Raw genomic sequence first — 72,089 nt, forward strand, 5'->3', positions numbered from 1 at the left:
ACAACCGATGCTAACTCAAGATCATGAGTAGGATAATTCCTCTCATGCATCTTTAATTGTTAAAGAAACATATGCTACCACCTTACCTTTTTGAAAAAGTACACAACCCAAACCAATATGAGATGTATCACTATACACCACATACTCTTTGTCCGATTCCGGTTATACAAACACTGGTGCTTCCGTTAAAAACTTCTTTAAAGTTTCAAAATTTTCTTGACATTTCTCAGTCCAAGTAAATGAAACATTCTTTCGCAAGAGCTTGGTCAAAGGAGAAGCAACCATCGAAAAGGTTTTTTTTTCATAAACCTTTGATAATAACCAACAAGTCCCAAAAACTTCGAACCTCTGAACATATTTTTGGAGGTTTTCACTCAAATATTGCTTGATTTTTTTTTCATACCTTCTATCGAGACAACATAACTAAGAAAAGCAACTTCTGATAGCCAAAACTCACACTTTGACATTTTGGCATATAATTTTTTACCCTTAATTTTCTCGAGCACAATACGAATATGAACATCATGCTCTATCTTTGTATTCGAGTATATTCGAATGTCATCAATACAAACCACCTCAAACTGATCTAAGTAAGGTTGAAATACTCGATTCATCAAAATCCATGAATGCTACCTGAGCATTTTTCAAACCAAACGACATTACTACGAACTCGTAGTGTCTATACCGTGTTCTGAAAACTATCCTTGGAACATCTTCCACTTTAATCTTTAATTGATGATATCTCATTCGAATATCAATTTTAGAGAACATTGTTGCTCCTTTTTAAGTTGATCAAACAAGTCATAAATTCTCAAAATAGGATATTTGTTCTTGATAGTTACTCTATTTAACCATCGATAATTTATGCATAATCGCACATATCTAATTTTTTTAAACAATACCGGCTTACCCCAATGTGAACTAGTCGGTCTAATGCATCCTCAATCTTCCAATTCTTGCAATTGGTTCTTTATTCTCTTATCTCATTTGCAACCATTCGATACGAACCCATAGATACATGATTAATGCCTTGATAATCATTAATATTGAATTCCACCTCTCAATCTGGAGGTAACCCATAATAATAAATCTAAAAAGACATATGGAAATTCCCAAGTTATGGAAATATCATTTGATCTTACTTCAGATACTTAAGTATCTCTCACCTTAACTACAAAAGCTATTCTTCCTTTTTATATCATCTAAATCGCAACCATTGTTTATATCACGTTAGTGATAATTTCAGTTTTTCATCAATCATTAAAATTATGAACTTCTCTGCATTTTTATAAATTAATCGCTTCTTGCGACCATTAACCCAACCTTAATGCAGAAACAACCAACTCATGATCAAAATGATCTTAAAACTTGTTAATGATAATCCCATCGGATTCATCAGAAACATAAGCTCCTGAATCTCTATCGAACCTTTACTATTTGACCGTCTAACACTTGTATCATGACCGTGACCTATAGGTCTTCCGCTATAATATCACTCGATATCAAGTAGAATTGAATATTTCTACTTTGAAATTCCTTATTTCATTCTTAAGGAAATCTGTATGACTTTTCCAGATCTAAAAATAATATTTTTGAATAATTGAAACATTTTCAATCTCCAATGAAAGCTTCAATGTTCACAACGTTCAATAAGAAAACTCGAAAATTTTGTAGCAATAACTTCTTAACAGTTAATGCTAAAATCACACTAGTAAACAAATTTACCCTTTTTCTTATCATTATGGACTTGAAAATTTTCAAGTTTTTGAGAATCCATCTCAATCTATACAATAATTCATTGCAGCATGGAAGGTTAGACAATCCATTTTCTCATATTTACCTTCACAAGGTAACTCTATCAATTTTTTTTTTTTTGAACATGACATTTATTCTCAATCCAACTCATAACCATTTGATTCACAAATAACTCAACTTTCTTTAAACTTTTAGCGGACAACTTATTACTGTTTATTATTTTCCTCTTACTCAATCAACAATGATTTAAACAATTTAATGCTTAGCTTAAATATTTCTTACTTATTTAAGCTTACCTGGAGAACCTCAAAATCATTCACTAGATTCAGATATCTCCTCTGTATCCTCATCCAATTTGACTTTTCTTATAATCGTTGCATTTCTTCCACTAAATAGAGTAAAATCGCTAACAACATCCACCCTTCTAAGGTGTTTTTTACATAAGTCATGTCGGATCCCTTTTTATCGATTTCAATCTTGGCATTCTTTTCAACAATTTCGACTTTCTTACCTTTATCTTTAATTCCAACATATGAACATAATCCGAATCATCATACATTATTAAAGAGTAACTTTACCCCCTATAAACATCATCACAGTATATATACAACTATCAATAACTTTTGACATCCTAGTGGTATGTATACACTTTTTTAATTCAAAACAACCTCGGTTTAGTCCTAGAATTGGCTAAACCTGTAGCTCTGATGCCAATAAATGTAACACCCATAACCCGTATAATTATACCTATACAGATTATAGATGTAATCCAAATTTTTAAAACCATTTTCCAATTCAAAAGTGATTTAAAATTTATTTTCTTAAAATGGCAAATGATATTATAAAAATATTATTCCATGTAATCTATAATTTATTATAACAAATTTAATTCGAAAGATTTTTTTTTATTATGAAAAGTACCTGTGAACAGTGTCTATGAACAGTGGGGGAATCGGTTCCCTGTTGGGGGAATCGGTTCCCTGTTGTGGGGAATCGGTACCCCAAAATCATTCTGGAAAATTTTAACATTAACTGCTATGAAGTTATTGCTACAAAAATTTATCAAGTTTTCTTATTGAATGATGTGAACATTGAAATTTTCATTTGAGATGGAAAATGTTGAAATTGTTCAAGAATAATTTCTATGGATCTGGAAAAGTTATAAATATTTCCTTAAGAATGAAATAAGGAATTCTAAAGTAGAAATAGTCAATTCTACTTGATATCGAGTGATATTATAGCGGAAGACCCATAGGTCACGGTCATGATACAAGTATTAGTCATACAAATAGTAAATGTTCGATAAAGATTCATGAGCTTATGTTAATGGTAAATCTTATGGGATTATCATTAATGTAACACCCATAACCCGTATAATTATACCTATACAGATTATAGATGTTACCCGAATTTGTAAAACCATTTTCCAATTCAAAAGCGATTTAAAATTTATTTTCTTAAAATGGTAAATGATATTATAAAAATATCATTCCATATAATCTATAATTTATTATAACAAATTTAATTCAAAAGATTTTTTTATTATGAACAGTACCTGTGAACAGTGTCGATGAACAGTGGGGGAATCGGTTCCCTGTTGGGGGGAATCGGTACCCCCAAATCATTCTGGAAAATTTTGCTTAAAACATCAGTAACTGCAACAGTAACTTCCGAAAATACATATAAATTCATAAAAATTAACCTTTCATCACTATAAAAATTTCCAAAATTTATTCAACAAATAAATTGAACATTTTCAAATTACATGCCACTATCAAAAATCAAATTCCATCGTAGGATGTCTTACTGGTATTGAAATATACATCTCGATGCTTGATGTCACTTTGAACTCTTTAATCCACTATTGGCTTTTTACCTACGCGTGAAAATCATCACACGCTAAGTCTAAACTTAGTGAGGCAATTAAAACATTTAACAGTGCAATACAATTCATACATGATTTTCAATGTCAAAAATCAAATTTCCATAAAATCATTTTACTAATATATCCAATATTTTACCATGATCAAAATAATATAAAATCTTTTACCATTTATCCCATAAGCTCGTAAGCTTATTTTACCAAAATACTTACCATTTAAATTCCATAAGCTCATAAGCTTATTTTATACAAAATACTTACCATTTAATCTCATAAGCTCGTAAGCTTATTTTACCCATATACTTGCCATTATTCCAAAAGCTCGTAAGCTTATTTGTATGCTTACCATTTATTAAGCAATAAACCATAAACCATAGCCTATAGCCCAATATACAACCTTGAGGACCCTGGGTATTCGAGTACTATTTGCACCGTAGTGCTATACATAAGGTCGTGCCCACCATATACATCGAAGTGTATTACACATAAGGTCGTGCCCACTATATACACCGAAGTGTATTACACATAAGGTCGTGCCCACCATATACACCAAAGTGTATTACACATAAGGTCGTGCCCACCATATACACCGAAGTGTATTATAAACCTGCAACTGCTATACTCTATGGCATGCCAACTATACCCTATCCCTCAATGACTTACTTGGGCATATAGTCTATTTATTCAATTCATCCATGGCAAAGTATATTATCAATATTTAACATTGGGCAATTCATACTCGAAAACATTCATGGTAAAATATCACAGTTTTCATAATCAATGCATTTTGATTTCATACCGTGACATTTCAATGTCATGTCAAAGTTATAAAAAATGACATATAACATGCTGATATAAACAAGGTTGACTTATCGCAAGTCTTCCTGATGATGTATAAAACATCCATGTATAATTTCATGCATGTATTACACTCACCTTGACACTTTATGTCTTTCAAAATATATAAGCCTCACTATTGTCCGCCATAAGCCCTTTTATATTTGATTTGCTTCGATTACAAATCAATCACAATCTGTATAAATCATCAATTCATAACGATACATATGTTAGTATTGTACTAACATAAACATATCCCATAATAACTCCATAATATATTTGAAACTCATTATCTATCAAATTATTTATCTCTTAATAATTCCGTTAACATTGGAATCAATTTTTCCAATTTACAAAAAATGGTCCTTCACCATTTTATCACTTACATTCTTAATATAAAAATTCCAGCATTGAAATTACTATCATTCAAATGCTTTACAAAGGCATAAGTATCTTTAAGTACCCCAACTCTACAAATGTTGTAAATAAACCACAAATCTTTTCAAACTTCCAAAACAGTCATATATCACATATAACTCTCATTTTAATTCCAAAACAACATTTTCCAGCATAGTATATCAATTATACAACACTTATACAACAACCAGTCAATTTTCCATATTCAGACAATTCGCACTACCTTCAAAGAATCAATACTCTGTATTGATATACACAATGGAATTCAATTCCGTTTCTTTCATTGAAAACTATACTTGAATACAAATCTATCCATATAAATAAATCCTTCTAATTCATTCTGTACAATTTATGGTGAATTTTCAAAGTTGATCAACATGATCTGTTTTGCAGAATCTGCTGTCCGATTTTTCTGACCTTTCCTTGGTTAAAAATTCATATCTTTTTGTATACAACTTGAAATTGAACCCCATTTATTTTAAACGAAACTAGATCAATATATGAACATAATATATAAAATTAATCTCCAAATTATTTTTATATAATTTCTGGTGAATTTTTGAACCTACTGCCAGATTCAAAATCCAAACTGTTTTCTTTAACTTCATTCTTAGGTTCTTCATCAATTCTTACAACAAATTCTTTAAAATTACTTAACTCATCAAAACCCATAAAACACAAGAATCAAAATCCCTTCATCAGCTCAAGATGAACTTGAACATGAAACCCTAGTAATATTCATGTCAAAATGTAGAGAATTGAACGTAGAACATTTTTCCTAACCACACCTACTCAAATTCTCAAGAAATCGCTTCAAAATTCAAACTAAAAATGCTTACCTTTATTGCTTGAAAGTGTCGGCCCTTGGAGGAAGAAGAAGCTGAAATGTTCCCCCAATATTGTTATTCTAATATTAATTATATCTATCACATGCTAATATAATATCCTAATGGAATTTTTTATTCCATTCCATAAGAATTTATATTTTTACCCTTAATGAATCTCCATAATCACCATAAAACAAAGCCATCTGATCATTATCATATTACAAAGTCAAACATGAATTATTTTGACTTTTATTTCCAAAATTCACCTTGAAATTTCAAAATTTGTGTTTTAGTCACTAAATTCCACTGTTTCGATTAAATCTGAAAAATTGCATATTTCCAAACCCAATTTCTTTGATCCAAAATATTAAAATAATATTTCCAACAATATTATAACATCCTTCAAATTTTCGTAAAATTCCAACTCGATCTGAAATACCGATTTTCTTAACGGCTTTGTCCCTTTTAATTTTTCTTTACCAAAATTCCAAATCCGAAAATATGATTTATATAAAAACTCCATTCTCAAGAGTAAACTATTTATTTATGGAATAAAATTCTTTTTAGGAAATTATCTCTTAATTCCCTAAACTTTTTCCAAATTTTCTATTTTGACCACCAAACTTTCCAAATTTTCATTTTGGTCATTGTCTAAATTTTTGGGATATTACAATTAACGAGTTTAAGATCATTTTGATCATGAGTGGATTGTCTCTGTATTAAAGATGGGCTAATGGTCGCAAGAAGCGATTAATTTAGAAAAATACGGAGAAATTAAAAAACAATTAATGATTGATGAAAAAGTGAAATCGTCACTAAAGTGATATCAACAATGGTTATGATTAAGATGATGTAAAAAGGATGCATAGCTTTTCTAGTTAAGGTGAGAGATATTTAAGTATCTGAAATAAGATCATATGATATTTCCATAACTTGGGAATTTCTATATGTCTTTTTAGATTTATCATTTGGATTACCTCCAGATTGAGAGGTGGAATTCAATATTAATGGTTATCAAAGCATTAATCATGTATATTTGGGTTTGTATCGAATGGTTGCAATTGAGTTAAGAGAATATAGAACTAATTGCAAGAATTTATAGATGGAGGATGCATTAGACCGAATTTTATACCTTGGGGTAAACCGGTATTGGTTAAAAAAATAGATATATGCAATTATGCATATATTATTGAGAAGATTATTGATAGTTAAACAGAGTAACTATCAAGAACAAATATCCTATTCTGAGGAATGATGACTTGTTTGATCAGCTTAAAAAGGAGCAGCAATGTTCTCAAAAATTGATAATCGATTGGGATATCACCAGTTAAATATTAAAGTGGAAGATGTTCCAAGGATAGTTTTCAGAACACGGTATAGACACTACGAGTTCGTAGTAATGCCGTTTGGTTTGAAAAATGCTCTGGCAATATTCATAGACTTGATGAATCGAGTATTTCAATTTTACTTGGATTAATTTGTGGTGATCTATATTGATGACATTCTGGTATACTCGAAGATAAAGATAGAGCATGATGATTATCTGCGTATTGTACTTGAAATATTTAAGGATAAAAAGTTATATGCTAAATTGTCAAAGTGCAAGTTTTGGCTATCAGAAGTTGAATTTCTTTGTCATGTTGTTTCGGCAAATGGCATAAGAGTTAAAAAAAATGTATCAAGATGTAAAGAGTCATTTTGGTGGCCAGGTATGAAAAGAAACATTACTGAGTTTGATGCTACATGTTTGACATGTCAACAAGTAAAAGCATAGCATAAAGTGCTTTTGTAATTGTTGCAACTGATTTCTATTCCATGGTGGAAGTGGTAAAAAGTCACTATAGATTTTGTTACTTGACTACCTTTGACATCAAATAAAAAGGATTTTATTTGGGTGATAGTGACTAGTTAATTAAATCAGCACATTTCATTCCGATGTGAATGGTCTATGCATTGGATAAATATACATAGTGGTATATCAAGAAGATAGTTCGATTACAAGAAGTTTTGGTATCCATTATATCTAACACGAATCCAAAGTTTACTTTAAGACTTTGGGAATTATTTGCATAAAATGTGGGGTATTTGATTTAAATTCAGTATGATTTTTCATCCATAGACGGATGATAAGTCAGAAAGTACTATTCAGATATTGGAAGATATGTTGAGTGCATGTTTGATTGATTCTAAGGAATCATGGGAAAAAGAAAAGTATTTGTTTTTAGTAGAATTCTTCTACAATGACATTATTAAATTAAGCATCAAGATAACTCCGTGTGAAGTTTTATATGGGAGAAAATGTCGAACACCATTGAGTGGGTTCGAGTTAAAAGATCAAAATTTTGTTGATCTAGATTTTTATTGAAAGAGGTTGAGGATGAAGTAAAGATAATCTCAAGATGACATTGGATCGGCAAAAGTCTTATGTAGACTTGAAGTGAAAAAAAAAGATTGAATTTCCATGAAGGTGATAAAGTTTTTCTTAAGGTATCGCCTTAGAAAAATATTTTGCACCCAAAACGCAAAGGAAAATTAAGTCTAAGATTTATTGGATCTTATGAGATATTAAAAAGAGTTGGACTGATGGGTTAGCATTAAATATGGAGGTAATTGAGAGCCAGAGTTGGACAAAGTACAAGATATTATTTTTCATGTGTCGATGTTTGGAAAGTATCGACCAGAGCTTCTATATGTCATTTCAATAGAGGAAATTGGGATTTAAATAGATTTGATTTATGAAGAATAATCAATCTGGATCTTAGCTCGATAAATTAAAGAACTGCATAAGAAGAGAAATTCTCTAGACAAAGTGATTTAGCAAAATCATAATGTCAATGATGTTACTTGGGGAAAAAATGATATGTAAATGTGTAGATATTTTAATATCAAGTTGAAGATTTGGATTAAACAGTTTCCAAATCTAATGATTAGCATGATCTTAACAAAATTCCTAAATTGAGGAGAAAAAAAAATCGGATTTCAAGAAGTTGGCAAGACCGAAGAGGTTTTCGCATAAGGCGAGGGCACGTCTTACCAGTTCGTACAACCCTAACTAAGGGATACGAATTTGCAATGGAAAATGCAATCGTAAAAGGGGAGTTAGTGTTTCATAGAAAGTTTTAAAATTTGAGGATAAATTTTCTTAAGGAAGGGATAATTGTAATACCCCAAAAATTTAGACAATGACCAAAATGCAAATTTTGAAAGTTTGATGGTCAAAGTAGAAATTTGGGGAAAAAGTTTAGGGAATTAAGTGATAATTTCCTAAAAAGAATTTGTATTACATAAATAGATGGTTTACTCTTGATAGTTGAGTTATAGAAATCATATTTTTTGGATTTGGAATTTTAGTAAAGAAAAAGTAGAAAGGGTTAAAGCCGGTAAGGAAATCGGTATTTCAGATCGAATTGGAATTTTACAAAAATTTGAAGGATGTTATAAAATGGTTGGAAATATTATTTTAATATTTTGGATCAGAGAAATTTGGTTTGGAATTGTGTAATGTTCCAGATTTAACCGAAACAGTGGAATTTAGTGACTAAAACGTAATTTTTGAAAATTCAAGAGGAATTTCAGAATTAAAAGTCAAAATAATTTATGTTTGACTTTGTAATATGATAATAATCAGATGGCTTGGTTTTATGGTGATTATGGAGATTCATTAATGGCAAAAATGGAATTTCCTATTGAATTGAATAAAATAATTCTATTATACTATATTAAGACATGTGCTAGATTTATTTAATATTAGAGTATTATGATGGGGAAGAATTTTCAGCTCATCTTCTTCTCCAAGCCGTGGGTTTCTCTTAAGGTAAGAGAAAATTTTCAACTCAATTTCTAAGTAATTTAATTAGTATCTTGAGTAAGTTGTAAATAGAAAATTGTTATACATGAAAAACTCTATCTTTTGGTACCAATATTGCATGGTAATCTTGTTGGTGTTTAAAGATCCCAAATTTAAGGGTTTATGTTCATATAAAGGGATCCTGAAATTGATGATGGATTTTTATGTTTGTGAGGTAGTAGATTCATATTCAAGCATGTATGATGATTAGAACATGTTTAATCTTTCTAGAACTTGTTCATTAAATTTCGGCCATGAATGGTTTGAGTAAGGAAAATTATGGAAAAATTATATATTGTTTGGAAATGATGAAGGAAGTATTCTATAGGCCTTAGAAAAATTTGGGGACCATTTCGTAAGTTTTAAAAAGTTAGGGATAAATTCATAAATTTTGGAAAATTGATGAAGAACCTAGGGATGAAGTTAAAAGAAATAGTTAGATTCTGAATTTGGCAGTAGGTTCGAAAATTCACCAGAAATTATATAAAAATAATTTGGAGATTATTTTTATATATTTGTGTTTATATATCCATCTAAAGTGAATAATATCAATACTTTACTTGTAGTATCGATACCCTATGGTCAAGTATCGATACCCTATGAGTATAGGTACCAAAAATGCATTATGTCACCGAAAAAGGAGCCTTACTGTCACCCTGAGTATCGATACTGCAAGGGTAGTATCGATACTCTACCTAGAAGTATCGATACTCACAATCCAAATCCCTAATTGTTTCCCCAATTTAACCAATATTGATATTATTCTTAGTATCGATACTCAAACCCTAAAATAGTTTATTTAGGCTCAAAAATCACTCAAAAATATCCTAAAAGACTTGGTTTGGTTTCTAAACTTATTCTAAAGCTTTAGTAAGTTGTTTAGGGTCTTAAGGTATCATAGAAACATATTATTATCACCTAAAATGTGATTTGCTTTATAAATCAAAGAAAAACCCTAAAATGTTCAAATCACCAAATCTTAACAAAATATCTAAATTTATGAAAACTTAATACTTCAAAGGATTAGAAATACACTACCTTGATGATTGAATCCAAAAATGAAGCCTCTTTCTTAGCCAAAAACCTTTCCTTGGTGATTTGGATGAAAACCCTTGTTTTCTTTAGTTAGGATTAAATCAAGGCTTTGTTTCCTTAAACTAAGGTTGCTGGATGAATTTAGGACGAAAATGAAGAATAAAAAGAGATCAAGATCTTACCTTAGTGTTATGGAAATTTGGAGAGGAAAAAGAGGATGAAAATGAGAAGGGAGGAAGAAATGAAAAGAATGAGAAGATAAAGAAAATAAAAGCAATAATCTTTTTAAAAATGGAATAACTGCACCCTTGGTCCTTCCTTATTTTTCTATAATTCAAAAATCCCCTTTGATGGCTAATTGGGCCAAATTCCAACCCAATTAAGCCCAACGACTTAATTTATTAAATTCACGAGGTCCACTTACCTTTCGGGTAAACCCGAAACTACTAGCCCAAAATTTGGAGTGTTACACAAACTTTCAAGTTGACGAACTAGTTTTTGCTTTTGAATATCACTAGAAAACTAAAGAATGAGAGAAAATATTTTTTCAAGATTTTAGAAGTTCTTAAATTCTGAGATACAATTAACCTAGAAGGTTAACACTCTATTTATAAGGAATTCTCAAAGGAGAATTTACTAAAATTAGTGTTATTCATTAATATTTAAACTCTAAAAAGATAATAGCTTTTAATATATAATATCTTTAATTTGAAAATATATTTAAAAAGATATCGATATCTTTTAATATCTTTTGATATCTTTTCAATATTCAAATTTTAAAAAATAATAATAAATATCTTTTACTTTGAGATATTTGAAAGAAAATAATTATTCTATTAATACTCAGATGTAAAGAGATAGTAAATATCTTTTAATTTAGAATATTTCATCAATGAATTCAATTTATTTTTTCCAACATTTTCTCATTTTTGAGTGTGGGCGTCGATTAGACCTTTATCAAAGCTAATATGGCGATTAGTTTTCTTTGAAATATTGTGATCAGAGATTTAAATAGTGGTTGCGGCCGTATTTTTGGTCGTGTTGAGTTTATCGCGGTTGCGGATATAACATATGCTATTGCGATCATTGCGGATATCGCGTTCGTGAATTTTTTTCTAAATGGGTTGATTTTTAAGGAAATTTGAGTTTTAAAAAATGAAATAGCGAAAAAAGGAAATAGCAGTCCGCTATTACCGCGGTTGACCACTATCCGCTAAATTACGGTAGCAATCTACCACTTTGGTGTGCTTCTGCTGTCACACTGCTATTTTTCGCGATAGCGGTCTTGGACGCTGTCATGATCGTGATATAACGGTCGCTATGCAACTATTCGACCTCTATTAGAATCCCTGATTGTGATCCCTATGGTTGTTTCAAAATAAAATTGTGTTTAACAATAAATATTGTGATAAAAACCGAAAAACCAATTTTTGACATTACTCTCACGAGGATCGAATTCTGGTACAAGAGTAACTCTTATCTACGTTTTTTATTTCTTCATTAATCCATCGTCGTCGTCTCTCCACCCATCATATCAAAAGACTACTTGTTGTCTCGTAGGTTGTCCCTTCTTTTGAAACTCTAAAATTTAATGTCAATGATGTTGTTTTTAACAGTTTTTGTAAAGCTGGTATTGGGGCATTCTTGGGATCATTAGAAATATCCTCTCCTTCGTTTCTCAAAATTCAATGGTTATATGGATCCCTTTTAAGTCGAGCTACTTGCTTTATTGGAAGCTTGTTCTATTTGTTTTTTGTCTTATAGATAGTGTCTATCTAATGGTCTTGTCATAGAATCTAATAGTGGTATACCTATTTCTTAGATTGATAATCCTCCTTTAGCTCCTTCAATTTTTAAAGATGTAGATTTGTGATGCAAAAATTTTTGTTTTAGATTTTCTTGAAGGGTTTTTTTTCTTATAAAGAAGGTAATTGTGAAGCTAATCTATTGGTGAAGAGTAATATTGGTCGCGAGTAGAATTTTTATTGGGAGATTGATTGAGCTCCATTTATAATTTCATTTGTCATATCATTTTTTGGTTTTTTGGTTTTTTCATTGGATTGTGTTGTGTTTTTTTGGTGAACTTACTATATCGGTTACTATTGGTTTTGGTGTGTTGTGACTATGAGAATAATATTTTTGGGCACTCTTTTTTCCTTCCTCTTTCTTGATTATTTCGTCTCGTTCAAGTTATGAAGGGTTTTTAATGAGGCAAGTTTGTTCCTTTTAAAAAAAAGTTTCAAATCTTTATTTAATGCCTAATAAATTTAGTTTTTTTCGAGTATACCCTAATTTTAGTTATAAAAATAAATTTGATATACTTTAATAATGTCTTAATCCATATACAAAATTACAAGTTCAACTTCAAGCTTTTTTTTAAAAGAAATATGGGGCCTCATTAAAACCCCCAATAATCCTGAATAAGGGAAAACAAGTGGCCATATTATATATTAATATTAAATAGAAGAGTTCGCTATAGTATAACAATGGGAATCACAATACTAAAACCCCAACTTATTGTTAGAGTATGCCCAAAGACCAATCATATGATGATTGTAATAATACATTTATTTACTGATTTTATTGAATAAAGGCATTCCCAATATTATTTTCAATTATATGTTTGTGTTTAACATAAACTGAAAGATAACAAAGTCCATATAATAACATTATTATTATTAAAAAGATCCACAGTCAAGTATTATTATGGGCATGGATAATAATACGCTTAAGACTAATATGTTATTGATTGATGACAACGAGTTGTCATTGACATAGAGATGTCAGAATTGATACATGATTATATTATTAGAGAATAATGTATTAGATTGACCCACTATGAGCATATGTCTTGGATTATTATGTAACGGTCATAACATTGCTCATGGTGATGATTATATGTATGATCCTCAGACCTGAGATCAATGTTATCCCAACATATATTGTTGTATGTTTTGATACAGTTAAACATGCTCCGTAATTGGTTGCACTATAAAGACTGTTATTGAATATATCTCGATATATGTAGTGGGGTGTGTATGATTAAGATAGGATTTTTCCTTCCTACATAATAGGAAATATATCAAAGGCCACTTGATTGACTGAGACTAGAAATGCATGGCCATGCTCGAATAAGTTGATATGAGATATCACAAACTATTCATTAATTATAGTCTACTCTAAATATCAAGAAACAATAGATGGGCTATACAAGTGTGACTATTCCAAGACTTGTGTCTATTCTACATATAAAGGACAAAAGGATGTAATACATAAAAGAGTTAATCACGAAGATGATATGTCGAATCATAATTTCTTGTAACTTATGTGACAATGATATATTGCTAGATGTCACTCATTGTATGTAATATTATAATTGTCCTAATAATTACTACTAGCGTTTTAAGAACCTACAGGGTCACACCCTAGGATTGAAATGAGAAAAGATGTACAATTTGTTGTATGTTACTAAAATATATCTAGAGTTAATATATGTATATTTATATACATATGATTTTAATTATCTCGAATATAGTAAGTAAACATTAAATTAATGTAATTTTGATTACAACTCTTTTAATCGATATTTAATTCAGAATAATTAAATAAGAGTTTAAATAAACGTTAAAGATTGTAATTCAGATTATAAATCTTTAACATATATTTAGTTTGAATTAATTAAATCAAAAAAATTTATTAATTCAAAATAACTTAAAATCCCTAATATGTTAGGGTAACTGATATATTTAAAGTGAGGTAAGGTCTAGCAGTCATGTTCTTCAATCGTTTTTCTCAAAATTGTTTTTGGGAAAAGTAAATTTTCTCTCAATCAGGTGAACTAAGTAGAGGCCAAGATGTGTTTTCGTGGAGGCTTACGATTCGAACAGTTCGTGATCACCATTAGACATTCTTGTCTTTGCAGTTTTTCAAGGAACCCATTGTAAGTATTCACATCATTTCCTCTCGATTTCGATTTTACGTACTTGGATCGCTAGTGAGACCGTCGAGTTTTTGTTTCCGCTGCACCATGGGGTGCGTTGACGATCCTAAAAGTTATATCAGAGCAACTTGTATGATCTGAATTTGGGTTAAATTATTGGTTGATGCGATATGTATGAGATGCATGTTTTGATTTTACTATTTTTGATGATTTCATGATTTTGTACGAAATTAATGGTGGATTAAAGTTTTGATTAATATGTTAATCTGTTAATCTATTTTTTACAATATGTATGTTGTTGCAAGAATTTACGAAATCAATATGTCAATCATTGACATGATGATCAGTGGGTATACGATAGCAAATCGTGTTTGGCAGTGGAACAATGGTTGTTCCAATGCAAGAAAAAAAACCTTCGGGATTAAAAACCCAAAAAAACACGATTATGTTGATAAGTGTTATCAAATCGTGAGGTTTTTCTATAGAAACAAAAGTGTTGTTTTTCCAAAAAAATCCCACCGGCGTCACGGTACGGCCGATGCACGCTAAGGGCTCTGCCCCTAGACCCCGCAAGGCGTTTCGCCCCTTGACCCTTAATAAGCAATATAAATTGTAGGCCCATATTAGTATTTTTAAAAAAGGTCTAACAACGTGTGCATATATATATGATATGTTTGTTTTGTACGGTGTTTGACATGCATGTTATAGCCCTTTTTCCATTTACAATGGTTGAATTTTAAAATACGGCCTGCGTGTCGTGTCTTTCTATATTTCAGTTGTATTTCTCTTCTCATCTTATTCCCTCGTATGTAAAATGAGTTTCTTTTAAATTGTAATCCTATGAAGATTCAAAAAGGGGAAGAAGAACGGATTGAGCTAAAGGCGAGAAGATACCTATAGAGTAGTTTAAGTTTTAAGGTTTTGGTTCTCGCTTTGGCTTGGGATGTGCCATCTTAGTTATTATTTTTGGGCTATAACCATTGCATCTTATTTATTGCTTATATATGTTATATGGGTAATGCAAAAAATACTAAAATAAGAATGAATATTGATGAGATCAATAATGGCCTAATATTAAAACGAACAATGATGAGATATTTACGCAAATCCCTCTTTATAATCTAAGTTAACTTAACCATCCAATATTTACCCTCGTTAAGGCTTCGATAGATATTGTGTGGGCTTTGCCAAAGCATAAATCTATCTTGGTTAAACACGAAGAATAAACAAATGATATTCACTCGTTGAGATATTGGTAATAACTTAGCTAGGTTATTCTAATAGGATTAGAAACCTAAAGGTTAAGTATTTGGATAAGTCATGATATGATTTGAACAAGAGTTGTTCACCAAAATGAGGAATTACATGAGATGTAACTAGTAAAGTGTTACTTAAATAATCAATATCCTAAAAGAAAAAGCCAAAGTTGAATTGGCTACCAATGTTATCCTACAATCGTTGCCAGATAGCTATAGCCAATTTGTCCTTAATTTCAACATGAATGAAATTAACAATACTTTGCCACAGTTACTTGGCATGTTACGAACTATTGAAAGCAACATGAAAAAGGTTGGACGTAAGCCCATTCTTATGGTCCACAAGGATAAAGGAAAGAGAAAGAAAAAGGTAGAGGCAGAGTCTAAGGGCAATGATAAGGTCAAACCAAAAGGAAAAAATGCATTGAAACCCAAAGGGGGAGTTAGCAAGGAAGGAAAAATGTTTCCATTGCGATAAGACCAGACACTGAAAGAGAAACTGCCATGTTTACCTTGAAGAGGTCAAGAAGGCAAAAGTAAACAGAAAGTTTGTTTTAGGTATTTATGTTATTGATTTTAATTTGTCAACATCTACTTCTTGGGTATTAGATATTGGTTTTGGTTCTCATATTTGTACTTCTGTACAGAGACTGCAAAAGAGAAGGAACCTGGCCAAAGAACTAGTGGACTTGATTTAAATTTAGAGGATTGTTGTTTTGTGCCTAGTTTGATTAAGAACATTATTTCTATTTCTTGTTTGGACAAGATTGGTTTTGAGATTATTATTAAGAATAATTGTTGTTCTTTCTATCTCGATAATTTTTTTTACGGTTCAGCACAATTGGTTAATGGACTCTATATTTTGGATCAAGAAAAATCCATTTATAACATAAATACTAAAAGATCAAAAACAAATGACTTGAAACAAACTTATCTTTGGCATTGCCGTTTAGGCTATATAAGTGAGAAATGCATATCAAAACTCCATAAAGATGGATTCTTAGGTTCATTTGTTTTCGAACAATATGATGTGTGCGAATCTTGCTTGTTGGGAAAATGACTAAAGCTCCTTTTAATAGTAAAGGTGAGCGAGCAAGTGATTTATTGGGGTTAATACACAGTGATGTATGTGGACCGATGAATACACAAGCCAGAGGTGGATTCCATTACTTCATTACTTTCACTGATGACTTCAATCGGTATGGGTATATTTATCTTATGCGCCATAAATCTGAAGCCCTTGAAAAGTTTATGGAATTTAAAAATGAATTACATAATCAACTAGGCAAGAGTATTAAGGCACTTTGATCAGATCGAGGTGGAGAATACTTAAGCATAGATTTTGATGAACTCCTGAAAGAATGTGGGATTGTTTCACAGCTTACACAACCTGGTACACCATAATGGAATGGAGTTTATGAAAGATGGAATTGAACACTGTTAGATATTGTTCTATTAATGATGAGTTACAGTGATCTTTTGACTTCTTTTTGGGGACATGCACTTGAAACAGTCGCTTTCACACTAAATCGTGTTCCATCTAAATCGGTTCAAAAGACATCATACGAGATATGAACAGGGAAACATCCTAGTATGTCTTTTATGAAGATTTGGGGTTGTGAAGCTTATGTAAAACATTAGATGTTTACAAAGCTCGAACCTAAATCTCATAAGTGTATATTTGTTGGATATCCTAAAGAAACTAAGGGATACTATTTCTTCAACCCTAACGAGAACAAAGTGTTTGTTTCTCGAACGAAAGTTTTTCTCGAAAGAGATTTTCTCTCAAAGAAAGGGAAGGGTAGAAATAATGAACTTGGAGAAGTTCAAGAACAACATATTAGTGAACCTGAAGTTGAACATGTTTCATAAGTTATTGAGGAACAATCAACAGATTTAGAAACATAACCACTGCACCGATCCACAAGAGACTGTCATGCACCTAAGAGATTTGGATTTCTCATTGCCACACGTGGAGATGTTCTTCTTATGGATCAAGATGATCGTATAACTTATCAAGAGGCAGTGTCTAGACCAGACTCTGAGAAATGGCTTGAAGCCATGAGATCTGAGATGGATTCCATGTTAATAAACCAAGTGTGGACTTTGGTTGAACCACCTGAAGGGGTCAAACCTATAGGGTATAAATGGGTTTTCGATAACAAAAACCGACATGGATGGCAATATACAAACATACAAGGGGTGATTAGTTGCTAAAGGTTTTTGAAAAGTTCATGGTATAGACTATGACGAAACATTCTCCCCTGTAGCTATGTTTAAGTCTATCCGGATCTTGCTCGCAATAACTGCATTCCATGATTATGAAATTTGGCAAATGGACGTCATAATTGCTTTCCTTAATGAAAAACTTGAAGATGATGTGTATATGACACAACCAAAAGGTTTTGTCGCTCCAGAAAAAGCTAGAAAGGTTTGTAAGCTATAGAGGTCTATTTATGGACTAAAGCAAGCTTCTCGAAGCTGGAATCTTCGTTTCAATGATGCAATCAAAGAATTTGGATTTATCATAACTGAAGATGAGCGTTGTGTTTATAATAAGGCTAGTGGGAGCATTGTTTCTTTCCTAATCTTGTATGTAGACGACATACTCATCATAGGAAATGATATACCTACTTTACAGTATGTTAAGACTTGGTTAGGTAGTTGTTTTTTCTATGAAAGATTTGGGTGAGGCAGCGTATATCTTAGGAGTTAAGATCTATAGAGATATATCAAGACGACTTCTAGGTCTGAGTCAAAGTATATATATAGACAAAGTGATGAAAAGTTTATGTATGGAAGAATCCAAGAAAGGATTGTTGCCTATGAGACATGTCATTTCTCTTTCGAAGGAAATGTGTCCTTTAACTCCACAAGAAAGAGAACGGATGAATAAGATTCCATATGCTTCGTCTATTGGTTCTATCATGTATGCCATGATATGTACTCGACCAGATGAATCGTATGCTTTAAGCATTAAGAGTCGGTATCAAGCAAACCTTGATGAAAATCACTGGGTTGCGGTTAAAAATATCCTTAAGTACTTAAATAGAAATAAGGATAAATTTCTTTTCTATAGAGGGGAGGAAGAGCTTAGTGTAAAAGGTTATACTGATGCCAGCTTCCAAACTAACAAGGATGACTAATGATCGCAATCAAGTTTTTTGTTTTGTCTTAATGGAGGTACTGTGAGCTGAAAAAGTTTGAAGCAAGACACAATAGTTGATTCTAAAACAGAGGTTGAATACATTGCAATAGAATACATTGCAACCAGTGAAATAGCAAAAGAGGTTGTTTGGATCAAAAAGTTCATATCAGAACTAGGAAGCCATATCAGATGTTGTAGAACTCTGTTATGAAAATAATGGAGCCATTGCACAAGCAAAGGAAGACATATCTCATCAATGATCCAAACATATTCTTAGGCACCTCCATCTCGTTCGAGAGATCATATATCTAGGAGATGTGGAAATATGCAGAATACACACGGATGACAACATTGTTGATCCCTTAACGAAGCCTCTTACACGGTAGAGGCATGATCGTCACACCGAGTCACTCGGTATTAGATATGTGCGTGATTGGTCTTAGTTCTAGTGGGAGATTATTAGAGTATGCCCAAAGACCAATCATATGATGATTGTAAAGATACATTTATTTATCGATTTTATTGAATAAAGGCATTACCACTATTTTTTTCAGTTATATGTCTGTGTTTAACATAAATTGAAAGATAATAAAGTCCATATAATAACATTATTATTATTAAAATGATCCATAGTCAAGTATTATTATGGGCATGGACAATAATAATATGCTTAAGACTAACATGTTATTGATTGATGACAACGGGTTCTCATTGACATAGAGATGTCAGAATTGATACATGATTATATTGTTAGAGAATAATGTATTGGATTGACCCACCATGAGCATATGTCTTGGATTATTATGTAACGGTCGTAACATTGCTAATGGTAATGATTATATGTATGATCCTCAGACCTGAGATCAATGTTATCCCAACATATATTGTTGTATGTTTTGATACAGTTAAACATGCTCCGTAATTGGTTGCACTATAAAGACTGTTATTGAATATATCTCGATATATGTAGTGGGTGTGTATGATTAAGATAGGATTTTTCCTTCCTACATAATAGAAAATATATCAAAGGTCACTTGATTGAGTGAGACTAGAAATGCATGGCCATGCTCGAATAAGTTGATATGAGATATCACAAACCATTCGTTAATTATAGTCTACTCTAAATATCAAGAAACAATAGATGGGTTATACAAGTGTGACTATTCCAAGACTTGTGTCTATTCTACATATAAGGGACAAAAGGATGTAATACATAAAAGAGTTAATCACGAATATGATATGTCGAATCATAATTTCTTGTAACTTAGGTGACAATGATATATTGCTAGATGTCACTCATTGTATGTAATATTAAAATTGTTCTAATAATTACTACTGGCGTTACAAGAACCTACAGGGTCACACCCTAGGATTGAAATGAGCAAAGATGTACAATTTGTTGTATGTTACTAAAATATATTTAGAGTTAATATATGTATATTTGATATACATATGATTTTAATTATCCCGAATATAGTAAGTAAACATTAAAAGAATGTAATTTTGATTACAACTCTTTTAATCGATATTTAATTCGGAATAATTAAATAAGATTTTAAATAAATGTTAAAGATTGTAATTCAGATTATAAGTCTTTAATGTATATTTAATTTGAATTAATTAAATCAGATTTTTTATTAATTTGAAATAACTTAAAATCCCTAATATGTTAGGGTAACTGATATATTTAAAGTGAGGTAAGGTCTAGCATCCATGTTCTTCAGCCGTTTTTCTCAAAACTATTTTTGGAAAAAATAAATTTTTCTCTCAATCGGGTGAATTAAGTAGAGGTTGAGACGTGTTTTCGTGGAGACTTACGATTCGAACCTTTCGTGATCACCATTAGTCACTGTTGTCTTTGTTGTTTTTTCAAAGAACCCATTGTAAGTATTCGCATCCTTTCCTCCCGATTTCGGTTTTGCGTACTTGGATCGCTGGTGAGACCGTCGAGTTTTTGTTTTCGTTGTGCCATGGGTCCTAACACTTATAACCTGTTGAAATTAATAATTTATCGGACCTTTCAAACTTACACACTTCCACCTTAACGAAAAGTTTACCCAATCCAAGCCTTTACGAAAGAATTTGCTCATGAATTACAACTGCGATGAACCAATTTTATCGAGAAGCCACGGTGTTTCAATAACCCATCCAATTTCAACACTAGATTTGCAAGATGACCAGGAGGAGCCACCGACTGGTTAAACCAATCCACCACTAGTAACCGATATAGTAACTGATATAGTAATCGATATAGTAAGTTCACCAAAAACCAATAGTAACCGATATAGTAATCGATATAGTAACTGATATAGTAATCGATATAGTAAGTTCACCAAAAACCAATAGTAACCGATATAGTAAACCCTAAACCCTAAACCCTAAATCTTATATTTACCGCTACTGATCGATTTGATAAAATGATCAATCCCCATTTAACTGCCCATAGCTTGATAATAGAAGATGGACACACACTACATGGTTCAGAAAATTGGAACAGAATTTCCCCTTCTTATCCTCGCAAAATACCCCCCACATCACACTCCTAGCCCTTTAACGTAGCTGCCCCGGCCACATTTAGTTCCACGCAACCACTTGAGGGGGCTGACCATTGAAGAAAGGGAGCCCCAAGTCCATGATTTAAACTTAAATTATCATCTATAAAAGGATCAGCCATAATACTTTCCACTGATATACTACGATCAGCATGTTTGGCTTTAAGCCATGTACCAAGGCGAAATTTCACTAAAAAATCATCTGAGGCAGATCCATTGTTTTGTCACGAAAAACAAATTCATTTTTAAACAACCATATAGTACAGATAACAGCAAACGAGATGTAAGACCATACCTGACTGACCGACGACACCCCAATTGCCTCCCAAGCTTCCAGGAAAACAGCAAGTTCCATATGTAAAGCAACGGATATCCCCCAATAAACTACAAAAAGTCGTCCAGACCCTCCAGCTGTACCAGAAAGAAAAAAAATAAATGCTTAGATGATTCTGGACATCTCTGTACAGAGCAGTCTAGGACACGATTACTCATAACTAACCAAGTGAATAGTCGACTTTTGGGAGCAAAACCAAGCCAAACAAACTTCTTCCAAAAATTGCTCTGTAACATCCCAAAAATCGGATTAGTAGTCTCGATATGTGATTTGACCGAATTGCGAGATTTCCGAAAATTCATAATTTTTATGATTTTAAACATAGGAATTTACTTTAGATTATTATTATTTATTTTGACTTGGGATTAATGGGGTGAAATTGAATAAGTTCAATAGTGTAATTATAGTGGTTAAAATGGAATAGGATCGAATTATTAAAATCTATGAAGCGATTATACCAAGAGTTGATATAATTTCTTATTTTCTTATTTTTGGTTTTAATCTATTTTAAAATATTTTATTATAATTTTATTTTATTAAATTTAGATTTTATCTTTTTCCCTAGTGTTTTGATGCTCATCCAAAACACGTTCATTTTTCCTCTTGGTTTCTTCGATGGCTAAAACCTCCATTTCCTTCCTCTCAAACCTTTTTTCTGGTTTTATTCTTGATTCAATCCATTTCTAAACTTCATTTTCAACCTTCCAATACTTCCTCTTTACCGTGGATTTCTTTAGCTTGGTGGAGTTCTCTTGTTTTCTTTCCTTGATGGTTTTACTCTTCTTCAATCAATTTCCAGCAAGTTAAACTTCGTTTTATTGGTTCCTTAATGCTTCGCCGATTAAAAAGATCCTTTTTATATTGATGGATGATAGTTTTCAATGAAATGATACTTTTGGGGAAATAAAAAATGATTTTCAGAATAAAATAAAGATCTAGTTTTCTTGAGATGATTAGGGGATTTTCTGGTTATAAATTAGATGTTAATAATGAGGTTAATATTGGGCTAAAATAGTTTTTCAATCAGAAATTGATTTCTTATTGAATCCTTTGAAATAAGCTTAGTTTTAGACGATTTCAGAAATATGGGAATTCCTTAAGTTGCCGCTGCTTTTGGACAGTTATTTGATGTTTAAGGAACTGATTTAGGTTGCTTTTGATCAGTTTTAGGGGGAAGAAAGTTGTGTTAGAGTTGTGGAAAGTTTCGAGTGCAAGACTGATAAGAATTTTAGTAGTTTCAGCATTATACGCTCTGTTTTCGAAGTAGATTTTTCTGCTCTATATTGGGAACTTTAGTGACACTCTGCTATGGATTCTAAAGTGTTCTTTGGGTATTTAATGGAGTAAACTTGGTGCGCTATTGTTCATTGTTTGTTGGGCATAAGTTTGGATCGATTCCGTGTGGTAAACGTGATAGCGGTGAGTGGATATTCGTTCTTTTATAATGAGCATTGGTAATATTAATTGAACATTAGAATGGTAAGTATTTGGTGAAACTAAAAGTAAGTTACTACTGTATTTTTAGAATTGGTTTCATTTATGCAAACATTTTATGATGATGAATCAACATGATTGTACATAAGCATGATGTTACCTTGTGATGCGTATATGAATTTGCAAAGCGATGTTTATAAGCTATTATGAATTTAGTTACGGACGAGTAAAGACACTTCGATGTCCAAGAATGAGAGGAGACGGTTTACTATTCATTTTGGGTTGATCATGATAACCACCTTAATTTGAAAACTATGTTTTGAAAATGAATAAGTATATGTAAATGTTATGCATCACTTGGCAACTATTTATGGTGAACTTGACTTAATTGGCAATTGTTCTTAAAGAGACATTTGCATATAAAAGGCATGCCTAAGAATGAGTACTCAGTGTTTTAAAATTGTGGTTGTAAGGGATACGAGAATAGGTTGGTCAGTTGAGCTTTGCTCTGAGAAGATATACGAGGTAAAGTTGGTACGTTGAGCTTTGCTCCGAAATGTGGAAGTTGGGACCTATGTGAGTCCAAATAAAAGGAGTGATTTGGAGTCTTTTTATCCATAGATATGTTGTGTTTCAAACAAAAATCAATGGTCTTAAATTAATTAATTATGTGTGCATTTTGTGCATGGACTTCCACCAAAGATAATAGCGCATGTGGGCTTGTGTGTTGCATTGATGATCATGAGTTTATTAAGCATTCTATAATCTAGAAATTTAGTTATATGTCTTGTAAAGTGTATGGAAATAGAGTATCTATGGATTGGTAAGATTTGATTAAGCTTTGGAAAGAATGCATAACTCGTAGTTTGCTTCCATCGATTTTACTATGTGCATTATCTTAGAAGGTATAGTCATTCACTGGGCTTCAAGCTCACACTCTGTTGTACAAATTTGTGTAGAGAATTAGTGGCTATTTCATGGTGGAAGCGTTGTCCGATGCTGATCAAATAAGACTTTACTTTTTAAAAGAATATGTGAACCAAGAGTTGGCTTTGAGACAATATGGGGTTGCTATTTTCGGATTTTGTTTTTTTGTTTTTTTTTTTGATGTTGTCAAGTTTTGTAAATAACATACAATGGTTTGGTCTTGAATTACTTGATTGCATGTTATGTTGGTGATTTGAAATATGTCGTTCATTAATCATGGTTTCATGGTAGGTAAATTATGCCAAAACTTGCTGTGAACTCTAACAAGTGCTTCAACGGCTTAGACATGTTATTTTAAGTGTACATAATATGTTAGTGCCTTAGGAAGCATGCAATGTGAGGTTTAGTGTCTTTTGGTTAGGTGACTTATGAAAAAGTAAGTTGTTTATGCAAATTTTGACTTTCGATCCCTTGCCCCAAGGCCCAAACCTACTAGATTGCAAAAGATCGATCCCCCGTAAAAAAGGACCAATCCCTTCGCTATGTAATCTCTTAAAAAATGGAAAAATTCAATTTATTAAAGATCTAAATGTCCTTAAGTCTTAATTTGATCATAGGATGATTTTGTATGTTCAAAAAGGTCCAAAATGACTTAGTTAATTATTATTATATTTTAATTGGAATATTGAAGAGATTTGTTTTGGTCTCACTATAAAGTATTGAATCACTTGATATGAGAGTCTATTTTATGATATTTTTTGTGTGAGAATTTTGATTAATTTACATTGTGGTCCCTAGATTGTAAGTTCTATTAGATCCTCGATTGATGCCTGATCAATGTGAAACTTTTAAATTAAGAATGGTAAATGAATAATAATGAGCCTAATTTCATAAAATAACTTGGGAGATATTAATTATAAAATTATCATTTATCATGATGATCTAGTAGTTTTTCCTTGAAATGTTAAATGATTGAATGACGTTTGTTTATTAACTATTTACCATTGTCATAACTTGTATATTGTATGTTCAAACTAGCTTTCATGTTTTACAATTTTTTATTTTCTAACAAGTTCGAAACCTAATGTTCGCTCAGGCATCCAGGCCATCCTACGTATTAGGTATGGGGTGTTACATTTGTTGGTATCAGAGTCATGTTATATGAAAAATGTGTATGTATATTAGGTAGATAAGTGGGAACTATATTGCCTCAAATGTTTAAAAAAAATTACAAGTCGTTGTTTGATCACCTGATGAGATTTTAACCTTAGTTTTGTTTAAATTTTGTAGATTTTGTGCTAGTATAGTTCTTTATGGTGCCGCGTTGTGTAGTATTAGGAGCTCCTGAGGGTCAGTGCCCTACCAATGGTGCTAATGCAACTACAGTTGGGGTGTTGATAATGGACTTCCACCTGTGGTTCCAAATCCTAATATTCCTCTTGATCAGTTAGCTGAGGTGATAATTGGTATTTTTGGAGAGCGGTTCCAAACATCGTTCATATTCATGCACCTGAGCCGGTGAATTGTGGGTTACCTTTAGAGAGTTTAAGAGCTTTTAGAGAAAAAGAGTTTAGTGGGGTTCGTCGTACCGAGCCGATCGTAGCTGAGGAATGGTTGGATAGTGTCATATAAATTCTTGAATAGATAAGCTACTCAGATAATGAAAAGCTGGGATGCATGGCATATTTACTTTAGGGTGATACACACCGTTAGTGGTCAACCATTAAGAGAGGGACAACAACAAACTGATTGATATGGGTGTTCTTTCAAGAATCATTCTGAAGGAAGTTTTTGGATTCTTAGTACACTAGTGCTAGGAATAAGAAATTTCTTGATCTGGTTTAGGGTATGATGTCAGTTTCTAAATATCAGGTAGAATTTATCAGACTTAGTGAATATGCTCCTGAGATCGTATCGACTGAGGCTAAGCAGTGTAAGAGATTCAAGGATGGGTTGAAGAGAGAGATTCGTGCCTATTTGGTGACTAGTTCTTTCGATGTGTTTGATTATGGTTGATCAAGCAAGAGATGTAAAGAGTACCATAGGTGAATCAAGTCATGAAGTTCAGGGAAAGAGATCATCTGAAGCTTTTGGTTTCCAATTCACTATGCAAAGAGGGGTCGCAATTATGCTGACTGTGGTAAGAACTACCGACGGGACTTCTAACAGAGGTAGACAGACAGAGTTGCTCAGCTGGTGCAGGTCATGTCAAGTATCCTCGGTGTGATACTTGTGGCAAGAATCATGGAGGCGAGTGCTGGCATCGTACTGAAGCCTTTTTCACTTTGGTGTTGTGGGACATCAGATTTGAGATTGTCCGCAGAGATCTGAGGATAGAGCTATGGTGGTTATACCGAGTCGTGGAGGAGGTAGAGCAGGTGGTGGCAATCAAGATCATTCTCGTGGTAGGGGATGTGGTCCTGGTGCTCCAGCTGAGGGTGGATGACCTGGTAGAGTTTATATGATTTGTGAGCGTCAGGATTGTGCCCCTACTGATGTGATTACATGTACCTTTTCTTTGGAAGTTATTCCTTTGGTCGCTTTGATTGATTCTGGTTCATCACACTCATATATTCTTAGTCATTTGGTGAATAGTTTGAATATCCCTATTAGTAAACATGATGTGGAAATGGTACTAGTATTTTGGGTGAGAGTGCTTTAGTAGATAAAGTTTAGCGTAAATGTCTGCTAGTCATTAAAGGGAAGGTATTTCCAGTTGACCTTATAGAGTTGTCGTTTCAAGGGTTCAACATTATTCTAGGGATGGATTGGCTTTGAGAGTATCATGTGCATTTAGACTTTAAGTTGTCGTGTGCTATCTTAAAGACTCCTGAGGGAAATAAGTTAGTGGTTGTATGTGAAAGGTAGGGGTTCCTTTACAATGTTACTTTGGCTTTGTATACAAGAAAGATGTTGAATAAGGGTTGCGAGGCATATTTGACTTACATCCTTAATTCAGAAGGTAAGGAATTGATGTTTAACATATTCCGATAGTTAGACTTTCTTGATGTGTTTTTGAATATCTTTCGGGGTTACCTCCGGATCGTGAGGTTGAGTTTCGTATTGAAACTTATATTGATTCAACTCCAGTGTCCATTGCTCCCTATCGTATGGCACCTAAGGAGCTGAAAGAGTTGAAGATGCAATTACAAGAATTGCTTGATTGTGGATTCATTCGTCCAAGTGTTTCGCCTTGGGGTGCTTCGGTGTTGTTTGTAAAGAAGAAAGATGGTATGATGCGCATGTGCATTGATTATCATCAATTGAACAAGTTAACGATTAAAAATTTGTACCCATTACCAAGGATCGATGACTTGTTTGATCAATTTCGAGGGGCTAAGGTGTTTTAAAAATTGACCTCAGATTGGGTTATTATCAGTTGAAAGTTGCAAAACCAGATGTAATGAAGACTACTTTTAGGACGCGTTATGAGCATTATGAGTTCCTTGTGATGCCCTTTGGTTTGACGAATGCTCCAGTAGATTTTATGGATTTGATGAACCAAGTATTTCACCAATATTTGGATCAGTTTCTATTGGTTTTCAATGACAATATTTTGGTGTATTCTAGAACAAAAGAGGAGTATGATGCACATCTCAGTATAGTTATGCAAGTTCTGTGAAAGAAGCAGTTGTATTCTAAGTTTTTGAAGTGCAAGTTTTAGCTAAAGGAAGTGGCATTTTTTGGGCATGTGGTTTCAACTTAGGGTATTCGGTTTGATCTGAGTAAGATTAAAGTTATAGTAGAGTGGAAGTCATCAAAGAGCGCTACCGAGGTCCGTAATTTCCTCATATTGGTTGGGTATTATCGTCATTTTGTTGAAGGATTTTATTTAATTGTTGCACCTTTAACGAAGCTGCTGCAGAAGAATGCAAAGTTTGAATGGACAGAAGAAAGAAAACGTAGCTTTGAGAACTTGAAGACAGATTTAACCAAGGCACTAGTGTTACTGCAGCCATAATCGGGGAAAAGTTTTGTAGTCTTCATTGATGCATCCATCATTGGCCTTGGTTGTGTGTTAATATAAGAGGGTAAAGTGATTGTCTACACTTCGAGCCAGCTGAGACCGCATGAACGTAATTACCCGACGTATAATTTGGAGCTAGATGTTGTATTGTTTGCTTTGAAGATTTGGTGACATTATTTGTATGGTGAGAAGTGTATCATTTACACTGATAATAAGAGCCTCAAGTACCTTTTGACTCAGAGAGAATTGAATTTAAGGCAAATACGTTGCGTTTAACTATTAAAAGGACTATGATTGTTCGATAGAATATTATCTGGGAAAAGTGAATGTGGTAGTCGATGCATTGAGTTGTAAGTAGATGGGAGAGTTGTGAGCTTTGTTCGCGCAACTAAGTATTGCAAATGATGGTGCTTTGATTGCATGGATTCGAGTTCGACCATTTTGACGCAACACATTCAAGAGTTGTAGTCATCTGATCGATTGCTAGTGGTTAAGGCTCAGTTGGTTCAAGATGGTTTTATGGGTAGTTATTCATTGAATATGGAGAGAATTTTTTGTTTTCAAGGTCGTATGTGTGTGCCGGATAATGAAGAATTAAGGCGGGAAATCTTGGTGTAGGCTCATAGTAACCTTTTGTCCGTACATCCTGATACAGAGATCTTCTTCATGATTTTTATTGGTGGCCAGGAATGAAGATTGATGTTGTTAAATTTGTGAGGCGATGATTAGTCTGTCAGCACGTAAAGGATGAACATCAGTTTCCTTCAAGATTGTTACAACCAATTAGTATTTCTGAGTGGAAGTTTGAGCATGTCATTATGGATTTTGTTTCACGTTTACCTTTAACTCCATCTAAGAAAGATTATGTTTGGGTGATTGTTGATCATTTCTTGAAAAGTTCTCATTTTCTTCCAGTACGTACGAATTATTATTGCAGAAGTTAGCTAAGGTTTATATTGATGAGATAGTTCGGTTGCATGATGATGTTCCTGTTTCATTTATCTCATATCATGATCCCATTTTACCTCAAAGTTTTAGAATAGCTTGCAGGAATATTTGGGTTCAAAACTTAAGTTTAGCATGGCTTATCACCCTCAGAAGGATGGTCAGTCTGAGCGTGTGATTCAAATCCTTGAAGATATGCTTTGGGATTATGTTATTTATTTCGATGGATCTTGGGAGAGGCATTTACCATTGCAGAGTTTGCATATAATAATAGCAACTAGTAAAGTATTCAAATGGCTTCATTTGAAGCATTATTTGGGCGGAAGTGTCACACTCCCTTATGTTGGACCGAATTAGGTGAAGGATGAACTGTAGGACCGATTTGATTAGAGAGGTAGAAGACAAAGTAAAGTTGATCGTAGATAGATTGAAGTTGTTTTTGATCGACATAAGTCTTATACAGAGTTAAAGCGTCATGAAATTGAGTGCAATGTGGGAGATCTTGTATTCTTGAAAGTTTTGCCTTGGAAAAAGGTATTGAGGTTTGACTGTAAAGGAAAACTTATTCTGAGGTTTATTGGCCCGTATTAGATCATTAAGCGTATAGGAACAATTGCATATTGTCTTTAGTTGCACCCTGAACTTGAACACATTCATAATGTGTTTCATGTATCGATGTTGAGGAGGTATCGTTGGGATCCATTGTATATTGTTCCAGTTAAAGATATTGAGGTTCGTGCAGACCTATCATATTAAGAGTAACCTATAGAGATTTTAGCGCGAGAGGTGAAAGTTCTAAGGAATAAGTTGAATCCTTTGGTGGAAGTGTTGTGGCGTAACCACAGTGTTGAAGAAACCATGTGGGAACCTAAAGAGACGATGAAAGTGTTAGAGTATGCCCAAAGACCGATCATATGATGATTATAATGATACATTTTATTTACTGATTTTATTGAATAAAGGCATTGTCGCTATTATTTTCAGTTATTTATGTGTTTAACATAAACTGTAAGATAATAAAGTCCATATATTAACATAATTGTTATTATTAAAAGATACCTAGTCAAGTATTATTATGGGCATAGACAATAATAATACGCTTAAGACTAACATGTTATTGATTGATGACAACGAGTAGTCATGACATAGAGATGTTAGAATTGATACATGATTATATTGTTAGAGAACAATGTATTAGATTTACCCACCATGAGCATATGTCTTGGATTATTATGTGACAGTCATAACATTGCACATGGTGATGACTATATGTATTATCCTTAGACTTGAGATCAATGTTATCCCAACATATATTGTTGTATGTTTTTATGCAGTTAAATATTCTCCGTAACTGGTTGCACTATAAAGACTGTTATTGAATATATCTCGATATATGTAGTAGGTGTGTATTATTAAGGTAGGATTTGTCCTTCTTGCATAATAGGAAATATATTACAGTCCACTTGATTGAGTGAGACTAGAAATGTATGGCCATGCTCGAATAATTTGATATGAGATATCACAAATTATTCTTTAATTAAAGTCTAGATATCAAGAAACAATAGATGGGTTATACAAGTGTGACTATTCCAAGACTTGTGCATATTCTAGATATAAAGGACAAAATGATGTAATACATAAAAGAGTTAATCATGAAGATGATATGTCGAATCATATTTTCTTGTAACTTAGGTGACAATGATATATTGTTATATGTCACTCATTGTATGTAATATTAGAATTGTTCTAATAATTACTACTAATGTTACAATAACCTATAGGGTCACACCCTAGGATTGAAATGAGCAAAGATGTACAATTTGTTGTACGGTAATAAAATATATCTAGAGTTAATATATGTATATTTGATATACATATGTTTTAATTATCTCGAATATTTAATTTGAATTAATTAAATAAAGATTCAATTGATTTAAAATAATAAAATCCCTAATATGTTAGGGTAACTTTGATATAAAAGATGTGTAAGGTCTGACAGCCATTTTTTACATGATCTTCAATTATTTTTCTCAAAACAGTTTTGGGAAAAGAAAATATTGCTCTCAATCAGGTGAACTGGGTAGAGGCCGAGATGTGGTTTCGTGAAGGCTTACGATTCGAACCAATCGTCACCACCATTAGTCGTTGTTGTCCTTGTTGTTTTTCAAGGGACCCACTGTAAGTGTTTGTGTCTTTTCTTCTCGAATTCGATTTATCGTACTTGGATCGCTGGTGAAACCGTTAAATTTTTGTTTCCGCTGCGCCATAGGGTGAGTCGACGGTCCCAACACAAAGTGCAATATCCGTTTTTATTTGCTTAAGGTAATTTTGAGGATGAAATTCTTTTTAGGGGAGAGAGTTGTAACATCCCAAAAATCGGGTTAATAGTTCGAATCATTAATTTGATTGAATTGCGAGATTTTCGAAAAAAGTCATAATTTTAAAAAATTTAAACGTAGGAGTTTACTTTATATTATTATTATCAATTTTGACTTGGGATTAATGGGGTGACAAATTGAATAAGTACAAAAGTGTAATTATAGTGGTTAAAATGGAATATGATCGAATTACTAAAATTTATGAAGCGATTATATTAAGAGTTGATATAATTTCTTATTTTCTTATTTTTGGTTTTAATCTATTTTAAAATATTTTATTATAATTTTATTTTATTTTATTAAATTTAGATTTTATCTTTTTCCTTAGTGTTTTGATGCTCATCCAAAACACGTTCATTTTTCCTCTTGTTTTCTTCGATGGCTAAAACCTCCGTTTCCTTCCTCTCAAACCTTTTTTCTGGTTTTATTCTTGATTCAATCCATTTTCAACCTTCCAATACTTCCTCTTTACCGTGGATTTCTTTAGCTTGGTGGAGTTCTCTTGTTTTCTTTCCTTGATGGTTTTTACTCTTCTTCAATCAATTTCCTGCAAGGTAAACTTCGTTTTCTTGGTTCCTTTATGCTTCGTCGATTAAAAATATCATTTCCATAATGATGAATGATACTTTTCAATCAGATGACGATTTTTGGGGAAATAAAAATGATTTTCGGAACAAAATAAGAGCTAGTTTTCTCGAGATGATTTAGCGATTTTCTAGTGATAAATTATATGTTAATAATGAGGTTAATATTGGGTTAAAACAGTTTTTCAATCGGAAATCGATTTCTTATTGAATCCTTTGAAATAAGCTTAGTTTTGGACGTTTTTAGAAATCTGGGAATTTTTTAAGTTGCCGCTTTTTTGGAAAGTTATTTGATGTTTTATGAACTAATTTAGGTTTCTTTTAATCATTTTTTGGGGGAAGAAAGTTGTGTTGAAGTTTTGCAAAGTTTCGAGAGTAAGAATGGTAAGAATTTTGGTAGTTTCGGCATTCTACGCTCTGTTTTTGAAGCATATTTTTCTGCTCTATTTTGGGCACTTTAGTGACACTCTGCTATGGTTTCTAAGGTGTTCTTTGGGTCTTTAATGGAGTAAAACTGGTGCGCTATTGTTCGGTGTTTGTTGGGCGTAAGTTTGGATCGATTCCATATGGTAAAAGCGATAGAGGTGAGTGGTTGTTCGTTCTTTTATAATGAGCATTGGTAATATTAATTGAATATTAGAATGGTAAGTATTTGATGAAACAAAAAGTAATTTAATACTCTATTTTTGTAATTGGTTTCATTTATGCAAACATTTTATGATGATGAATGAGCATGATTGTACATAAGCATGATGTTACCTTGTGATGCGTATATGAATTTGCAAAGCTATTTTTGTAAGCTATTATGAATTTAGTTACGAACGAGTAAAGACACTTTGTTGTCCAAGAATGAGTGGAGACAGTTCACTATTCTTTTTGGGTTGATCATGACAACCACCATAGTTTGAAAACTATGTTTTGAAAATGAATAAGTATATGTAAATGTTATGCATCACTTGGCAACTTTTTATGGTGAACTTGACTTAATTGGCAATTGTTCTTAATGGGAACTTTGGATATGAAAGGCACCCCTAGGAATGAGTAATCAGTGTTTTAAAATTATGATTGTAAGGGATACAAGGTTAGGTTGGGAAGTTGAGCTTTGCTCCGAGAAGATATACGAGGTAAAGTTGGTACGTTGAGCTTTGCTCCGAAATGTGGAAGTTGGGACCTATGTGAGTCCAAATAAAAGGAGTGATTTGGAGTCTTTTTATCCATAGATATGTTGTGTTTCAAACAAATTCCAATGGTCTTAAATTAATTAATTATGTGTGCATTTTGTGCATGGACTTCCACCAAAGATAATAGTGCATGTGGGCTTGTGTGTTGCATTGATGATCATGAGTTTATTAAGCATTCTATAATCTAGAAATTTAGTTATATGTCTTGTAAAGTGTATGGAAATAGAGTATCTATAGATTGGTAAGATTTGATTAAGAATTGGAAAAGAATGCATAACTCGTAGTTTGCTTCCTTTGATTTTACTATGTGCATTATCTTAGAAGGTATAGCCATTCATTGGGCTTTAAGCTTATACTCCGTTGTATAAATTTTTGCAGAGAATTAGTGGCTATTTCATCGTGAAAGTGTTGTCCGGTGGTGATCAAATAAGACTTTACTTTTTAAAAGAGTATGTGAACCAAGAGGTGACTTTGAGGCAATATGGGGATGCTATGTTGGGATTTTGTTAGTTTTGGTGTTGTTAAGTTTTGTAAATAACTTTGACAATGGTTTGGTCTTGAATTACTTGATTGCGTGTAATGTTGGTGATTTGAAATATGTTGTTCGTTAATCATGGTTTCATGGTAGGTAAATTATGCCAAAAGTTGTTATGAACTCTAGCAAGTGCTTCAACGACTTAGACAAGTTATTTTAAGTGTACATAATATGTTAGTGCCTTAGGAAGCATGCAATGTGAGATTTAGTGTCTTTTGGTTAGGTGACTTACGAAAAGTAGGTTGTTTATGCAAATCTTGACTTTCGAAGCTAGATTTCTTTATGAAGTGTTTACTGATGTTTTGAAGCATGCTACAAGTGTGTTATGATGTGTAGTGGTTAAACAACATAAACAAACAAATCATTATTTATGACTAAAATTGAATGCGCCTGAAATCAAGAGACAAAAGTATCAACACACAAATCTTCAATTAGAGACTAAAATGAACTTGAGGAAAAACCACAATGACCCCTAACCCGATTAAACCATACATAAAACACAAACCCTATATCCCTGAGACAACACCGTTCCATCACTAGGTAAGGCCCTAAACCAAACCAAGCTCCTCGGTTCTCCCTCTAGACCACCAACCTAAAGCTAAGGCTCACTAGATTGAACCCTAAACCATGAACGACCCTCGACCCCAACATGCATGGCCACAAGGGCCTCCGGTGAACCGATCTACACCTATGAAGGGACCAAACGCCAGGTAAAACACTAGGCTCTTCTCTTTACTGTTTCTTATTGCTTTTAAACACTCTAAAAAAACACATGCATACACACGAACATAAATGAAAATAAAAGAAGAATCAGAATAGGAACGAAAATACCCTTGATGAATCTCTTTGATTGCTTCGGAATTTCAAATGATACTGCCTTTAGAACCCAAAAAAATGAAGACAAAGTGTCTTGTATTGCTTCAAAAATTGGGGAGGAACCCCTTACATTGATTGTTTCTGCTGAAAGAAAAATAGAGATAGGGAAGACCCTTTACCAATCTCTCTAATTTTTCCTTTCTCTTGATCAATGCTCCCTTTCCCCTTTTTTGGTGAATTTTTTCTTTTGCTCATGAACCCCCCTTTTGCTTGTGAACCCCCCTTTCTCCTTACTGCTACCTCTTTCTTTCTGAAAAATGGCCCCCCTCCCTGGGTGAGTCCTCCAAAATGGTTTATTATCTTTCTCCCTAGTGGCCCCTCACTAGTCATAATCATCGGCACAATTTCATGCATGAATTCGGTTAAAAGTGGGAGTAGTGAGTGTTGGCCGAATTTTCTTCAAGTTGGTGGATCAAACACTTGGTTTTGTCTTGCACATGGGCTGTCTAGTGCCTTGTCCTCACGCACATGGGCTGTTCATTTGAAAGCACACGTGGATTGTCTTCTTTGCTCAAGTAAGTGGAAATATAATAAGGGTTGATGGGTGTGTTGCATTCAGCCGAATTTTCCTCCAAACATTGCGTGTTTTGTGAGCTGGAAAGAGTCTTGAGAATGCTCCAATATGCTGCCAAATGTGTGCCATACTTTAATACCCATTGTTTTCATGTTCTATGAGTTGGAAATGCCTTGAAAATGCTTCAACACGTTGCCTAAACTTGTGAGCTTGTAGTGCAGTTTTATTCCAGCAGATGAATGCTATCCACGTGCAGCAGTTTGGACGTGTTTGTGGAGTGAATCCAAGCTGGTTTGAGTGGATTATCAGCTGTTTATGTCTCCCAAGGGTTTCAACAAGTTATCCTAACGTGAGTCATGGTCTAATGTGTTTTTGCAAGGAAAACAACGGTTTGTTGAATTGAATTCGTAATTCCCGTATTGATTTTCAGCCTGCACAGTCTTCATTTATCTGATCATATCTTGAGCTACCGATATTGGATTGATACGATTCAAAGTGCGTTCGAAAGGTAAGAGATAGAGGATTAAATGTTAAGAATACTTATTCAACCAAATATGCTTGTAACATGTTCAAAATTGGAAATCAATATGGATGACGTGCACTGTTTATAATTTGGGGCCTGATTTGTGCTCGGTGTACCTTGGCCTGCAAAATGATAACCTAAATAAAGTTAACATTATTATTAATAATAAAATAATATAATAATAATAATAACGATATCCCAGACAAAACAGGTGTCTACAGCTGCCCCTCTTTGCTCATCCTTGTATTAACAAGAATAGAACAAAGATAAAAAAGAGACAACACGTTTTTGTCCAGTTCAATCTTTGCTTTAAAACTTGATAAGGGATCTGTTCCACTCCTCCCCCGGGGTGAGACTTGAAAGATCCTCAGAAAACATGTTCACACCCTATTCCTTCAAGGAGTATAAGACTCAAACCATCTTCAACAATCGTGTCTACTCCCTATTTCTTCAGAGAGTATGAGACTCGAACAATCTTCAATAATCGTGTTTGCTCCCTATTTCTTCAGAGAGTATGAGACTCGAACAATCTTCAACAATCGTGTCTGCTCCCTATTTCTTCAGAGAGTATATGACTCGAACAATCTTCAACAATCGTGTCCGCTCCCTATTTTTTCAGAGAGTATAAGACTTGAACAATCTTCAATAATCGTGTTTGCTCCCTATTCTTTTAGAGAGTATAAGACTCGAACAATCTTCAATAATCGTGTCTGCTCCCTATTCTTTCAGAGAGTATGAGACTCGAACAATCTTCAATAATTGTGTCTGCTCCCTATTCTTTCAGAGAGTATAAGACTCGAACAATCTTCAATAATTGTGTCTGCTCCCTATTCTTTCAGAGAGTATAAGACTCGAACAATCTTCAACAATCGTGTCCGCTCCCTATTCTTCAGAGAGTATGAGACTCGAACAATCTTCAACCATCGGGTTCGCTCCCTCTTTTTTAAAGAGTATAGAACTCGAACTTCTTCTGCAAACGGGTTCGCTCCCTCTTTAGTCAGGGAGTATAGAACTCAAAAATCTTCAAACGGGTTCACTCCCTCTTTCTTCAGGGAGTATAGAACTCAAACAATCTTCATCAAACAGGTTCGCTCCCTCTTTCTTCAGGAAGTATAGAACTCGAACAATCTTCAAACGGGTTCGCTCCCTCTTTCTCTAGGGAGTATAGAACTCGGACATCTTCTTCAAACGGGTTTGCTTCCTCTTTCTTTAGGAAGTATAGAACTCGAACAATCTTCAAACGGGTTCGCTCCCTCTCTTTAGGGAGTATGGAACTCGAACATCTTCTTCTTACGAGTTCGCTCCCTCTTTCTCTAGGGAGTATAGAACTCGGACATCTTCTTCAAACGGGTTCGCTCCCTCTTTCTTCAGGGAGTATAAAACTCGAACAATCTTCTGAAAACGGGTTCGCTCCCTCTTTCTTCAGGGAGTATAGAACTCGAACAATCTTCTGAAAACGGGTTCGCTCCCTTTTTCTTCAGGGAGTATAGAACTCGAACAATCTTCTGAAAATGGGTTCGCTCCCTCTTTCTTCAGGGAGTATAGAACTCAAACAATCTTCAAACGGGTTCGCTCCCTCTCTTTAGGTAGTATAGAACTCGAACATATTCTTAAAACGGGTCCGCTCCCTCTTTCTCTAGGGAGTATAGAACTCAGACATCTTCTTCAAACAGGTTCGCTCCCTCTTTCTTCAGGAAGTATAGAACACGAACAATCTTCAAACGGGTTCGCTCCCTCTTTCTCTAGGGAGTATAGAACTCGGACATCTTCTTCAAACGGTTTCGCTCCCTCTTTCTTTAGGAAGTATAGAACTCGAACAATCTTCAAACGGGTTCGCTCCCTCTCTTTAGGGAGTATAGAACTCGAACAATCTTCTGAAAACGGGTTCGCTCCCTCTTTCTTCAGGGAGTATAGAACTCGAAAATCTTCTTTTGCTTCACTATTTTTTTTTTTTTGCGAAGGCCTTAGTTTTATTTGCTTCAAAGGTCGAACCTGAAAATCAAACATTATCAATTATTAATGTATTCTTGGAAATATCATACTTAAAAATTCAGAGTTTCAGAAATTCTCTGAAAATTCATCTCTATCGGGAAAACTTGTTTGGAAGCCATTAGATACGTGAATCTACTTTGGCCCAATTATCATCACCCTTCTTTCTAGGATTTCAAAACTAGTCATCCTCATCTTGATGCTTCAATATCTTCAATCTTCAATTATCATTGAGAAATATTTTCTTCTTCGAATGAACACCATCTCCTTTGACCTCGATGGAACTCGGACATCTTCTGGTGTAATTCTGCTTCACTATTCTTCGGTGAAGGCTTAAGATTGACTTGCCCCAATATACTATGTGCAAGTCACTTTAATCGATTGATTCCTTTCTTCATACACGAAAATCCTTGTTTTTCTTCTACATCTGATGGTCTTCACTTCAAAGCAATGCTTCTTCTATGGACTAGATCTCTATTTTCTTCAGGGTATGCCTCTTAAAATGCAACTCCTTATGTTTGAGGTTTGAAATATTCCTTTCAATCCTCGGGATTCTAACATTCTGCATCTTCTCTTTTCGCTGGAAGATTTGTCAAAATCATGTATTTATGCATGAAACACAAATGCAATTCAATGTATCAGTGTAATGCATTTTATTTTATACAAATGATGTCTTCATGAATGCATAAATGTTTAATCAATCTTCACTTGGCTCTAGAGTAGTGAGCTCGATCTTCTTCCATTTGATCATTCCTTTCCATGGTTTGCTCTAGATATCCGTGTAGCAACTTGTAATTTCCAACTTGTTTTTTTACGAGCCCTCTGATCTTCTTCTATCTTTTTGTCGTCTTTGTTTTCTTTCTTCATTTCAGAGAAAAAATTTTCTCTCTCAACTTCTTATTATGGTAAAAATATGACTGTGTTGCCCCATTTTCAGAGACTGTGCATATGACTACGCCAAACTCCGTAAAGATCACATGGAGGTCCGCATCTATTCTGATTTGCCTCTTGAAACACATCACAAGGAGGATTTATCCCCATTTTTCATGTCACACCATTTAATCAAATATCAAATAAGGCTCATTTATTCCATATCAGGTCGAGAGGTTTAACAACAGCCCATCATTCAACCTTAGTTGGTTCTATTAGTTTCTTGTTGTTAAAATTCCATCGCCTCTTCCGTGGAAAGAAATCTTCATCATTTCTCATTTTTAACCTTGGCGTTGTAGAAGGCAAACTTCATCTTGGGAAATGGAAACAACCCATGATCGCAACACTGATTCATCACCATACTCACTGGTTCGTCAAACATTTGACCACACGTTCATCTTTTCACAAGGCTTCTACCCAAATCTTTCAACCAGGGAAGCTCTTTGCGTTGCACTCAGAGTTTTCGCGTGGTATTACAAGAATACCAAAACTCAGTTGAAATTAAAGTGAGTTACTAGTTCACCAACATTAATGCATTTGAAATCACCAGAATAATGCAACCGATGATGGACAAGATGATCATATACAGTAAACCCTACTGTCACTCTTTCATCATTTTTACTCTTCATACATTCATTTCCTATCAGAACTATTTGTTCAATTCAATGATCTTTCCACAGGTCGTCATAGGCTTCCAAAGATGCCCCACATTAATACCTCTAGCTTAAACAGGACTTCACTAGTGCCCCAACAATCTTATACTAGTACGGGTCTTCAAAATGCCCCAACACCTCAATTTGTAAGGCTCATTCTTCATGCCTTCTTGGTCTGAATCTTGTCGTCTCAACCTGATGTGGGTTCAGTCGTGCCCTAAAATGGGTACTCATGGATCTCTTCGTGCCCAAAATATCCTAACTTTGACGTTCTCATTCTGGTGTCACTATACAGTAGTGTTGTCAAATAGTCTGAGGGCTTTTCTTCATGCTACTTAAGAAGTGATCAACCCTTCTAACACAATGTCTTGCATTTTCATTCGGGCTGAGATATGTGCCCCTTTCAAATATGGCGAGCATCTACTTCTTGATGGGTTATTGACAACGTCATCTAGAAATTCTAAAAGCTCTTATTCTTCATCCATTATGATCTCTTTAGACCATCTTCTTCAAGATTGCGGAATGCTTCATGTTCCGAGATTGTTTATTCTTCTTCTCAAATAGAGGCACAATGAGCCTCACCAACTTTAAGGACCTTTCACATTTGAACTATCCTGTTTGAAAATATTTTTCTTCTTTCTCCTATTTCAAAGACCAAAGAACAAAAGAATTTTATAAAACATTACCCTTTAATTCAGGATCACAATCGAATCAAATCATAAACATGACTTCATAGAATATCAAAAAAATCAATAGCTCTTTAATATTTTCAGGGTTATAGCTCTTTGATAAGTGTCAAAATTGAGGGGTTGGCTTCAGGTTGGCTTCCTATTTTCTAAGGTTTCGACCACCAGAATGTCTTCTTTCTTGATCATTGTGAATATCACAACATGCCCTTCTTTCTTGGCTTGGTATTTTAATCAGATGCGGACAAAATGACGCAACTAGTATAATCAATTACTAGACTTCTTAGAACACTTCCATTTCAGTTCTCTGAAATCTTCCATTTGTTCAAGCTTCATAGACTCCTCTAACCAAGGTAGTACAGAAATATCGATCTAAAAATGAAATTTCTGAGTGCTCGTGTGACATTGACTATGACAGGTGTTCCTTAACTCCCTTAGTTCATCTTTACTGCAACTCCTTATTTAGATAAACTTGATTTAATTTGCCATTTTTTGGCTAGCTGAAATCAGCTTTATTGTAATTTGTCTTTATCGGGCTAGCTGAAGGGTTCGTCACATCACAAAGTCTTTGACTTGACAATCACAGTGGAGCATACACCGAATTGCCAGGTACCCGATCAAGGTCATGGTTTGAATATAATCTATTCATAAAGCCAGGGCCTTCGAGTTTCCTCTATAACCAATTGCCTTAGCGGAATAGCTCAGCTTTATTATAGACCCATATATTATATCTCTATATATATATTTTGTTGGGTATGCGGATTCAATTTCTTAAGCTTGTCAAGAAGAACCTGTCATAGTCTAGGTGTTGTTGAAAGTCAAAAAATCTCATCGTTAGAGTTCAATTTCCAAGCAGCTGACCTAAATTAGATTCACCTACTCGACTATTCTATTTGTAAAGATCATAATCATCATCGAACGTCGTCAACAAAAGTATGGTCTAGACAGTTTTGTAACATCGTACACAAAAGATGCCCCATGTTGTCCGCTCCTATGCATACCTGAATACCAAGCCTATGGTTCATTCCTTTATGATAGGAGAAGGCTATATCGGTCCCTGCAATAAAAAGGTATAGTGTTCAAGTGTATCTTCTGGGGGTAAGGTCCAGGGTCCTTGTTTTATCAGATTTCAACCTTGTCATTTTGTCAAAGATTTGTAACTCTAATCATTCAAGAGCTTTTAATTCAATTGATATTCAAGTAATTTCAAGTCATAAATTCGATTCAACGCTCACCATCCTTAAAGTAACATGAGTTCACTTAAATATCATTACAAAAAAACCTGATGAGAAAGTCCAAAAAAACATGTTCAAACAAGATGTTGCAAATGACAAAAAGTTTCATGATGAACAAAATGATTTCTGTATAATTAAGATGCCACCATTATTCTTCTGATGGAGTGGCGTTTGACTCGATCGGGTGTTATACGTTGCGCTCCGATGCCCCACTCTAGCTCGTCATCCATTGTTCAACCAATTCTTGTGGCAATGTCCCATTTTCTACAAGCGTCTCTATCTCCTTTAACAGCGGCCTACAATTTCTGGTTGAATGCCCCAATGCCCCCAAGTAAAAATCACAAACACTATCTTGATCATAGCTGTGAGCAAAAGAGTTTGGTTGCACTTTCACTGGCCTTGGTGTGAGGTATTGACCTTTAATCAAATGGGGATACAGATCCGCGATAGAAGCTTGGGGCACTTTCAAAGCATTTTTTGATCTCAAGACTTTCTTTGGACGACTCGAGTAACCAGCTGCCCCTTTTCTCTTACGGCTGTGAGAGCTCTGGACGTGACTTTCAAGTTTTCTTTATTGATTGCATCTTCAATTGATTCTCCAGCCACCATAAGATCCTTGAAATCATTCATCGAATTTCCTAGCATTAATTCAAAGAAAGGAGCTGGGAGAGAATCATGAAACATATATGATATTTCTTCTTCTAGCAAAGGAGGCTGAACTTGTGCCACCACTCCTCTCCATCTTAGGGCATATTCTTTAAAGCTCTCAGTAGCTTTTATCCTTATCTTTTGAAGGTGATGATGTTTTGGGGCTAAGCCTTTAACATATTGATATTGCCCCAGAAAAGCATCAGCTAGGTTGACCCATGTCTTGATCTGCTCTCTGTTCAAGCGGTTATACCATATTACAGCTGGCCCAACAAAACTGTCATGGAAGAAATGAATCAAAAAATTATCATCATCTAAGTACCCTTCCATCTTTCTGCACAATATTTTCAGATGAATTAGGGGGCAACTAGTGCCATCATATTTCTCAAAATTAGGCACCCTAAATTAATGTGGGACCAAATCAGGGACCAAGCTGATTTCTCTGGCTTCTAACTCCTTGTGAGTGGCATTGACAACCTTCATATTTTTAACGGCTTCATTCAACCACTTGAATTCATTTTCAAATTGCTCATAATTGACGAGTCTCTTCCCTTGGTTTGAGTTAGATGTTCCAGGGCAAATTATCATTCTTGATGCATTAGTATGATGACATTGATTTTCTTTATGTTCCACTTTATCTTTACCAGCAACTTGTGGTGTCAGCATCTTGATCATTTGATTCGATGCATCTTGTAGAGAACTCGATGCTTGATTCCTCGTATCTTGTTGTAACCCGACCAACTGTTCTTGCAACTGATCTTGTGATTTCTCATTAACTTGCTCTGTCGCTTCCATTTATTTGTTCATGATGATAAGGAACAGTATGAATGAATGATCTTGTTATTACTGAACAAAAATCTTTCATAAGTTATTTTCATGTTTTCATAGTTAATGTATATAAAATGCTTAAATAAATACATACAATGCAAAATGCAAAATGCAGAATGCAAATGCACGATGTGTTAATCCTAAAAGTGACCACTTATAGAACAATCGTTCACTTAGATGACAAGAATTCAGTAAGTACACCATGTAATCAAAATACAACTGTGATTCTTCATCTCTTCATTTCCTCAAGTCATACTCTTCATGGGATCTGGTATTGCACCTCCAAAATTGTTGGCGTATTCCATCACCTTTGATGACGTCATATGTCCTTAAATTGAATCTTAAAATCTTCATTCTTACCTCCAATGTGAAATGATCTTCATGTCTTTATGAAGGGTCTTCATGTCTTTATGAATGGTCTTCTCGTCTTTATGAATGGTCTTCTCGTCTTTATGAATGCTCTTCTCGTCCTTATAAATGACTATATATATCTTCTGAGTCAACATCTTGGCCTTTGCACCTTTAAAGGAATTCTCCAACCAGCTTCAGATCTCTTCATTCCTCGGGTGCCCTTCTTCATGGATCATTTGAACATCTCTGGATCTCCCGGTTTTGACTACATGGTGGAGAATTTCTTGCCTCAATATGGTCAGCCTTCTTGTTAGTCAATCACTTGCGAATTAACACCCCTCGATGATATGAGGATGCAAATGCAATAAAATCAAAATAAAATAGACAGAGAACAAAAATGGGTTAGTGCACATAAGATAAACAACAAGATAGTGGATACCGTAATCATCAAATAAAACATACCCTCACATGCTGGCTACCCAATCATGCTTTAGTAGACCTTACCCAACATTATATCTACCCACATGCTTTTTCATTCACAAAAAATCCTACTCGCATGGTATCTACTTCACATGCTTTGTGCAAAAATATAAAACCTAACCGCATGTTTTTCTAGTTCTCATACTTCTTGCAAAAATAAATAACTTCGTGGAAAAGGCTAGAATGAGTTTCCCCTTTGTGTCTGCGGACAGAGATTCAACATAAAATGGGCAGAGTTTGGTATCACTAAAAGGGTCCTCGAATTGTCCTTTGCTGGTGCCCCCTTGAGCTTGCCAGACCCTCGATCCTCACCCATTATAGGCTTAAAACGGATCAAGTTCAATTCGAGAGGATACACTTCCCTATGTCCATGCGAGAAAACTCAATGTTTCACTCGTAAACATAAGGCATGTACCCCAAAGGTTAATTACTAAAGCCCATACGGAGAAAAGTAATTTTTCTCACGTAAGCGTAGCGTTCAGCCCTACCTAACGGGACAGAGCACAGTTAGAAGGCTCTAAGTATCGAAGGGTTATAGCGACAATAAGGGGAAACCCATAATCCTTTGCCTCGATCCAAGAACACAACAAACCAAAGTGAAGGTAAAAAAAACTGAAACATGTAAATCACACGTTAGTACAACTATTTATTCTTTAATCAATCCACAAATTAGAATGCAAACAGAAAATTTAAAACAAACAAGGGATCAAAAACCAAATTAAAACGAACTTATAACTTTCATTTGCAAAGACAATTAAATAATCGACTATCGGCCTGACTCTCTAAAACATTCCCCAGCGGAGTCGCCAAGCTGTCGAAACGATTTTTAACAAGTGGGGGAGAGATTTTGAAAATCGCGTCATTTTTATCTATTCTTTTTTCAATTGATTTTTTAATTAAAAACAGTGCGATTTTAGAAAATACCTCATTTCGAAAATTTGGAAATTCCTTTACGGTAAAAAACATATACGGTTCGAGTCGCCACTAATCTTTGATTAGGGTGTGATTGGACACCCAAAAACGTTGCCATTTTAAATAAAAATTAATTTAATTAAAACGACAAATTTACGGTCTACGTTACCAAAATCCCAGTTCGGGAGTCTGTTACGCATGGGGAAGGATTAGCACCCCCACAGCGCCCTATATCGGTACCTAGTCGATTAATTAATGTCTTTGCAATGAATTTCACAAGTTCGAGTTTAATTTGATTAATGATCCCTTTAAACAACAAAAATGCAAATTTGTAACATTGAAAAGCAACAAAATATGTTAATTTAAAATTACCAAGTCATTAGAAAGATAAAGGATGTTCGATTCTTTAAATATATTGAGAACAGATCTTTAGGTCAGTTCTAACGACCTTTTCTCAACAAATTTAATTAGCTGAACATTTCTTTTTCTTTCACTCCCACATTTTAAAGTGAAGAATCAATTTTTTTTAATGATAATGACGGGATACACTTGTAATTTAAAACCGTTAAGAACAACTTCCCTGTAAGTTAAGAAAAGCTATTCTGACAGTTTTAAATTAAAAGGGTATTACCCTTAACCCGATTATGAAATTAGGTCAAGTTGCAGTATGAGGATAACATGCATATATAAAAAAACACTTAACAAATAATATATACAAAACATTTCTACGACACTTTAAAATAGAAATTATATACATACTTTATTACCACACATTATACCATATATATATATATATATATATATATATATATATATATATATATATATAATATGCAATGCAAAGCCACGACTTAAATGCAATAAATAAAAACAAAATAACTAAAATGCGAACATTAGAATATAATCATGTTTATTTAAATAAGTACCAAATCATATTAAACCTACCAAATCATATTAAACCAAACTTCACTACTTTAAACAAACAAAGTAATAACTGAAATGGACATGAACATTATACCATAATAAACAATGAAACCGAAATAAAACAAAACTACCCTAACAGATTAAAATTATAATAAACCCTAGACCTACACAAGACCAAAACAAAAAAACTATGCTAAATATGCAACATCACGAAAACTTGAAATAACATAATCCTAGGACTAAAAGGTAACACATGGAAATTGAAGTTCTAATATCTAAACAACATAAACAAACAAATCATTATTTATGTCTAAAATTAAATGCGCCTGAAATCAAGAGACAAAAGTATCAACACACAAATCTTCGATTAGAGACTAAAATGAACTTGAGGAAAAACCACAATGACCCTTAACCCGAATAAACCATGCGCAAAATACAAACCCTATATCCCTGAGACGACACCGTTCCATCACTGGGTAAGGCCCTAAACCAAACCAAGCTCCACGGTTCTCCCTCTAGACCACCAACCTAAAGCTAAGGCTCACTAAATCAAACCCTAAACCATGAACGACCCTCAACCCCAACATGCATGGCCACAAGGGCCTCCGGTGAACCGATCTACACCTATGAAGGGACCAAACGCTAGGTAAAACACTAGGCTCTTCTCTTTACTGTTTCTTATTGCTTTTAAACACTCTAAAAAACACATGCATACACACGAACAGAAATGAAAATAAAAGAAAGAAGAATCAGAATAGGAACGAAAATACCCTTGATGAATCTCTTTGATTGCTTCGGAATTTCAAATGATACTGCCTTTAGAACCCAAAAAAATGAAGACAAAGTGTCTTGTATTGCTTCGAAAATTGGGGAGGAACCCCTTACATTGATTGTTTCTGCTGAAAGAAAAATAGAGATAAGGAAGACCCTTTACCAATCTCTCTAATTTTTCCTTTCTCTTGATCAATGCTCCCTTTCCCCTTTTTTGGTGAATTTTTTCTTTTGCTCGTGAACCCCCCTTTTGCTCGTGAACCCCCCTTTGTCCTTGCTGTTACCTCTTTCTTTCTGAAAAATGGCCCCTCTCCCTGGGTGAGTCCTCCAAAATGGTTTATTATCTTTCTCCCTAGTGGCCCCTCACTAGTCATAATCATCGGCACAATTTCATGCGTGAATTCGGTTAAAAGTGGGAGTAGTGAGTGTTGGCCGAATTTTCTTAAGTGGGTGGAACAAACACTTGGTTTTGTCTTGCACATGGGCTGTCTAGTGCCTTGTCCTCACGCACATGGGCTGTTCATTTGAAAGCACACGTGGATTGTCTTCTTTGCTCAAGTAAGTGGAAATATAATAAGGGTTGATGGGTGTGTTGCATTCAGCCGAATTTTCCTCCAAACATTGTGTGTTTTGTGAGCTGGAAAGAGTCTTGAGAATGCTCCAATATGCTGCCAAATATGTGCCATACTTTAATACCCATTGTTGTCATGTTCTATGAGTTGGAAATGCCTTAAAAAATGCTTCAACACGTTGCCTAAACTTGTGAGCTTGTAGTGCAGTTTTATTCCAGCAGATGAATGCTATCCACGTGCAGCAGTTTGGACGTGTTTGTGGAGTGAATCCAAGCTGGTTTGAGTGGATTATCAGCTGTTTATGTCTCCCAAGGGTTTCAACAAGTTATCCTAACGTGAATCATGGTCTAATGTGTTGTTGCAAGGAAAACAACGGTTTGTTGAATTGAATTCGTAATTCCCGTATAGATTTTTCAGCCTGCACAGTCTTCATTTATCTGATCATATCTTGAGCTACTGATATTGGATTGATGTGATTCAAAGTGCGTTCGAAAGGTAAGAGATAGAGGATTAAATGTTAAGAAGACTTCTTCATCCAAATATGATTGTAACATGTTCAAAATTGGCGATCAATATGGATGACGTGCACTGTTTATAATTTGGGGCCTGATTTGTGCTCGGTGTACCTTGGCCTGCAAAATGATAACATAAATAACGTTAACATTATTATTAATAATAAAATAATATAATAATAATAATAATAATATCTCGGACAAAAAGGGTGTCTACACAAAGGATCGACCCCGTGAAAAGGGATCGATCCATTCGATGTGTACTCGCTGGAAAAATGGAAAAATTCAATTTATTAAAGATTCTAAGTGTCCTTTCTTATTTTGATCCTAGGATGATTTTGTATGTTCAAAATGGTCCAAAAATGACTTAGTTAATTATTACAATATTTTAATTGGAATATTGAAGAGATTTGTTTTGGTCTTACTATAAAGTATTAAATCACCTGATATGAGAGTCGATTTTATGATTGTTGTTCATGTGAGACTTTTGATTAATTTATATTATGATCCCTAGATTGTAAGTTCTATTAGACCCTCGATTGATGCCTGATCAATGTGAAACTTTGCAAGTTTTAAATTAAGAATGGTAAATGAATAATATTGAGACTAATTTCATAAAATAACTTGGGAGATTTTAATTTTGAAATGATTAATTACCATGATGATCTAGTAGTATTTCCTTGAAATGTTAAATGATTGAATGACGCTTGTTTATTAACTGTTTACCACTGTCATAAATTGTATACTGTATGTTCAAAATTTTAATTGCTTCCGCTAGCTTGCATGTTTGACGATTTTTTATTTTTCTGACAACTTCGGAACCTAATGTTCGCTCAGGTGTCTGAGTTATCCTACGTGCCCGGGTATGGGGTGCTACATGCTCGAAGGAATGAGACCATTGTACAGCTCTTTTAAGGACTTCACCGAGAAAGAACCATCACTTGATCCCAGCCAACCAACCCAATCATGCCCCATCTCACTTTATTTGAAATATTTTAGTTTTTTATTCAATCGTTCCAAACATACTTCTCTCGATCAAATAATGGCCTCCTGAGGGGTATATTCTAAACCAAGCCCGCCTCGGTTTTCTTACCAAAATCAGCAATCAAGCCCTTCTTGTTAAAGGCCAGAGCATATAACCGAGGAAAGAAAAACTTTAAGGATGATTTGCCCAACCATACATCTTCCCAAAATAGGATTTGTTTGCCATTACCAACTTGGAGGGAAAGGTTGGATCTCAAAAAAGAAGCTGAATTATCATCGATTTCAAGATCGAATTCCAAATCCAGGACCAATTGTAAGTATTAGGAAATCTAGAATTAGATTGTTCGTGCCAAAGGGAGATTTGCTAGAAACCACTCGTCTCCACAAACTAGATTGCTCATTCCCAAACCTCCAAACCCATTTCCTTAACAAAGCTATATTCATGACTTCCAAATTAGCAAAACCGAGTCCACCCTCCTGGAAAAGTTTACACAACAGCTCCCATCACAGTCAATGTCTTTTTGACTTCTCCGCAGGCCGCTCGGTAAAAAATTTGACATTAACTTATTAAGGCGGTTTGAGATCATAGATGGCATCCGGAATAACGAAATATAATATACCGACAAGCCAGTTAGAATAGACTTGATGGGAGTTAACCTACCACCATAGAACAGGAATTTTTATTTTCAACCTTCCAACTTATTTCAAAACTTACTGACAATCGGTTCCCACAGTGCAGCCGAATTTCTCTTTGCTACTGTAGGAAGGCCCAAATATTTTGACAGGAAACTCTCCACTAAGCATCTCACAGCGTTCTTCCACATTTGTAAATCAAAACCCTCCACGTTAATGCCTAAGATTTTACTCTTTCTCAGATTGAGTTTAAGACCCGAAGCTAACTCAAAAACTCAAAGAACTCTCTTGACATTGTACTTCTGAAGCTACAAAAAAATCAGTAAGTCATCAGCAAACTAAAGATATGAAATCATCAAATTTTCATTCGTCTGATCAACAGAGAAACTTGAAAACATACCCAAGTTAATCGTCTTACTTAGCATGAGGTTTAAAGCCTCGCCTAAAATATTAAAAAGCAAAGGGGATAAAGAACATCCATGTCTCAGTACTCTCGAGATAGAAAAGGCCTCCGTATGAGCCTCATTCACCAGTATCGAGATTTTTTCCGAGGAGATGCACTTGAGAATCCATTTACACCACAAGTCTCCAAACCCAAATTTCTTCATAATTTGGTTCAAAAATTCCAAACTTACTGAGTCATAAGCCTTGTCAAAATCAACTTTGAAAGCCACGCCACTGAGACCAGCCTTTGAAATAAAATCGATAGTCTCATTAAGCTACTAAAGTGCAGTCCAAGATCTGTTGGCCTGAGATTCCCCAATAATTGGATTAATACACGACTTCAACTTCTTCATCAGGACCTTTGATAAAAAAATCTTGTATAATCCTCTGACTAGACTGATTGAACAAAAATCTTCAAGAAATTCCAGATTCTCTAATTTTGAGATGAGGGTAATGAACGAGTGATTAATTTTGGCTTCCCACTCTCTCTCTAGGAAGAAATCCTCAAAGAACAGTATTATATCATCTTCAAGAATTGACGAAATAATTTTTTTAAATCCCATATTAAAAGCCATTCGGCCTCGGAGCTCGGTTGCTATCAGCTGAAGAAAGAGCTTCCCAGACAGTGGAAGAACCAGGTATTTACGTCACATTCACAAAACAATCTCAAACAGGACTTCTGAAGCCAATCATTTTCATCTTTTTTGTATTGTTTCCAAAGCTGTGATTTTAGGCTAACAAGTTGGTTTTGCATACCAGCCTCCAAACTACCATTTTGCTGACTTTCTTCAAGGCAAGTGATTTCTTTCTCCATGCAGGGGATAGACCACTTGTAGTCACTAACATATTTTCTATTCCACTCTTTGATCACACATTTAGAAGCTTTGATTATTCCCCCATTCCTAACTCGAGGGATTTTATTTTTTGCATCAACAATCCCCATGATGATAGCATCCTCGAAAGCCTTCTCTTGAAATCAGGAGTTGAAACATCTGAAGGGCTTAGGACCCCAATCCACCAAAATTTTAGAAAATTGTATCTCGTTGTGTTCCAAAAAGGAATTTCTCCAAATAGACCTCAAAATCTGTTGAAATTAAGAAATGATCTAAATGAACAAAAGTAGGAGGATCACGATTAGTGCTCTGGAACCCCTAGACCCGGCATAGATGTTATGCCCAAATCTAGGCGGTTACATATCTTATTCAGAAATTTCTTTTCATATTTAAAACAACGTTAAAATCCATATAGCAGTATAATATGAAATTAGTCATAAGAAAGATTCACACGATAGACATCTATATATCAATATATACATATATTTGAAAAACCGTATAAAACACATATATATATATATCAAAATATTGGTAATACAGATATATCGAGACGGTAGCAAAAACAAGTGTCACCAACGTATAAAAAAATGCATATAGAGATATACAGTAGTATAAAAATAGGAGTAGTCGGTCCTCTTGATGCCATGTCTGCTAGCCTACGGTCTGCTACTATCTAAAAAGGTTAAAAATTTACATAATGAGCTAAAAAGCCCAATGTGCTCCTTACGGTGTATAAAAACATACATATAAAATACTTCAGTAAACAAATAGTTTATCGAACATGTTTTAAAAATATGAATACTACACTCATCCTATCACCAGAATGTGTAGGTTCCCTAGAACCATACACCCACTTGTACATCTAGTAAGGCCTTATACATATAGCATAAGAACATGCGATAAGGACTTACCCTGAGCAAAAAGTAGAGGAGCCTGCAGTAAGGACTTATCCTGAGCACAAACCAGACGAGCCTGCGGTAAGGTCTTACAAGTCATAGACTAGGCCTGACATACTTCTTCCAATAATACCCCTAATGACAAAAATAAACATGTATGTATTCGAGTGAAAATGGTAGTTTAATCTATTAAAACATGAAAATATTCTAGACTCAAAAATCAGATACAGAAATACAGAAATCATAGATCATATAAGAAATGTACAGTAAATCAGATTCAGATAAACAATATTTAAAAAATCAGGTATCGTTTTGTAAAAATATTCAGTATTATCAAAAAGCTAAAACAGTTCAAATGAATAGTTTAAAACAGTAATGTAACACCATTAGGAAACACACTTGTACCGGTCTGAGTAGTTTGATAAGAAAGCCTACTACTGAGTTTGCCGATCACGATCAGCGGCAGCGCTATATCTTATGAATCAGAAAATCCATATCGGAATCCTAATATGAATAATAATAATAACTCTTATTTAAACAATTTACAGATACATACGAGTAACTCTCAAGCAATGCGGATCGTGTGGATCTGACGAACGGGAAGCACCGGATCTAACAGACCCTCGGTCGGCTGAAACACGAGTACCTTTATAAAAATATTTTTTCGAATCAATTTCATAATCAAATCCCAAATAAATAAGTAAAAATACTAAGCATTTTCGGATTAAATGCTCGATTTGGGGCTTTCGAATCAGAATTTGGCAAAACGGATTGCGGAATCAAACTTACGACGTCGAAAAACATCAAGATAAAGGTTTTCGGAAAAAAGTCAACGTTGGTCAACGGTTGACCGGTTCGTTTCGGGTCGGATTGGGTTAGACATGGGTCGAGTCAGGCAGGCGGGTCAGGTCAGCCCATCATCAAGCAGCCCGCCAGGCGGTGGAATTTCCCCACCTGTAGGGCGGCACGTGAGGGTACGTGCGGAGGCTTCGAAAGTCGCAAAAATTACGGAAAAATTCCTACTTGCATTTTGAGGGGTTCTAAGAGACTTACCAAGCTCGGTTCACAGCGGTGAATGGCGGAGAGTTCGATTTTGAAACGTCAGAAACTTGGCCTTTCTCACCCCCTCACACACCGACGACAACGGAGATAAGATGTACACCGGTGGACTTAGAACAACACAAGGAATACGATGGTGCGTGAAGTGTCGAAAACAGAACAACGGTTTACGACGAAACGACGATTGAAGTTTCTTGCTAAAACAAGAAAGGTTGAAGATAGAGAGAAAAAGATGGTTGAAACTTTCCAGAGATGAAAAGTTTTTTATTTTTGGTTTTAAACTCACACTTATGAAAAATGGTGTAATTACACTATAGGTCTTCCATTTTTAATATTTTTTGAATTTAGATCCGAATTTAATTAGAATTACACTTTGGTCCTCGAATTTAGTTAAAATTTTAAGAAAATTTTAAGTCCTAATTTGAGGCGTGACATGCTCCTAGTGAAATTCCCTCCCTGAATAGGGAGATCCTTCAAACCTGCTTCGAAAACAAAGTTTCTGAAAAGATACACTATAGACATTCAATGTAAAGCCCTATTTCTACTCAGGCCCGAGAAACAGGTTGAAATCGCCACCTAAACACGATGGTATTTGCCAATCCTTCAGAAATTCCAGTAACTCGGCAATGAAAATTATTTTTTCAGAGTCTACAACAGGACCATATATATTAGCTATCCCACACCTCACATTACTCCTCGGAAAATAGCCAATCAAAGAGATAAATCTTGGAAAGATGAACTGTCGACAGATTCTAAAAACATCGAAGTCCCACATACTTAGAAGGCCCCCCGAAGCCCCAATAGAAGGAGAATAAACAAAATCAATATTAGGAATCGACCATGATTTCCTTATTATCTTACTTCAGATAATTTCCAGATTTGTTTCTTAAATCAACACAAAATTAGCTTTAAGTCATTGAAAAACTCCCTTCACAGCCTTCATCATCTCTTTTCTTTTAGAGAAAATAACCTCAGTGACCGAAAATGTCTTGTAATATACGATTTTGACCAACGTTTTTTGGATTTGCCAAAATGACCAAGTAAATCGCAATGCGATCAATAATTCCCAACGCGATCTCCGGTATCGCAAATCAGTTTCCAGATTCGCAACGCGATAGTCGAAGTTCGCATTGCGATTTATTCCAAATTCGTTGCGATAGGGGAAATTCGCGTTGCGATTCATTTCAAATCGTTGCGATAGTCGAAGTTCGCGTTGCGATTCATTCCAAATCGTTACGATAGGCGAAGTTCGCATTGCGATTCATTCCAATTCGTTGCGATAGGCGAAGTTCGCGTTGCGATTCATTCCAATTTGTTGTGATAGGCGAAGTTCGCGTTGCGATTCATTCCAAATTCGTTGAGATTGGCGAAGTTCGCGTTGCGATTCATTCCAAATTCATTGCGATAGGTGAAGTTCGCGTTGCGATAGTCCAAATATTGCATTTGTTTCTTAAGAATTTTCTCTAAAAAGATAGAATTCGCGCGGACGTGTCGAAGACATGTATTACCACGACCACGACCACGACCACGACCACGACCCGAGACGAGACGGCAGCGGCGGCGGCGCGCGAGAGTCCTCCTTGTTCTCTATCACTCAACAAGGAAGTGAGAAAGCCAAGCCTTAAATACCATTTCCAATAGTGTTTCCAATACTATGTGGGATTGAGCATTACCAACACTTGTTTCCAATACCATTACCTTCATTGTCTATAAGAGTTTAATTTTGAAACTAAAAAAATATTTATTCGAATAAATAACTTACCCTTTGAGGACTTTGATGGAAGAAAAATATTAACCAAACAAATGCAAAGGAGACAATGATGAAAGTTTTCAACTGAGGATGCTACGAAAACTAGCTGATAATGACACAAAGGAAACATATCGAGTTGTTTGGTCATCATCTACTCTTTGCAAGTAAGTCATTTGAACACTATAAGAACCCGAATCAGAGTTAGTCTTAGCAATTACTTCATTTATGATCAAAGTCTTCAAAGGGTAAGTTATTTATTCGAATAAATATTTTTTTAGTTTCAAAATTAAACTCTTACAACAATGAAGGTAATGATATTGGAAACAAGAATTGGTAATGCTCAATCACACATAGTATTGGAAACACTATTGGGAATGGTATTTAAGGCTTGGCTTTCCCACTTCCTTGTTGAGTGATAGAGAACAAGGGGGACTCTCGCGCGCCGCCGCCGCCGCTGTCCCGTCCCGGGTCGTGGCCGTGGCCGTGGTCGTGTTCGTGGTCGTGGTCATACGTGTCTTCGACACGTCCGCGCGAATTCTATCTTTTTAGAGAAAATTCTTAAGAAACAAATGTAATATTTGGACTATCGCAACGATTTGGAATGAATCGCAACGCGAACTTCGACTATCGCGTTGCGAATCTGGAAACTGATTTGCGATACCGGAGATCGCGTTGCGAATTATCGATCGCATTGCGATTTACTTGGTCATTTTGGCAAATCCAAAAAAAATTTGTCAAAATCGTATATTACAAGGCATTTTTGGTCACTGAGGTTATTTTCTCTTTCTTTTAATTCCTCTTATATTCCAAGAATTTATAGATAGAGGCATCATCAATTAAACAAAAATACTCAAATAATACCTCAACAACTCTTTCGGAACTCCAACTCAAGCTCACACCCTTTTGATGACAGCATCCCTTCCCCCCCTTTAAAAGAAAGGCCGAGGAGATTACTAACCTCCTAGACCGCCATTACTTCTAAACTTTCCACATTTTGATTTTCCTTAACACCAGTAGTGTGGATCGAGTTACCAGTGAGATGAGGGGAGGCATCTAATGATTCTCTAATTTGACGCCTCAGAGCTATCCTTAGCTTGGCCAAACCCCTTTGTCAAAAATTGTGAAGCTTCCCTTTGATCGATTCGCCTCATCACTGGACGACCTGGTCGCTCCTCCTCCTCAAAACTTTTTTTAGTTCCATCAAAGCTATCAGGGACCATTTCAATAGAACATCCACTATTGACTTTAGAAGATAAGAGGTTAGAAGATTCTGGTACGATCGAACCATCAAAACCCCCCAATATCGTCTTCAACTAGCGATGGGTATAGGTCAGGTTTGGGTCGGTTCGGTCAATTCGACCCGATTCAAAAATTTTATACCCTTCACTTGACCTGATTCGATCCAAAAAATATATAATCTTTACCCAATCCAAACCCGACTTGACTTTTTGAGATAAATCTGAACCTAATCCGACCCGACCTGAAATAATAATAAAAATATTATTTTTATTCCATAAAAATAATTATTTAATTAAAAAATAATATATAGAGGAGTGTTATTGTAATTATTCCTAAACATATAAGATAAAATTATATTTTTTTTGTCAGTCCTGGTTGGGTATTTTTCTCATTAAACCCGAATTCGATCCGACCCAAACATCACATTTTAAAAAACCAACCCGATTCGACTCGAACCCAAAATATTTTAAAAAAATACGATTCGATCAAGTTGAGTCGAGTTAAAATCCGTCGAGTTCGAGTCCCATGCCAATCTCTACCGAAACTACCCATCAACCTGCTTCAAGTTATATGTGTGGAAACTAGAATTTTCAGAAATAGCCCGATTAAGAGTCAGACTCATTATATTATTGTACACGAGGTTTGTATTTGAAAGGATAGACCTCCTAGGCCCACCATCTATTCCAGACACAATTCCCAAATTTGGCCCATTATTCCAATTTGAATTAGCCCCGATAGACAATTTTATTGTCCCAGTACACCAAGCGAGTCAATTATTTAGGGAATTGGGCCTATCCATAGTTTATTTTGGAGAATGTGACAATATCTACAGTATAGTCTGAGCTTCTCACCTCGAGATGACGAGTTCCATCAGATATTATTTTTAATTGTCCCCGTATAGTGGGCCCCAAGTGGATCATTATTTTATTAGCATTATAATGACTCGTCACACCGAGGTGATGAGTCCATTAAAAATATTTTTTATTTTTAAAAATTAAAATAAAATTTAGAAATCTTAAAAAATTAGGTGGAACTCGTCACGTCGAGGTGACGAGTTCTTTCAAGTTAAAAAAAACTTGTTATTTTCTAGCCGTTGGTTAACAAGCAGATGAAGGTGACGAGTTCGGTCGGGGAAAATTTAAAAAAAAAAGACTAAAATTAAAAGAAAAATGAATTTATTTATTTTTACAAAATACAAAGTTAATAAATAATTACAAGAAATAATTTTTTTTGCAAAAAAAAAACTACAAAGAAAATTTATCCATGTCTTCGAAGTTCTTGACAATGCTGAGGAGTTGTCGAATGATAATGGGGCGGGACTCGTCGAGTACGTCGGAGTCGTAAGCATTCGTTGTCGTCATCTTCTTGCTGAGGAGATGTACTCAACACACTCTGCGATCTACCTTCGAAATACAGTGATGTATTTATGACATTTGACGCCATCATTGTTATAACTACTTCGATTTGGCTGCTACTTTGTTGTCTATATAGGATATGGTCACACTCACTCGCAACCGCATGTTCTGTCGAAGATGCTTGAGTATATTGAGGTGTGTACTACGAACCTCCAACCCAATTCGGTCGAGTCTTGAATGAAGTATAAAATGGAGGATAGAAACCAAAACTAACTTGAGATGCATAATAATACTCTTTAGCGGTAGATGCTGAAGCGGAAGCAAAAGACGACAATGTTTTCTTCTTGAACTTCGACTTGGACTTGGTGTATGTGGCCTGGTAATTTTCTCATTCTCCCCTCTTTTCTGATGTCGTCATATATAGTTTCCCATTTGCTTCATAATTTCAGAGATTGAGAGAATAGTGGAAATGAAGGTCCAACGGTGTAATGTTGTGACACGGGGGATCGATTGTTCATGTTGGTTCCATAACTCGATGTAGAAAGCGTGTTTCACTGGCCAATTTTTGGTACGTATCCAACTCGTATCGATTCTATGGAGCGAGTTCATATCAACAAACTATGTAAGAATCGGAATCGGCTGGTGCGACGCAAATTATCGTATCACTATATCAGCGGCGTGCCACTCAATAATCGCATAATGCAATAACAGTGTCACGACACACCATAAGTGGGACCCCTTAAAAACTCGTGCCGATAATAAATTGTTGATCTCCTTGTCAATATACGAAAGCCAATAAAACTATAAATATTAAATATCAAAGTTAGTATATATCAAGTAAAAATTGAAAAAAATAAAAACTAATTTCATATATCATACTGCATATCGACCAGCGATGTTGATCCTCATCCGTACGTCTCGTGTAGTGGCACCCGCCAACTTTGTCTCCGAAATTTTATGACATCATCTAAAATATTTAAATATAAAAAATATTATAACCAAATAAAACTAAATAAATAAATGTATGAAATTAAAAAAATGTTAAATAAATGACGTTAAACAATTACCTTGCTACCAGTAGAAACTTGACCGGGGCTGGTGTAATTGGCGTAAAAAATGGGAAGCGATACCAAGCCTAGGACTGTACCAGTATCAGACAGTCTGCTACATCAACTTTTCGACCCAGCGTTACAATTGTAGCCTTGCAAAGCTCTAGGTACATAAAGGATAGAATTGTCGAGCCCCAACTGGTATTACAGTACATAGTCCAAATATTACAGATACTGAGTGTGTGCCAGATTACCGAATTTATCCAGTAATAATATCCCTACGATCACTTGGAAAAGAAATGCTTGAAACGCGAAAACAACCTCCACCTCGGTAAACTCAACAGTGACTTGGAATTCGGACTCCAACCACGTTATCATTACCCGATAGCCCATAATGACGTCGGATGGTGGTCATTTTCCAAAACTTGGTAGAGTAACGTCACAGGGTCGTAAATGTTCTATCTTATCATAGGGGCTTCATTCACAAGAACACCGAGTTGGTAAACGACGTCTTCCAAAGTAATCATCACTTCACCGCTCAGGAAATGAAATGTGTGTCTTAGGCCGCCAACGTTCGATCGTAGCCTCAATCAACTCCAGATACAACTTGAAGCCAAGTAAAAATATGGCCGAAAATAGACCAAATTGATGCAACATATATTCTCGAGTTGCTATTTTTCGGGATTTTTACATAACATGTGATTTTTTTTTCAATTTTTTCAAATTCAAGTTTGGTGAAAAAACAAAACCTCAAACCCCCTGTTTATAGCCTTACCCTCAACGCCTATAAACGGCTAGAAATTTCAAATTTCTGAATGATACTCGTCACTTCGAGTTCCAAGTGTCTATTGATGTTTGTTTGCCCGTTGACCAACGACTAGAAAACATCTAGTTTTTTTTAATTTGAACGAACTTGTCACCTCAACGTGACGAGTTTCACTTAATTTTTTAAAAAAAATCTAATTTTTATTTTTATTTTTTTAAAAAAATAAAAAAATATTTTTAATGGACTTGTCACCTCGTCATGACGAGTCTAGGGTGAGCGTTCGATCGAGTCGAGTAAAACAATTTCGATTTATTCAAGTTGACGAGTCCTATTTTACAACTTGGAGTTGACTTGAAATTTTTTCGAGTTAATTCGAGTCGAATTTTCGAGTTTATGTTCAAATTTAGTTATCAATATTATGATATTATTTGATTTCAATTTAAATGTTTTTATGATCATATACAATATATATATATAACAATATTGCCTGCGTGATTTTTGATAAAAAAAATACAATACGTGTATATTTATTTCATATGTGATATACACATATCATACAGAATCGAGGGACTCGACTCAAACTTAAAAATTCATCCACCAATTACTAAAAATTTTGAGTTATTCGAGTTTTATTTTACAACTCGATTTGAACTTGAAATTTTTTCAAGTCGAGTCGAGTTTATGAAATTGCAACTCGAAATTATTTCTATTCGAGTCGAAAAAATCGATTTTTTAAGTCGAGCAAAGTTTTGCTCACTCCTAGAAGAGTCATTATAATGCTAATAAAATAATGACCCACATGACGCCCACTATACGAGACCAATTAAAAAAATATCCGATGAAACTAGTTCAGGATGCACTGTTGAAATTATCGTATTTTCCAAAATAAACTCTTAAGTAGGCTTAGTACCTAAATAATTGACCCAATTGAGGTATTGGCAAAAAAAAAAGAAAAATACCCACATACCCATTCTCGATGAAACCAAAATCCCATTAGGACCGTTGCTATCATTACTTCTAGCTGGATTTTGCCTGGGAATCTGAGGAAAATTGGGAGCTACAAGAACATTTAATGTGGAAGCCCAGGAGTTCACAGAATTATTTGAATCATTTTGGGCAACTCCGGTGGCCGGCCCGCCAGTAGGAACCGGACTCCGATTCCTGTTAGGAGAAGCGAAATCATCCATGATCTCTTCACTATCACCCCGATCCTTGGGCCACACATCTGCGACATTCTCTTCAACTTTATCATGAACTAAATTATAAATATCGTCAGCTAACCTTTCAATATTAACGACAATACAAGAAGATCCCATAGTTCTGACTGTAACTGAGCTCGGAATGTCCAAGGGATTGACGATCCTCACAATTATACATGGCCTGTCAGAACTACTTCTCTTGACTGTATCCTCCTTCGCACCTACATACACTCCCCATCGATTTCCTAAGGTTGAAAAAAATTCTTCATGGCAACACGTCAGGGGGACTCCGATTAAGTTGATGTAGCAGAATTGATGAGGAATTCCATTTACGAGGAGAGGAGATAACTGGTCAAACCAGAAACAAAGAGCTTCTTCTTTTTTAACTCCCAAGTATTTTCCACTTCTGATTTGGATTCAAACCAAATGATGTACGAGGCATTCTCCCCATTCCATTTAACGACCCTCGCCTTAATGTCATCCTGAATCAAAGCCTGTTGAACCAATTCCTGCTCAAAAGAACTTTTCATGATCCCTACCAAGCAACCCTTCATCCACTCATTATCAATCGGACCTATATTTGTATCGTTTGTGTTATCCTCAATAGTTTTTTTGCTGAAGAATTGATCCAGGATGTTGACACAACCAACCTCAATGCTCATATCAGGGTTTTAAAAAACGGTCTGCGACCGCGATTTCGGCCGCGATATAACAGTTTCGTCGCTGTCCGAGTTACCCGCGAAGGCCGCAATCACGGTAAATCCGAAATAACCGAAAACGCGACCGCGATTTGAAACCCTAGCTCAGATTACTGGTTAGAGCCTCCTTGTAAGATTTCTTCACCACCCCTTCGCTATCTCTTTCTAGTTTCTACTAGACTGCTTCTGACCACCCTTTCACTTGCAACCTTAGGTTTCCATGTTTTTTTGTGAGAAGGACCCCCATAATCACCTTTATTGTTTGTGCTATTCTTCTTATCCTAAGGTTTAGAGTATTTTGCCTTTGAAACCCTGATAATCTTACCATCAGCAAGAGTTTTGTCCATGCTGGTCACCATTCTTTCCATTACCTCCCGACTCTCCACTGTAACAAACGCAAAGGTCGAGTCTTGATATTTGAGTCCCTTACTGATCACAGGAATGAAAACACGAACTACTCTCCCATGGTGATTCATCCGTTCTTTCAGCGCTGACCTTGATACTCGCTTATTAAGGTTGACAATAAATATAGTCCACTCAACTTCCCGAGATAAAACAGTTGCTCCCACTCTTACATTTGTATCCGAAACTCCATTCTCTTCAATCTGCACTCCAGACTTCTCTCCAGATGTCGCTTCAACTTCCATTCCTCCTCCCTGCAACAGTCCTTACTCCAATCAAGTATTTTCAAGCATGTTTATTTTCAACAAAATTACAATTCTAATCCCCATCAAAATTTAATTAATTTAATTAAGTATCTACTAACACTATAATTAATGGGAAATCGTATTTCAATCCTCAACAAGAATTAATAATTTAGTTGAAGACATGACAAAACATAGCTTCACCGAGAAGCCAGGGGCCAGCCTTTGTGGACTAATCACATCTATATATATATATATATATAATGTAATAATATAGAATCAGAAGTTAAATAGAAATAGAAACCATGTGTGACGTCGATGCAAATTTACGATCCATTGCTAATAATTTGTCATTGTCACTAGTAATAACTGGAGTAATCATGTTTCCAATAGAGTTTGCATTATCAAAATAAGTAATTGTTAGAGATTACATTTAAGTCTATTCCAGTGTTTAAACGAACGTTCAAGTCGATAAATAATTCCAGTTATTTATATGTGTTGGTAATTCGAAGCTAGTAGGTTATACTCAATTTGGTTAAAAAATTGTTTGATTTAAGTTATACGCTAAAAAGATAAATAGAGTAGGATGCGTAAATTCTTTTTTTGGATAAGCAAGGTTTTATTATCCAAAAAGGAAGTAGGAACCTGCATCCAGTGAAAGGAACAGAACAAGGGGAACCTATACATCAAAAATCAAACTATACCCCATTGATTACAAAGATATAAATTAGTGCTATCTAATCTATTGATAGTTCTATTGCTTAATTGAAAACCTATAGTCTGCTTAATTGATAGAATAATATCATCCTCTGATCTGTTAATGCCTCTGAAAATCCTTCCATTCCTTTCCTCACAAATGGTGTAGTTGAATGCACACCAAGACAGTTTGAGAATGACAGTAATTAAAGATTTACCCTTCCATTTTGCTGTAGCCCAAACCAGAAGATTGGACCAAGTTAAAGGAGGTTTTTTGATGTCTGAAAGAAGTATAATGGAATTCTAGATTGAAGAAGACACTTTGCATTCTGCAAAAAGATGGTTTCTAGTTTCGCTACCTTCAGAGTAGAATATACAATGATCGTTTGTGACTAGATCGAACCTATGCAACCTTTCTTTAGTGGGAAGACGATCCAGAAAAACCATCCAAAAAATGATGATGTGCTTCGGTATGTGAAGGGGAAACCAGATGAGTTTCTGCCAGTGAACTCTGTTGCTTTTCAGTCGAATCTGCTCCCAAACATCTTTAGTACTAGTAACTCCTGAAGTAAGAAGAGGATGAGCGACACTTCGAAGCTTCAAAATTTTCTTGAGACTCCAACTGCAAGAAGAATGTTTGTCCATGAACCAAAAGTTAGAATGCTTTATTATGTAACAATGAATCCATGCGACCCATAATGAGCCATCCTCGACAAGGATTTTTTTGATAAGGTGAATCATGCACACTTTATTCCAGGTTTTAATGTCTTTAAGACCTAAACCTCCTTCAGACTTAGGAGTGCATATTGTGTCCCAGCTAACACGAGCTCCTGTAGCTGGAATATCCGACCCTTTCCAGAAATATCTAGAACAAACTTGCTCAATTTTGTTGATGATGGATTGAGGAAGTACAAGCTGTCTGCACCAGTAATTTGCAACGCTGAAGAGGACGGTTTTAACAAGTTCAAGTCTGCCCGCATAACTCAATTTCATCCTAGACCATTTGTGAAGTTTGGCTTGAATCTTATCAATAAGAGTTTGACAGTCTTTTATAGAGAGTTTTCTGGTGACCAAGGGGATTCCCAAGTATCTGACAGGCAGAAGCTCATGTTGAAAACCAGAAAAGTTAATGATATTTTGAGTAGAGTGAACAAAGATCTATGCTGTAAAGATCTCACACTTGAGAGCATTAAGTTTAAGCCCAGATAGCTCATAGAAATAATCAAGAACAGAAATAACTCCAATGACAGATTCAAGGTTACCTTTGCAGAAAATTAACAGATCATCAACAAAAGTAAGGTGAGACAGGCCTATTTTCTTGCACTTTGGATGTAAGCTAAATATTCCTCTATCAGCTGCATTATTAAGGAGTTTGGATAAACCATTCATGACAAGAACAAACAACAAAGGAGATAATGGGTCTCTTTATCTAAGACCCTTTGCTCTTTTAAAATATCCAACCAAACTTCCATTAAATGCAATGGAGTATGAGGCATTAGAGTAGCAGGCAGAAATCCAATCAATGAATTTACTTGGAAGCTCTAAGGCCTTGAGGATGATAGGAATGAAGCCCCAGTGAATAGAGTCAAAAGCTTTTTGAAGGTCAATTTTAATAGCACACCGAGGAGAAATATTCTTCCTCCCATAACCTTTCACAATTTCTTGAGCAAAGAGGGTGTTATCAACAATACTCCTCCCTTTGACAAAAGCGGTTTGATTAGGAGAAATAATCATATGCATTAAATGAGAGATCCTCTTCACAATGATTTTAGTAATGGACTTGTATATAACAGAACAACAAGATATAAGGCGGAAATCTGAGACTTTGCAAGGGTTGGGGATTTTGGGAACTAAAGCTATAGTGGTAGCATTGAATATAGGATAGATGAAAGATTCTTGAAAGAAATAATTTATAGCTTCAATCACATCTTCTCCAATCACAGTCCATGATTTCTCAAAGAAAAGAGGAGTATAACCGTCTGGACCGGGAGCTTTGTCATTACCTTGATTGAAAATTGCTTCTTTAATTTCCTCAATGGAGACTTCCTTAGTGAGCCCCTCGTAGTGTTCAGGGGAAGGAAAGGGATGCAAAAAACCTTTTAGAAGACTGGCAGAACAAGCTTTAACTTCAGGGTCTGAGGAACCCAAAAGTTTTTTGAAAAAATTAATAGCTTCGGAGGACATCTCATCAAATGATTTCAACCTTCTGCCTTGGTCATCAACTAAGGCTCTTATAGTGACACGTTTTGATAGGGAAGCGGTGGCGGATTGATGAACGTTGCTCTTGTTGAAGAATCAAACCTAGAAAAGCTCTAGACTCGATGAAGAATAATAAGGAATGAATGAGGAAGGTGGCGGCAATAGCTAGGATTCTTTAGGGTTTCTTTTAGTGCTAGAAACAAGAAAAGAAACAAGATTAAAATAAGATAAACAAAAGATAAAGGAATTAAGAATAGAGAAAATAACCAAGAAATCAAAGATCTCCCTTATGAAAGTGAACGGTAAAGATGATTGATGGCGTGGATGGATGTGGAAAATCGATGGATAATGTCCTATCGAGCCCTCCTAGTCGCAATGAAAAGGCAAACACGATAATATGGCTCTAACCAACCCTCCTAGTCGCGATGAAAAGGCAAATTGGAGTGTGAAGATTAATCTCTCTCACAAGAACTTGAAAGAACTCCAGGAGAAGAAGCTTCGAAGGCACAAGGCAATCAGCACTTGCAAAAACAAACTCTTGTTGTATTATTGATCAAAGAAATCTGATTTACAAAGTTTAATGAAGCCTCCTTTATATAGGGGCTGAATTCTAAAGGTCCTAAATAACTAAAGAATAAAATATTAATAAACTAAACATGTTTTAACCCTAATTCCTAATAAAATAATAATAACTAAAAATATTGTTTTAACCCAACCTTAATTCCTAATAAAATAATAAATCTGATCCTAAAAGATAATTAATCATCCTATATTAAATTATATTACAAATAATCAATATAAATATTGAAAATTCGTAATATTTACAAAATAACGTATTAATCTCGTATAGGATTTCATGCATGCACCGTCTTCATTAAAATGACCATATCTTGAGTTCCCGATATCGGATTGATGCGATTCAAGAACCGTTGGAAATATAAGAGACAGACAGTTGTATCTCCAGAAGACATGTCGACCGGATAACAACTGGATCCCCTTCAAAAAGTTGTTGCAAATCTGTTACTATTAGACCCTTCCGGATGAATGCTTGAACTGCGCTTTGAAGCTTGTCTTTAAGAAGTTTGGTCCGGCCTCGTGTGATAGGGCCAAGTGGTATAGTAAATTCATCATCCTTAGATTTAGGGCATGTGGTGCATGTATCATCTCCCCTTCCTTAAAAGGATTCGTCCTCGAATCTAAAATATCAAAAGGAGACAAGTCAGAAACATTAAAGGATGCACTCACGTTATACTCACCGGGAAGATCAATGCGGTAGGCGTTGTCATTGATTCGTTCAAGAACTTGGAATGGGCCATCGCCTCGTGGGTCTAGCTTGGATTTCCTTTGTGTCGGGAACCTTTCTTTTCTCATGTGAACCCATACCCAATCTCCTGGTTCAAAGGTGACATGTCGTCGGCCCTTGTTAACTCGGTTTGCGATTGCCTCGTAGGTTTTCTCCATCTTGAGTTTGGCTTTGGCGTGAATGTCTTTGAAAAGAGCAGCCTTTTTTTCACCATCTAAACTGGCAACCTGATCTAAAGGTAAGGGCATAAGATCCAAAGTAGTTAGTGGGTTAAAACCATAAACTATTTCGAATGGAGAATAACCTGTTGTGGAGTGAATGGATCGATTATAAGCAAACTCAACAAAAGGTAAACATTCTTCCCAATTATGTGTATTCTTACCTACCACAGTTCTTAGCAAAGATCCTAGAATCTGATTTATTACTTCGGTTTGTCCATCGGTTTGAGGATGACAAGAAGTGGAATAGAGAAGTTTTGTGCCAATCTTACCCCATAATACCTTCCAAAAGTGGCTTATGAACTTAGTGTCACGATCGGACACAATGGTGCGAGGAATGCCATGAAGGCGGACTATTTCTCGAAAGAATAAATTAGCAATATGTGTGGCATCGTCCGTTTTATGGCAAGGAATGAAGTGTGCCATCTTTGAGAATCTGTCCACAACCATAAAAATACTATCTCGTCCTTTCTTAGTGCGGGGTAAGACAAGTATAAAATCCATCGATAAATCGATCCAAGGAGAAGAAGAAATTGGTAAAGGCGTATACAAACCATTAGGATTTACCTTTGACTTTTCTTGTTTGCACGTGATGCATGATGCACAAATCTTTTCCACTGTTTTACGCATGTGCGGCCAAAAGAAGTGTTCCATGACCATATCAAGTGTTTTGTGAATACCGAAGTGTCCCATAAGTCCTCCGGCATGTGACTCGTGAACCAAGAATTCTCGCAAAGAGCTTTGTGGTATACACAACCTGTTCATGCGAAAGAGAAAGCCATCTACAAGATAAAACTTGTTAAAAGCACCTTTTACACATTGTTTATAAATCTCAGAAAAATCTGGATCGTTAGGATAAAGTTCTTTGATATGTGCAAAACCCAGAACAGTGGCATGCATTCGAGTGATAAGTGTGTATCGTCGGGATAATGCATCAGCTACGATGTTATCTTTCCCTTGTTTGTATTTGATGATGTAAGGGAAAGATTCAATGAACTCAACCCATCGAGCATGTCGTTTGTTTAACTTACCTTGTCCATTTAACCATTTGAGTGATTCATGGTCCGTATGAATGACAAACTCTTTAGGGAGAAGATAGTGTTGCCACACTTCGAGTGCTTGGACGAGTGCAAGAAGTTCCTTGTCGTAGGTAGAGTAGTTCAATTGTGCACCTTTTAACTTCTCACTAAAGTAAGCGATAGGTTGTCTTTCTTGCATGAGGACGGCACCAATGCCTATGCCTGAAGCATCACATTCTAGCTCAAAGGTGTTAGAAAAATTGGGAAGACGAAGAATAGGGGCAGAACATAACTTATCTTTAAGAAGTTCAAAAGCTTTTTATTGTAGTGGTCCCCATTTGAATTCAACTGACTTTTTGATGATCTCGGTTAATGGTGCAGCAATGGTTGAGAAATCTTTGACAAAGCGACGGTAGAAACTTGCCAAACCATGAAAAGATCTTACCTCGGTGATGGAAGTAGGCGTGGGCCATTCTTGAATTGCCTTGACCTTCTCTTTATCTACATGTACACTAACTATAAAGCCTAAAAACATAAGCTTATCACTGCAAAACACACACTTATCCATGTTAGCATATAAATGTTCTTGTCGAAGAACTTCGAGAACAATTCGAACGTGAATGACATGAGAATCAAAAGAAGATGAGTATATAAGAATGTCATCAAAGTAAACGACAACAAATTTACCTATAAACTCCTTAAGAACGTGATTCATTAATCTCATGAAGGTGCTTGGAGCGTTTGTGAGTCCAAAGGGCATAACAAGCCATTCATACAAGCCGAACTTTGTCTTGAATGCTATTTTCCATTCGTCACCTTCTTTCATTCGAATTTGATGGTAACCACTCTTCAAGTCAATTTTAGTGAAGATACTTGCACCATGTAGTTCATCCAACATATCATCTAGGCGTGGAATAGGATGCCTATACTTGATTGTTATCCAATTGATAGGTCGACAATCTACACACATTCGGAATGTGCCATCTTTCTTTGGAACTAGAATGACGGGAACTGCACAAGGACTAAGACTCTCATGGATGTGTCCTTTTTGTAATAATGAATCTATTTGTCGTTCTAATTCCTTCGTTTCCTCAGGATTGCATCGATAAGCGGGGCGGTTTGGTATGGTTGATCCAGGGATGAATTCGATTTGATGTTTGATTCCTCTTGTAGGTGGTAAACCATCCGGTGGGTTGCTTAAGACATCTTGAAACTCCTGTAATAGAGAAGAAAACACACTAGGCAAATCTGTGATGTTAGTGATAGTTGATAAAATGGAGTCCTTGAAACGGACTAGAATGCACGGCCTATTTTGAAAAAGGGTATCTCTCATGTCTTTTGCACTCGCATAAATGTTTTGAGACACTCTTTTATTTTCACATTGAGGTTCAGTCACCACCCGTGGGTCATTTGTTTGGCTTTTATCGGTTGTGACCTTTTTTGCCTTTTGTTTCAAATTCCCTGTTTCCTTGAGAATTTGTTGTTGATCTATGAGAATCTCTTTGGGGGGTAGGGGGTTAAGTCGGAACGGTTTACCTTTTATTGGAATTGTGTAAATGTTCTTTCGACCATAATATGTGACGTCATTGTCGTATTGCCAAGGTCGTCCTAAGAGAATGTGGGATGCTTGCATCGGAATTACATCACACCATACGTTGTCACAATACTTTCCCATCTTGATATTAACGAGGCATTGTTTAACCACCTTCATCTCGGCACTCTCATTAAGCCATTGTAAGCAATAAGGTGTCGGATGTCGTTGGCAAGGAAGTTTGTGTGATTCAACAACATTGGAGCTAATGACATTGACACAACTACCATTATCAATGATGATGGAGAATGGTTATTCCTTGATTAGGTAGCGTGTGTGGAAGATGTTGGAACATTGTATGTCAGACTCGTCGGATGCTTGGATGTTCAATGTATGACGGATCACCAAGATTGTGCCATTGTACTCATCGCTTCCATAGTCATCACTGTCTTCTTTGGCTTCGGTATGTGCTGGAATATCGGCGAGGTCGTCATCAGAGTCAGAATTCTAAGATCCATCACCTAGTATGGTTAAGGTCCTCGTGTTTGGACAATTGCGGCTGATATGGCCTCTTTCTAAGTATTTAAAACACTTGATGTCTCTTGCTCGGGTGTCGTCTTTAGGGGCTGGAGTGTCTCATTCTTCGCTGAACGTTGTTTTTCTTTGTCGAGTTTGTCATCTCTCGACTTTTTTTGAGAAGATGGAGTAGAAGATGAGGAAGGATTTGAAGTATTACCTTGGTAAGAGAATGAAGTACCTTGGTAATGTTCTCTGAATCGGAATCTCCTTTGTATTTGTGCTTCGATTGTCATTGCTTTCTTTAGTGTATCTTCGAGGTTTTCGTACCCATGGAGATCAAGAAGATCAGTGATGTTTGAGTTTAAGCCAACGACGAATCTTGACATGCTGTCCTCTTCTTCTTCAGTTATGTTAGCCCTATTGAGTAAGGACTGCATCTCCTTGTAGTAATCTTCAACTGAACTTCTACCTTGTCGAAGTCAGTGTAGTCGTTGTTTAACTTCTCGTGTATAATGTGTCGGTAGAAATCGATTCCTCATGGCATGTTTGAGTTCGGTCCAAGACGTGATTGGTTGAATTTGGTAGTTGTCGATCTTTTTCCTTGTTTGCATCCACCAAGTGTGAGCATATCCTTCGAATTCCAAGAGATCAACTTTTCCTTCCCAATCGATGTACTTGTCTGGGTCGTAGTCTCCTTTAAAAGACAGGATCGTGAACTTTGGTTTTGCAAAGAGTTCGGGTGTTTGAAAACGTGGTTGTGCTCGCCTGGGGGCCAAAAGTTCAGCATTGTTTGGCCTTGGATTCTGGTTTGGTTGATCCAGTTGTAGTTCTTGCCGTTCTCTCAAGGCATTGTTAAGTTTATCAAATTGAGTTGTGAGTCGTTCAAGTGCGGCTAATATAGCCGTAAGTGTCTCATTGTTATTGTCGCCCATCCTGCAATTATAACACTCAAAAGAAGATTTTAAAGTAGAATAAAATAAAATAAATTCAACAAAGCAAGAAACCTCACAAGTCACTCCAAGAAAGTAACACAATGAGAGGCAAGTAAGCCGATCTTGTACTCTTTAAAACTCACTTTACCAAGTAGTCTTTCACAGTTCGTATCGGAGTTTGATTACTAGCAAAGGCGATAAGAAAAACCTAAAAGCTCTAAGAGACCAAACAAAGGTTAGACTCCAAGAGAACGAGAATGCAAAGAAGGAAGAAGTATGAAAACTCTTTAGTCCTACTAACACAAAGAAGATAATGTGTTAGATAATGAAAAAGAACAATAACAAGGAAAAACAAAAGAACCTAAAGCACTAAGAGTCAAAGAAAAAGGGACCAAATCAGAAAACCTAGAAAACGCTGGATCAACTTGAGCAACGTTTTTGAGGGGGTTACCGGTGTCCAAAAATTCTGAAAAATTTCTTGAATGTCTTTTGATGCGTCAAGAAACCACCTGTAAAAGTTCAGAACCAAATACCTTCAGTAGTATCCAGTAGACTCTGTTGAACGGTGAGTCCTCAAACAATCTATTTTTCTTGATCACTTTTTTTGAAGTTGTTCTTGATCTCCAAAAATTCTGATATTTTGTGTGAATGATCTCAAATATATGAAGTTTCAATATAGAAATTTTCACCACGAAATTCCTCCTGTAAAATTTTCAATAAATTCGACAAGATTCTAAACTGAATCTGCCGATAAAACTTGAATGATGTATTTGAAGGCTCCAATGAACTCCGATTGGGGTGAAATTTGGAATGGGGATTACTATTAGAATTAATATAATTTATGGATAAAATAAGCCCTAAATACCTTCGTTTGCAATTTTTTTGAAATTTTGTCTTTTTTGGTTTTTTTTTTGGTTTTTTTGTTTTTTTTGCCTTTTTTTGTTTTTTTTTGTTTTTTTAAAAAAAAATAGCAAACTAACAAGAAGGATTTAAATCTAAATTAAAATTAAATAAAAAGAACCTGAAACGCTGAATCGTTTGTGAATTAGCTCCGTTGGGGTACCTTGACGGTTTTGTGTGCAAGAACAAGCAAGATTGCTTGTTTCTCTCCAAGAATCGGCCCAAATCTGATACCAATTGATAGGGAAGCGGTGGAGGATTGATGAACGTTGCTCTTGTTGAAGAATCAAACCTAGAAAAGCTCTAGACTCGATGAAGAATAATAAGGAATGAATGAGGAAGGTGACGACAATAGCTAGGATTCTTTAGGGTTTCTTTTAGTGCTAGAAACAAGAAAAGAAACAAGATTAAAATAAGATAAACAAAAGATAAAGGAATTAAGAATAGAGAAAATAACCAATAAATCAAAGATCTCCCTTATGAAAGTGAACGGTAAAGATGATTGATGGCGTGGATGGATGTGGAAAATCGATGGATAATGTCCTATCGAGCCCTCCTAGTCGCAATGAAAAGGAAAACACGATAATATGGCTCTAACCAACCCTCCTAGTCGCGATGAAAAGGCAAATTGGAGTGTGAAGATTAATCTCCCTCACAAGAACTTGAAAGAACTCCAGGAGAAGAAGCTTCGAAGGTACAAGGCAATCAGCACTTGCAAAAACAAACTCTTGTTGTATTATTGATCAAAGAAATCTGATTTACAAAGTTGAATGAAGCCTCCTTTATATAGGGGCTGAATTCTAAAGGTCCTAAATAACTAAAGAATAAAATATTAATAAACTAAACATGTTTTAGCCCTAATTCCTAATAAAATAATAATAACTAAAAATATTGTTTTAACCCAACCTTAATTCCTAATAAAATAATAAATCTGATCCTAAAAGATAATTAATCATCCTATATTAAATTATATTACAAATAATCAATATAAATATTGAAAATTCGTAATATTTACAAAATAACGTATTAATCTCGTATAGGATTTCATGCATGCACCGTCTTCATTAAAATGATCATATCTTGAGTTCCCGATATCGGATTGATGCGATTCAAGAACCGTTGGAAATATAAGAGACAGACAGTTGTATCTCCAGAAGACATGTCGACCGGATAACAACTGGATCCCCTTCAAAAAGTTGTTGCAAATCTGTTGCTATTAGACCCTTCCGGATGAATGCTTGAACTGCGCTTTGAAGCTTGTCTTTAAGAAGTTTGGTCCGGCCTCGTGTGATAGGGCCAAGTGGTATAGTAAATTCATCATCCTTAGTTTTAGGGCATGTGGTGCATGTATCACGTTTCTTCAGGCCTTTCATGTGCCGCACATCTCAAACAATTTGTATTGTTGCATCATACATCTTCAATTTGATGGTTCCCACGCCAACGATCTCTAAGGCATGATCATTGTAACTATACACAGATCTCCTAAGACAGGTTCATAATGATAGAACCATTCTCTTCTTGAGGTCATGTGATATGTTGCTCCCGAATCAATGAGCCATATATCTGCAAATCTTTTTCTGCCTTCCACGGTGGTTGACGCTTCACAGCATAGATCATCTCCATCATCTAAAGTGTTTGCGGTATTGCCTTGTGGATTGGAGTTTTTATTTAGACTCCAACAATCCTTCTTCAAGTGACCCTTTTTTCCACAGTTGTAACACTTTAAATTCTTCTTGCTCCTCGACTTCAATCTACCACCATGTTTGTGACTGCTGCTTTGGTCACGTTATGTTGATCTTCCTCTCATCATTGTCAATACTTCTGTTTGTTGTAGATTTACTTGTCTGTCTTCCTTGTTCTTGCGCCGATTTTCTTCTTGTAGAACAACAGCTGCAGCGTCATCGAAGAATAGACTGGTGACATTACTGTTTGTCAAGTTGATGATGAGTTGATCATACGAATCTGGTAGACTTTGAAGTAGAAGTTCAGCACGTTCTTGTTCTCCTATTTTACATCTTAAAGATGTAAGTTGAGAAAA

At 35.1% G+C, this 72,089-nt stretch overlaps 2 long non-coding RNA genes across 2 annotated transcripts; one reads left to right on the top strand and one right to left on the bottom strand.

The window, feature by feature from the left end:
* Positions 1 to 4,630: 4,630 nt before the first annotated feature.
* Positions 4,631 to 34,799, bottom strand: LOC120197455. The gene is made up of 4 exons (XR_005523262.1): positions 34,613 to 34,799; positions 21,996 to 22,057; positions 21,792 to 21,907; positions 4,631 to 4,670 (listed from the first exon to the last, which is right to left on the bottom strand). It is a non-coding gene; the product is annotated as an uncharacterized LOC120197455 (long non-coding RNA).
* LOC120197453 lies at positions 31,861 to 33,855 on the top strand. Its single transcript, XR_005523261.1, has 4 exons — positions 31,861 to 32,035; positions 32,380 to 32,449; positions 32,551 to 32,649; positions 33,625 to 33,855. It is a non-coding gene; the product is annotated as an uncharacterized LOC120197453 (long non-coding RNA).
* Positions 34,800 to 72,089: the final 37,290 nt, after the last annotated feature.

Source organism: Hibiscus syriacus, unplaced genomic scaffold, assembly GCF_006381635.1.
Source record: "Hibiscus syriacus cultivar Baekdansim isolate YM2019G1 unplaced genomic scaffold, ASM638163v2 tig00117048_pilon, whole genome shotgun sequence".
NCBI lineage: Eukaryota > Viridiplantae > Streptophyta > Magnoliopsida > Malvales > Malvaceae > Hibiscus > Hibiscus syriacus.